Below are 72,089 nucleotides of genomic sequence, written 5' to 3' on the forward strand. Positions count from 1 at the left end.
ATGAATAGTTTTAAGGACCGGTGGCTAAATTTCTTAGTTTCCCTTTGGTTTGTGGTGAGCAGCCTATTATCTGCAGGTGCTCATTGGGCGACACGCATCCTGGCGATCCTGGATACAACTGGGGCCTAATGCAGCACCTCCTTTGCACCTCCTCCTCCTCAGCCTGTTCTGCGGCCAGCTCTCCATCCTCAGCGGCTGACTCCTGTTCCTCTGGGGCATGCTCCGCTGCTGCAGCTTCCTCCTCCTAAAGCAGCACCAGCTCGTTCAGCCACAGTGCGTCCCCCAGGGCTGCAGAGACTAGGAGGAAGGCCACCATTGCTGGCTGAATTCCAATATCCATTGTTGAAAGGTCGACATGTTAGCATGGTGTGGAACCAGGGTCCAAAGGCTACATGGTGGCACGGCGGACCCTGCCCCTGCATGTCCCCTATCCCACCCCTATTCCCGCATTCCTGGCCTCGTCGCTGCCCGGCCCCTGGAGGCATCTGTCCCTGGCACCCGGCCCTGTGGCCAGGAGTACCATTGGTTAGTGTCGTCCTGTCCGGCACCCCTGAAGGGGCTACTGTGGGCATTGCCCATGGGCGGCCGCGTGATGCCCTGCCAGGTTGCACTGGGGGTTGGTATGGCAGAGGCTGGGGTGCGGGGTTGGTGGCACTCTGCCGAGCCAGATGAGTGGTCTGTGGGGTGTGCAGCAAATGGCTGACTTAGCAGGCCACGGGAATGGCGGTCCTGCCTGGACACTGCCCCAATCCCATGGGGGGGCCTACCCCGACCCGTCCCCCATCACTACCCCCCCTCCAGCCTGGCCAGTGTCACGACAGGCAGACCATGGTCGCACCTCCCGTGTCTTACCTCTTCTCTCTCCCTCATCAACCATGGCGCCTCTTTCCTGACTTTTAAAAGCCCATCGGAAATCCCTCCAGTGGGGACGGAGAATCACAGAGGCCCCAGAGAATTCTGTGTTAGGCCCGTGAATGATATGCAAACGGTGTTTACTGTACTTGGGGAGTAAAACTGCTGAGCACCTTTCATTGCACCCATGTGGCTACCCTGGCACGCAATGATTGGCCAGTGAAATCTGCCAACAAGTAGAGCTTCTGTTCACTCAACATCCAACTGGTCTTCACCCACAGCGAGGGCTTCCAATGCAATTTTCTGGGCTGACAAGTGGTAAGTTACATTCGCACTACACAAGTGCCAGGCAATGACCATCTCCTACAAGAGAGGATCTAACCACCACCCATTGACATTTAATGGCATTAAAATCACTGGGGGTTACCATTGATCAGAAACTGAACTGGACTAGTCACATTAATACTGTGGCTATCAGGGCTGGTCAAAAGCTAAAAATCCTATGGCGGGTAACTCACATCCTGACCCCTCCCAAAGCCTGTCCATCATCTACAAGGCACAAGTCAGGAGTGTAATTAAATACTGTCCACTTGCCAGGGTGAGTGCAGCTCCAACAACACGTAAGAAGCTTGACACCATCCAGGACAACGCAGTCAGCTTGATTGCTCCCCCTTCCACAAACATTCATACCTTCCACCACCAATGAATAGTGGCAGCCATGTGTACCATCTGCAAGATGCACTGCAGTAACTCACCAAGGTTCGCTAGACAGCACCTTCCAAACTCACGACCACTACTATCTAGAAGGCCAAGAACAGCAGACACCTGGGAACGCCAGGACCACTCACAGCATGACTTGGAAATATGTCAACGTTCCTTCACTGTCGCTGGGGGAACATCCTGGAACACTCCCCCTAATAGCACAGTGGGTATACCTACACCTCAAGGACTGCAGCGGTTCAAGAAGGCAACTCACTACCATCTTTTGAAGGGCAACTAGGGATGGTCAATAAATGCTGGCCTAACCAGCGACGCCCACATCCCGTAAATTAATTTTTTTAAAAAGTTGCCCTGACTCCTTCAGCATCCACCAGTCCAGGCTGCCTCAGGTGTGCACTCCATCTAAATAGAACTTGTGGGGTGGCGCGGAGTGGGGTGGGGGGCGGGGGCGATGCGATTCCAGTGCCTGAACAAGTCAGGTGATTGATGTGTTGGGTGTTCTGGATCACAAACAGGTCACCAACACTGGAAGTGGCGCAACTCTATTTTATTATAAGGTTAACTATATTAACATACTTGAACTGTGGGTAAATGCAATACCAGCTTTAACTGTTGACCCTTGCCTAGTCCTAACCAGGTGATGCACTCAGCACATGGTGAATGTCTGTGTTGCAGGCTGTGAGCTCTGTGCTCTGAGCTGGCTGCTACTAGAATGAGCGGGTACTCTCCTGTCCCCTGTCTTTATAGTGCTGATTGGTCCCACTGCATGTCCATCAGTGTGTGCGTGTGTGTCTGCACCATAATATACTGGTGTATATTATGACAATGATGTCCTCCAATACACTCTTCAAGGATCGTAGAGACCTCCTGCACATTCCATAACATTGCCCTCCAGAGATGAGGCCGTGGAAGGAGACAGCAAACCATGGGAGGAGTGAGAACATTAAAAAGAAGGAGGATTTCAAGTTTGAGGGAGATTACATCGAACAGAGAGACGGTTTAGGGTTTTGAGGTAGAAGCCCCTCTAGTTACAAAAATGTTCAGGTCCAAATTGTTAACGTATATTACTAGAGTCTTCAATCGCGCTTGACCTACAAACTACAGATGACTAATATGAATCAAGTAGAATTTATTGAGCAAGATTTTACATGTACTTAACAAGAAGCAGCGAAGAAAGATTGAGAGGTTTCTCATTATTAAGATCCGAGGAACACTTGATGTTGTCAGCACAGACGATGCCTCTCTCCTTTGTGTTTGAAGTGATGTTGACTGTGTCCAGAAGAGTAATACCCTAAGGGCCATGGGATCACTGCACCAACCAGGATTACGATTTATCAACTTTTATCCAACAGTTTCCCATTCCTTCCTTTTTTGGAGATGGTTCAAATTTACTCCTCATAGTGGCTTTAGGATGCAAATAATCTCATGCAACCTCGCCTTTGCAACAACCCGTACTTTATGGTTCATTAAACTCCAGAATTTTACATTCCATCACAAACAAATACACGTTTCCAACCAGATAAGAGAAGCCATAAATAGTCATTTTCTCGTATCGACATATCTTAACCCAAGCTCACACCAAAACCATTAAAATAAACAATTAAGAGCACTTGCCATCAAAATGGTTTCTTTAAACATAGTGGGTGGAATTTTCTCATTCCTTGGCAGAATGATACAGTGGGTGGGGAAAAACAGCATGGAAACGGTTGACCCAATGGCAGGATTTTGCAGTCCTGCTGAAATCAATCCCTGCTGTCAGGAACCCGCTGGTGGGAAAGGCTGGGCAATTCTATGTTTTGGGAATGCCTCTTTAATTGAAGGAATGAAGGAGGTCATGTGATTTGGTCTAAATTCTGCCCGACAACAAGTCTGGGTGGCTTGTTGCTTTGGTGCAAGAAGGACCCAATGCAAAAGACCTGCTGAGGAGGTACAAGATGTTCACACCTGTGGACAATGCCAAGAGAATCTATGCTGCCTGCAGGTAAATCGTTTGTCTCCAAGTCTCACAGGGAGGCATTAGAAATGTCAGATTTTGTAAACAGTTATAATTTAAACAGTTTATTAGATTCGAAGGTAGAATGGAGTCAGGGTCAAAAGGATAATTAATTAGCATTACTCCTCGATGCAATCTCCATGTGATTCAGATTGCCATGGAGATTGGCTTTGGGAAGGGATGAGCCCATAGCATCCATTGTGGTATTGGATTACACTGTTTCCCAAGGTATCGCTGAAAGTCACAGACCCGAGGAGATGGAGATGGATCCTGCACTTGCCATCCTTTATAGCTTGGATGGAAAATATCGCGAGAATAGGACAGGCGATTCTCGGCGGAGAGATCACGTTTCCCGATTTTCCCCGCCCCTCGCTGGCGGCATCATTAGATTTGCACCCACAAAGAGCGCCAACCTCATATCAATAGATGTGAATGCATTTAAATACTATTAGCAGGCCACCCCGGCCAAATTATCCCCCTCATTAAATATTCATTCCTTGCCGATGTCACGGGATGGGGCGGTGTTTGCTGGCTATGAATGTCAGGGTGTGGTTGCGGGTGAGAATTGTTGAGGGGGAGCCCCTGATGCATCCATGGTGGGGGCTAAGGTCCATTAGGCTACAGCTGATTGGGGAGCCCTTTAAAGATGGCATCCCAATCTCTTTGGAGATAATTCCCAACTCTATGTGGCCCCTCCCCAGCAGAGTGACAATGTGAACCACACCCACACATTTTTTTCTGGCTCAAGATTCTGTGAGAGGTCTGTGCAATTGGAGAGTTTTATGACAGTTTTCTGTCTGAGCCTGACACTTTGCCAATTTTTGGTAAGGTTCTGCCTGGCGAGAGCCAGAGAGCAAGAGAGAGAGAGCAGAAGGAGGAAACAGACACTCCATAGAATTTACAGTGCAGAAGGAGGCCATTCGGCCCATCGAGTCTGCACCAGCTCTTGGAAAGAGCACCCTACCCAAGGTTAACACCTCCACCCTATCCCCATAACCCAGTAACCCCACCCAACACTAAGGGCAATTTTGGACACTAAGGGCAATTTATCATGGCCAATCCACCTAACCTGCACATCTTTGGACTGTGGGAGGAAACCGGAGCACCCGGAGGAAACCCACGCACACACGGGGAGGATGTGCAGACTCCGCACAGACAGTGACCCAAGCCGGAATCGAACCTTGGACCCTGGAGCTGTGAAGCAATTGTGCTATCCACAATGCTACCGTGCTGCCCGTAAGCTCCTATGCCTGAAGCAGAGATATTGTTGACCCTATGCAAAGCATGGTTAGGAGCTAATTCTCAAATTGAAGAAACTGGGATTGTGAGTATCTAAAGGAGGCTGGAAGATTCACCTAGCTTGATGAGAGGGGTAGAGTCTCCAGTGTGACATTCTGGGATTAGAGGTTACCCAGCTGGGAAAGGAAAACGGAAGCAAGCCATTAGGAGAGGAGAGTGACTTTGACTGGTCTGGCAGAATAACTTGTTTATTTGAGGGACAGTGTAAAGTATAATTGTGGCAGGGGGGTTTCTGGTCATTCTAAATGCTGAAGTTACCTACAGAAATAATGTTTCGAAATAGTGTTTAGTCATTGAGGCTTTTAGATTATTTATTACAGTAAAAGTCTTAAATGAACTTAGATGATCACTGAAATTAAAATATCTTTTTAAAAGCTATCTATCTCTATGGAGATTGCAGCACTAGCTAGAGTGCTTGTTAGAAATTCCAAATGCAAGTCATCTGATTAGAATGGGTACTTCTGCGAAGTCATTCATAAAATTGTTTTATTTTTATTGCTGTAATTGTTTTGCCTCCTCCTTCCTTTATTTGCCATAGTCTACGAGGGACCATAGGCCTCTTTCACTATTCATAGAGAGATAGAGACAAGTGAACATAGCGACAGGTGTACTACTCTGCATTAAGCATGGCTGACCAGAAATCTTTCTTGTTCATACAGCCATATGCATATGTGTTGGAAAGATTAGTATGTTCCTTCTGTGGCTAACAAGCCCTGGAGTGGGACCCAGAGCTTCTGGGTCAGCAGTAGTGGTGTTACTCACTGAGTCACAAGGCCTCTCCTCTTTCAAAGTAAGGCATACATTACTCCTGGTCCCAGTTTCTTCAACCTCCAAAAATCCATGCATCAAATCAAGAAAAAATGTTACAATGTTATATGGTCAGTTAATAGCCATTCCATTGAGACTGCCATCAAACTTTCTGCACTGCCTCTTGTGGTATTTTCCACTTGGATAATAAGGTCTGGGAGCATCACTACAACAATGAAGTAATCTGAGCATGTGCCAAGTCAGCTCACAAGATTGCAGATGCATGCAGCACCTCAGGGGCCCTGACGGCAGTGGAACTGTGCTGGAAATGTATCATTCACCATTATGTTTGTTTAAAATTGATCACAAAATCACTCTCAGTTATGAAAAGTTTCATCACAGTGGCTAAATCAAGAATCTGAATCAATTATTTAAAAGCTCCAACCTGCTTCTAAGTGCTCGAGGTATCAGTGAGCTGCTGAGGGACAAGCTGCTCTGCTGGCTGATCAGTTGCAGCACTCCCTGACAAATATCTTCCTCCATCTGAGTGGAAGCATAGCAGAAGGTAAAGAGAGAAGTCCCCCCCCCCCCCGTCCCCCCATCACAGGCCAGTATCCAACCAATCGAATAAAAACTGGTGGAACCTGCAGTGAATGACAAGCTGCCATGACATCTCTATATCTTTGGGCAGCGCGGTAGCACAGTGGTTAGCACAGTTGCTGCACAGCTCCAGCGTCCCAGGTTCGATTCCCGGCTTGTGTCTCTGTCTGTGTGGAGTCTGCACGTTCTCCCCGTGCCTGCGTGGGTTTCCTCCCGGTGCTCCAGTTTCCTCCCACAGTCCAAAGATGTGCAGGTTAGGTGGATTGACCATGCTAAATTGCCCTTAGTGTCCAAAAAGGTTTGATGGGGTTACTGGGTTACGGGGATAGGGTGGTGATGCGGGCTTAGATAGGGTGATCTTGCCATGGGCCGGTGAAGACTTGATGGGCCGAATGGCCTCCTTCTGCACTGTAAATTCTATGATCTATATCACAACAGCCCTCATTACCTGTTCAACGGTTTGAGTTTTAGGGCACGGTTAACCTTTGATCTTCTTGGTCTTTACAGTAAAAAAGGACTGGCGTTTAGCACACAATAACAGGTGAGTTCAATTTTTTAAAATCTCAAACCCCTCCCGCACCCGTCTCAAAGCCACCCACATCTGTGCTTTACAATACGGGACAAGGGATTGGCAGGCAAACAATTCCCAGGAGGTGGTAGTCAATTTAAGTGTTTTTTTGAGGCTTTATCAGCCTCTGATGGAACTTGCAATTCAAATTGGGATGTGCAGTGCACCAGAATTGGAAGAGTACAGAGATCTGGGGAGGATTGTAGGATTGTCCCTTTGGAGGAGTTTTGAGGAGCAGACGTCAAGAAGACAGCAATGATGGAGAAACATATTACTAAACCGCAGTCAGCAGCTCAGAAAATGACACTGCACAGATCTTAGAAGATAGAATAGTGGTGGGATTTGCATGTGGTGAGGCATTGGGCACAAGTGTATTGCACCTGGGGCAAGGGGGCAAGGATAATACATGTGCTAGCTCACTGGGGGTGAAGGGGAGTGGGCTGGTTGGATTGCACTCAAGGTCCATTGCAGACAAACTCAAATGAGAGCTTTGTTTTGGCACCGTACAGAGAAAGGCTGAAAGATATGCACAATGGAATTCCTGCTGGATTGGGAAGTCTGTCAAAAGTCTGTGTGCTATGTCAAGGAGCATGGAGACGCCCAACATTAATTTGGCACAGAGCTCTGCGCAGAGCTTGGAGCCATAATTTTCAATGTGGAACTGATGTCCAGCTCCATTTGCACGCTTGTGGAACCAGCCGTGATGCAGCATCTGTTGACTGATGTCACAGCTTCCAATACAGCTCAAAGAGCATCCGCCCAAAGTCAGGCTGCTGTCATTGTGGCTTTGGATAACACAATTCAAATGTTTCCCAGTTCTCACAGGGGTCTGGCAATCTCTTCTTCAACAGATTATCAGGAGTTTGGATACACTGCCCAGGGGAGGGATAGTGGCAGTGCCTCCATGGAGCATACGTTGCTGTGCCCTCTCAGGCCTTCCTGTCCTATCCTTGCCCAGGCTCAAGTGGATTTGTGCTGACTGTCCCACCAAATGCAAATCCTACCTCTACTCTATCCTCTAGGATATGCGCAGCATCAGTTTCTGAGCGAATGATTGCAAGTAAGAAAATAAGTGTTTCCCCATCATCACTGCCATAAGACCATAAGACATAGGAACAGAATTAGACCATTCGGCCCATCGAGTGTGCTCCGACATTCAATAACGGCTGATATATTTCTAATCCCCATTCTCCTGCCTTCTTCCCATAACCCCTGATTCCCTTATTGAAAAAGAACCAATCTAGCTCTGTCTTAAAGACACAGGGCGGGATTCTCCACTCACGGGACTAAGTTTCACGACGGCGCGAACCATGCCCCGTTACAACAGATTCTGGCCCTCACAGGGGGCCAGCACGGCGCTGGAGCGGTTCACGTCGCTCCAGCCACCTTACGCGGTGCCAAATGGGCACCGCGCCGACCCGCGCATGCGCAGTTGGGCCGGCTCATTCCTGCGCATGCGCAGTTGGGCCACGCCATCCTGCGCAAGCGCGGGGAACTTCTTACGCGCGCCGGCCCCTCACCAACATGGCGCCGAGGTTCTGGGGCCAGCCGCGGAAGGAGGTAGGCCTGGGGGGGGGGGGGGGGAGGGGCCGGCCCGCCGATCGGTGGGCCCCGATCGCAGGCCAGACCCCATCGGAGGCCCCCCCCCGGTGAAGGAAACCCCCCCCCAACAGGCCACCCCCCCAGAGTTCCCACACAGTTCCCGCCGGCAGCGACCAGGGGTGGACGGCGCAGGCGGCACTGTCATTTTTTTCGCCGGCTGCTTGGCCCATCCGGGCCGGAGAATCGTCGCTCGCCATTTGTGGCGATTCTCCGAGCGGCCCGGCGCGATTCTCGCGGCGCTGGTTTCGGGGGGGGGGGGGTAGGGGAATCGCTTGCCGGTGTCGGGGCGGCGTGGCGCGATTCTCCCACCCGGCGTGGGGGTAATGGAGAATACCCCCCACGGTGATTTGGCCTCCACAGCGTTCTGCGACAAAGAGTCACACAAATTCAGCATCCTCTCATTGAAGACATTCCTCCACTTCTCAGTTCTAAAGGATCATCCCTTCAGTCTGAGGCTCTGCCCTCGGGTTCTAGTTTTCCCGACTAGTGGAAACATCCTCCTCACATCCACAATATCTAGGCCTCTCTGTAGACTGTAAGTTTTAATCAGATACCCCTCATCCTTCTAAACTCCGAGTACAGACGCAGAGCCCTCAACTGCTCCTCACATGACACGCTTTTAATTCCAGGGATCATTCTTGTGAATCTCCTCTGCACTCGCTCCAAGACCAGCACTTCCTTCCTTAGATATGGGCCCCAAAACTTCTCACAATCCTTCAAATGCAGTCTGACATGAGCCTTATACAACCTCAGAAGTACATCCCTGCTCTTGTATTCTAGCCATCTTGACATGAAGGCTAACACTGCATTTGCCTTCCTAACTGCCAACTGAACCTGCACATTATCTTTAAGAGAATCGTGAACAAGGACTCCCAAGTCTCTTTGTGCTTCTGATTTCCTAAGCCTTTTCCCATTTAGGAAATAATCTATGCCTCCATTCTTCCCACCAAAATGCACAACCTCACACTTTTCCACATTATATTCCAGCTGCAACTTCTTTGCCATTTTCCTAGCCTGTTCAAGTCCTTCTGCAGCCCCCTTGCTTCCTCAATGCTACTTGTCCCTCTGCATATCCTTGATTTCTTGGTTGCAGCTCTCAGATAAATGAAGGATACAAGTGACAGGGGTTAGGTTGATGAGGGGAAAGGAGAAAGCAAGAGGGACATGATTGTCGTAGTGGTGCAATTTGAAACTGGGTCTTCTTGTCCCAGAGCCATCCAAGGCTACCTGCAGTCCCCACCACTAAAGTCAGGAGCCTTCCACCAGCCATTCTGGGGGAGCATGACATAGATATACTTAGACAAGTAAAGGCACAAAGAAAATAGTCAATAAGGGAATTTGTTGATTAATTTAATTTTGTCTGCTTCCCAATGTGTATTTAGTGTTGGCTTTTTTTGTTGCTTTCTGGCTAGAAGGATAATGTGATGGTCAGTGAATGTAAGGAATGTGCGAAAATTGGTGAATTGGGAATTGGGGTTTGGGGACACTGCACTTGAATTAGTTCTTCATGGGCCTGCTATGAAGGCCCTGAAAAAGGATGACTAGGCTGAAGCCTCCCTTTCTCTTCATTATCCTTCTCTTCCTCAACCTCCACTTCCTCTGCCTCGTGCTCCTCAGCTTTTCACCTGATAGGTGGTGGCCCGGGCTCCTACTTCATGAAGGTCAGGTTTTGCCACATGCCGTCACAATACCACCACTCAACTGTGTGCTGCAGGCTCCCTCAGAGAAGAAAAGGCAACATGAGCATCACCTCAGCACAACAATAGTTTGCCCTGCCAGGTTCCTTGTGGTGGAATGGCTCTCATTGTGTCCCTGCTGCACATGTGTTCGGGTCATGAATCGGTGCCAAAGGCCAGGTTACCCGTGGTTAGCCCTCATAGCCAGTTTCAAGATGGTTCTGGAGGCTGAAATACAGAGGCACAGCAGACTGCTGCAGAACGAAAGCATCAGAAATGCTGCCAGGATACAGCGAATGAACCTGAGCGATGCCCACAGTCACACACCAGCTGCATGCTGAGGGAGTGGAATCCCTTTATGTTTTGAGACATGGCAGGGTGGATGTGCAGCAACCAAAAGCAATAATTGGCACCCTGCATCATGTGGATGCCTGAAATCTTTGCAAACCCTTTGTGCTCCCTCTGCTTTCTTCCCTCTGGCAAAATGGAATTAAATAACATTTTTTCTTTTATCTCCCTTTTGGCAAAGTGCACTGCAAACTAACATGTTGATGATAGTTCCAATACAGACCAGACAAGAGCCTGATGCAGAAAAGGTCATTTCCATGGTCACCTTCATAAGCAGTGGAAATATGGTCCTTTCTCTGCTTTGAAGTAACAGTTGTTGCTCCGAGCAGTGACAAATGTCAGTGATGATGTCCCTCGTCAAGAGTATGGGTGGGATTTTCCAACACCACTTACTGCCGGGATCATCTGGTCCTGCCGAACGTCAATGGACCTTTGGCTGGGCTGCTGAATCTCCTGCATGGATGCCACCATGATGGGGCCAGAATGTCCCAGCCCAAATCTCTCACATTTTGGTTGCCACTGAGATTCAGGGAAGGGAATTACTCACTGATACTCTGGCTGCTCTGGCCTTCTGCTGGGAGTCCTTTTCCCCACTACAGCCTCTTTTCTCTTCGAGCAGCTTGACCTGCTCTGCATAACCGCTGCTTATTCTCCCAGTCATGCTGGATTCTGGGAGGAATGCCTGCTGGTACATGCATGTCTGGGGGGGGGGGGGGGGGGGATCTGATTTGTGCAGAAGCCTTGAAGTCAGTACACGCTCCTTCAGCATTTGCCACATCACTCCCTGTGAATTTTTGAAACTTGAAGCAGCTACAGAAAGCAACAAAAACGTTAGGATCCTAGCTGCAGCCAAAAGAATAAACCCACAACTTGTAAGTGTTTCACGATCTCTTTGAGTAACATTGGTAGGGAGTCCTTTGTGCTGCTTAATGTTGTGTCCAGCTCAGTGGGGTTACATGATTGCATTAGCTAGAGCTCCAAAATGGCACTGCTTACATCAAGTAAATGATGCATGTTTTTTCACGGCATGATCTGCGTGCTCTGCATAATTTCAGCAGATTATAAATGCCTGTGTGCACTCTTACATAATTATGGGATCCGTTTTATTTAACACCAATCGTGTGGGTGTGCATCACAGACACCATTTTGGAACCCAAAAGGATGTTGCAGTGCAGGCACAACAGATGGGACTGAGTCCAATTTCCACTGTGGAAGAATCAGAGAGCCATAGAACACAGAAAAGAGCTTTGTGTTGGTCTTCAACAGGGATGAAGAACTTCTATTATGTGGAGAGAATAGGAAAAGCTGGAATTATCATTCTTAGAGCCAAGACGTTTAAGAGACGTTCAAAATAATCTCTTTAAAAAAGGGTCTTGTGGTGTTGGGTTCTCTGGTGCACAGATGAGCCAACACAGTTGTATGTGGTACAACTCTATTTTATTTTAACTCTTATAATACAGTTTGTTCTGGATACTCTGCACGTGCTGTCTCCCTGAGTGTGTCGTGTAGCAGGTCTGTCCTGGTCCTCCTCTCCAGCTAATACTGACCACCAGGTGTCGTGTTTGTGCTTTTATATCTTTCTGTGATTGGTTGTGGTGGTGTGTGTTCTGATTTGTCTGTTGGTGTGTCTATCATGATGTGTGTGTTTGAATATCATGACATCCCCCCTTTTTACAAAGATATGTGCCGACGTGGTTATAAATATAATCGTGTCGTGAGTGCATCTAAGAGTGTGTGCGTGTGTTGTGTACAGCGTGTGTATATGACGTAACTATTTACATGGGGCAATGTCGGGTGCGTCACACTAACAAGGTTGTACCATAACAAAACATGAATGCGAGAAAAAAAACCAACTTGAACAGTGGTCCGGTCAGACGATATCTGGAACGATAAACAACAACAGGTTATAATACAGAAGTGTTTGACTTTTTGAACGTATGAACAGCGTTATAAGTCCAGTCTAATGGGTGACCGCCTCAAGAATAGGCTGGTCCTCAAGCCGGTTCAGCTGTGGAGATTTGGGTTCACACTGGTTCACCTTGGACTGTTGGAGGTGATGCTGTTGCCGAAGTCTCTACTTTTCCATTTGTTGTACTTCGTGCAGTGCTTGGTTTTTCATTCGTGCAAATATAACATTCAACATCTTTGTTAGTGTTGCCTTGGCTGTGGTTTGGTTCTGGTGGCGATGGAAGGGGCATGATCCATGGCATCTCCACGAAGTCATCCTTGGGAACCAGTGGAGGATCCGGCGTGTGCGTACGGTTCAGTTGCGAGCGTGGAAGGCGGCGCAAAGCTCGCTGATTGCGGCTACGTACCAATCCATCCGCCCTGCATGCCAGGAACAAGGTGGAGTCTTTTTTCTTTTTATATTTGTGGTGGACGGCATCTTGTAGCCGATGGGTCGTTGCCATCGAAGTAGCACCATCACTAATATCATGCAAGGCGATGACTGTGCCAGATGTGGAAGTTGGCCGAGACCGTGCACACTGGTTCCGGCCACCTGCTGTGCCGGAAGGGCGACTCCGCAGAGAAACGTCGAAGCATGACGCCTTGGAGAGAGAATTGTTGCTCGCATCAACGTCTGGCGATGGCGCGAATTGGTGTGTCCGTCTTGGACCACCGGCGCTGGTCGCCACTGCCGACCCAGTGGGACTGCCACCCGATCCATTCCCTGTCGCCGTGGCATCCGCCATCACCCTGAGCATGCCATCACCGAGGCCGCGACACCGCCCGTCCGGAGCAAGGTCTGGCGTGCGCGAATCAGAGTCGGCGCTTGGCTGCTCCCCATCTGGAGTCCGGTCTGCCTTCCGTCGATGCTCCCCGACCGGAGTCCCAACAGGTTCACTGGAGGCAGCCGAGATTCCCTGAAGCTGCACTTCTGGAGTCGGAACATGCAGGAATGCACCAACCAGTGGAGAGGCTCGAGCCATCGAGGGTGGAAGGGGTGCGCCGCCACCGCAGTCGTCAGTGGTCCCACCGTGATCGTCGAGTGCCTCGGTACGCACTAGGCGAGGTCTGTCACCTTGCACCTTTTGCATGGGAAGTGGGATGCTGTCGTCACTCGTCTCACATCCCGTGGATAGATCCTCATTGGCAGCTTGCTGTTCACTAGGGTTGGGTAAATTGTCAGAGTTTTCATCTGGTGGTGCACACCATGTTGGTGGACTGTCATTGTCTTGCCGTTGTCCTTCATTTGGGCTTTTCTTCTTTGGAATTTTAAATCTTCCCCCAGACATTGCAGAACCTTGTTTATTACCCCCAAATTCTCCCATATGTATGGTCTCGAATATAGGATCCAATGTTTCTATCGACATTGTACTATTTTCCAAAGAACATTCCGTTTCACTTTTCTTCTCAGGTACCTCATATGTATCTTTGTCTAATGTACATGCCTTCATGGTCTCTGGGTCTGATTTTGCTGGGACTGGCATGGTCACAGTCTCTCTTTTACTGTTCTCAATTGCCCACATTATACTCCCCATACATAACTGCTTAATCACTGGGGTTAGTGTGGTACAATGGATAATCGGGTCGACCTTATCTGCATCTTCACCATTAGTGGAAAGCACACTTGGTTCACTTGAAACTGCTGCGGGTTTTAAATTCGTTATCTGGCTACTCGATGTCGGTGTCCTCAGGATTCTTGCTCCAATGTTCTGCTCATTTATCAGTGGCGTGTGTATAGGTTCAATGCAATTAATGTTCCCCTCAAGGTTTGAAGAGTCATTACTGACTAACTGCTGGTCTCCGAAGTTGGGACTTTGCGGCGTTGTGTTGAAGGGAGACATTTGTCCCTGCTGTAGATATGATTCAGGTTGTGTTATTTCCATTACCTGAGGATCAATGTCTTGTCCATTTTTTCGATCCGTACTAAAACACTGGCAATTCTCAGTCTGCTCCTTGCAAGTTAAACATTCAATTAATTTCTTTAGCAAATCCTCAGCATCCTTCTGTGACCGTGCAGCATTATTAATCTCTGTTCGGCTATAATGATCCTGAAGGTCAGCGCATAAACCTTTTTTCTTCGGGCTTGGAAGAGGCGATTCCTTTGGCAGCATCTCGCGCATGCGCAAACGAAACTTCCGGTTCTGCGCACTGCTCGCGCAACTGTGCTAGCGTGATACCTTTAGCAAGATGGCCGCCGACCTCGACCCAGCCCTCTCTCAGGCCCGGGATTTCGGCCTCTGGGAATTCGGGCTCCGGGATCCCAGCCACGAGGTGAGTACTGCCGCTTTTCTTACCTTTACTTGCCGATTGGATTCATGCGAGGACTGCGCTCTGGAGTCTTGCATGTCTTCTTTCATAGAGTCGGGAATGTTGAGCGGGACGTGGACCACGCTCTGTGTGGCAGCAGGGCGCTCTCCGTGTGCTTGCAGCGTTCCCTGTCTGTTAATGTCAGGCTGCAGCATCATCCGGTACTGATAAGTTGGGACGTCATATCTGCTGGATTGAAGATCCTCAAATCCGAAAAATGAATCCGCATCTGCGTCGGATTCAATGTGGGGGCCGCCAATGTGCAACACGAAAGGTTCGTCCGAGTCATAGTCGTATAGGACCACGGAGCTATCATTGGGCTCGCGAGGTCCGGAAACACTGTAAAGATCGTCATCGAAGTATTCGAGGTCGGAATCATCGGCTTGTGCGTAGGTAACTGCTTGTCGGAGGGTTCTTCGGAGGTCAAATTCATCTCCTGGGTCAATTTGCGGCAATGTGCTGTCATTCCAGGTGAGGGAAGGTTGTTTTACAGCTTTAACAGATTTTTGTTTTTTTGATTTGGGACGTTTCCCTTTGAAATTGGATTTGGGACGTTTCCCCTTTAAATTGGTGCGGTCTGGGGCCTCTGACATCCTGACGCTCGGTATGTAGCACGTAGGAAGCGACTGCGCATGCTCAGATCGCTGTTCCTTTACCGATGGCCGTTTTCTTGACTGCGCATGCGCAGCATCTCGCGCATGCGCAAACGAAACTTCCGGTTCTGCGCACTGCTCGCGCAACTGTGCTAGCGTGATACCTTTAGCAAGATGGCCGCCGACCTCGACCCAGCCCTCTCTCAGGCCCGGGATTTCGGCCTCTGGGAATTCGGGCTCCGGGATCCCAGCCACGAGGTGAGTACTGCCGCTTTTCTTACCTTTACTTGCCGATTGGATTGCGTTTTCTTCACAGGACTTGGAGAATTTGTCCAGGACTGCCTGGTAATCGTACCTTTGCTGCCTCCTGAAGAACCTGAACCTTGTGAATATTTCTCTTGCCCTTGCACCGGCGATGGTGAGGAGAAATTCAATTTTTTCGCTATCATCCAGGAAGTTCAGCTGCCACCAGGAACAATTCGAACACTTGCCGGAATCGCCGCCAGTTTTCGCGGAGATCGCCGTAGCACTGGAGCGGCTGCGGAACCGGGAGCTCTATCATTTTGCCTGGGCACTGCTGGTTGTCTGTGTACACTGAGGTATGCCGGCAGGTATCGATCCACTTCTGTACCATGTGGTGTTGGGTTCTCTGGTGCACAGATGAGCCAACACAGTTGTATGTGGTACAACTCTATTTTATTTTAACTCTTATAATACAGTTTGTTCTGGATACTCTGCACGTGCTGTCTCCCTGAGTGTGTCGTGTAGCAGGTCTGTCCTGGTCCTCGTCTCCAGCTAATACTCACCACCAGGTGTTGTGTTTGTGCTTTTATATCTTTCTGTGATTGGTTGTGGTGGTGTGTGTTCTGATTTGTCTGTTGGTGTGTCTATCATGATGTGTGTGTTTGAATATCATGACAGGTCTTACGACATTAAATAGGGAGAAACTGGTGCTTTTGGAAGGAGGATCATGAAATAAAGGAAAGAAATTCAAGGTAATTGGCAAAGAAACCAGAGAGGAGGAGAAGAAGAGAATTTTCTACACAGCCTGGAAGGGTTCTTGTTACAGAGTGTTATTATTAGGCATCTTCTCATTTAAATCCATTGCTGATGTCATTGGTAAGTGCTGTGAAGTCATTAGTAGGTGTCGTTGTTGTTACCTGGGTATATTCGAATTGAACTGCTGTTAATTCTGATTATTTTCCGTTACTGTTATTTAGATGGTTAACGACCTGCTCCTGTTTTTGAGTCCACACTGTATTTTATATTTTGCTATTTCTATATATTGAAGAAAATTTACTTTCACAACGCGTTCCGATATCTTTTTGTGGTCAATTTGCCACAGTTGTGAAGAAAGATTCGAAAGTAACATTAAAATGGCCAAAGCAAATGTAGCAATCTGGACGAAGATTGGGGTGGGAAATGGGACTAATTGGATTGTTACCAATGGAGTGATGAATTCCATGGAAGCTGCCAAATACAAAAAAGAAAGCAATGCGGATGGTGTAATTCTGAAACAAAGCTAGAAATGGCTGGAAATATTTAGCAGGCTGGTCATTGTGCTAATTTTAACTTCATTGAGGGGTGAAAAGCAAGTCAAAACGCACTGGCAAAAAGAAAAGTGATCAAGGTGTAAAACAGACTTCTGATTCACTGTCATCCACTTTTCATGTTCATGTCTTCAAAAGAAGTTCAAAATTGGCAAGTTAACTTGCAAGCAGTGACACAAGAAAGTGTTGTTTCTCCTTGTTTAGTCGATTGAAACCCTGCTTTGAACACCCTAGTTAATTCCCTCAGACTTTTTGGCTCCAAGAAGAATGATTCCAGCTTTTCCTATTCTTTCCACAGAACAGAGATCCTGCTCTCCTGGCTGCTCTTCCAGGAGCGAAGGAGAGCAGGCACCCCCCCGCTCCACGTTTGTAAGACGGATCCTCGGACTTCACAGGGGAGCGGTGTTACGACTCTCACGAGATCTAAGGAAATGGACCGATTCACCTCCCCAACTCCTGCCCCCGTAGCCTCGTGGAATACGAGCTCCCCCACTGCAGGACGGGGGCCCAGTCAGGTAATTGAACAGGGACATAAAAGCCGGTCCAGAAGGTAGCCTGAGGAGAGAAGTCCCGGCTGGGTTGTGGATTGCGACCTGTAACAGTTTGCTTTAACAATAAATCGTTTTTGTTATACTCTCGTACCTGACTCCTCTTTGACCACTCAAGCTATCATATATTCATGACCCCTAGGCTTTGAACCACATTGAGTACCAGAGGGACAAGTGGATTCTCTCTGCGGTAACAAGAGTTGCATCAGTAAATTCATCTGAACTTGGAAAATTTCAAAATGTGTCCACCAAGATTTGAATATTTTTCAGTACCTCCAGCCACCTGCGCCACTTGTTTGCTTCAGTTTAAATAGGATGCTTCTTTGATGCGGAATTTAGACGAATAACACAAGAAATAAAAGATTGAATGTGATGTTGCCACTGCTGAAGGTATTGCTGAGGAAGTGGATAAGAGAAATTAATGACAAGGCAGTCCAGCCCAGGGGAATAGGAGAGCAAGCAGCGATACACGAAAGGTGCAAAAAGGTTATTGGAAGCAGGAGATTTGCTGGTTAATGTTGTTAAAAGATTTGCTGGGGTAATATGTGGGGAAAGAAACCTGACAGCAGTGATTTTGCTGCCAAGGATTAAGATTGGAATATTGAGAACGGTCACACAAAAATGCAGGAGATGGGTCAATGATGATTGTATTTGACACACAAATAACAAAAATTAGATACAGTCACTGGACTAGATGTTGGCAAAATGTTTCTAAAGTAAGATCAAAAGGCAGCTCGGTAGCATAGTGGTTAGCACAGTTGCTTCACAGATCCAGGGTCCCAGGTTGGATTCCCGGCTTGGGTCACTGTCTGTGCGGAATCTGCACGTTCTCCCCGTGTGTGCGTGGGTTTCCTCCGGGTGCTCTGGTTTTGTCCCACAGTCCAAAGATGTGCAGGTTAGGTGTATTGGACTGGCCATGATAAATTGCCCTTAGTGTCCAAAACGAGTTACGGGAATAGGGTGGAGGCATGGGCTTAAGTGGGGTGCTCTTTCCAGGGGCCGGTGCAGACTCGATGGGCTGAATGGCCTCCTTCTGCACTGTAAATTCTATGATGTGATGTTGTGCTTTTCAAGCTAGTACCAGCCCTTGTTAAAAGTATTGCCCCTTAGTAGTTTTAAATGGTGAATGAGCGGCTGCCAAAATGGTGGCTTTCCATCGGTGCTGACTCAGATAAATGGGGCGGGATTCTCCGACACACCGCCGGGTCGGAGAATCGCTGGGAGGCGGTGTAAATCCCGCCGAATTCTCCGAAGGGTGAAAGGTTGGCGGGGCATCAATCGCGCCGCCCGCCTTGGAGAATGGCAGGGGCAGGCGCGAGACAATGGACTCCGGGGCTGCCCATATTCTCCCGGCCGGATGGGCCGAAGTCCCATCGAAGTGACCACGGGTCACTTCGGCGTAAATCAAAACACATTTTTAACGGCGTCAACCAGTCAACGTCCAGCGTTGAGGTAGGTCATGGTCTGGGGGGTGGCCACAGGTGAGGTGATGGCGTGGCCGCAGTCTGTGTGTGTGGGGGAGAGGTGTGTGTGGGTGTGTGTGCGCGGGAGGGGGGGGAGTGGGGGGGGGCTTTGGGGGAGTGCCTGGGTAGGGGGGGTGAGTGCCGGCGAGGGGGACGGGGGGGATGAGTACCGGCGATGGGGAGGGATGAGTGCCGGGTATGGGGGTTGAGTGCCGGGTACGGGGGGGGTGAGTGCCAGGCACGGGGGAGTGAGTGCCGGGTACGGGGGGGATGAGTGCCGGGGATGGGGGGGGGGGTGAGTGCCGGGGACGAGGGGGTGAGTGCCGGGTATGGGGGGGTGAGTGCCGGGTACGGGGGGATGAGTGCCGTGTATGGGGGGATGAGTGCCCGGTACGGGGGGGTGAGTGCCGGGTACGGGGGGGGGGGTGAGTGCCGGGTACGGGGGGATGAGTGCCGGGTACGGGGGAGTGAGTGCCGGGTATGGGGGGATGAGTGCCGGGTATGGGGGGGTGAGTGCCGGGTACAGGGGGGTGAGTGCCGGGTACGGGGGTATGAGTGCCGGGTATGGGGGTGAGTGCCGGGTACGGGGGGGGGGTGAGTGCCGTGTATGGGGGGATGAGTGCCGTGTACAGGGGGATGAGTGCCGGGTACGGGAGGTGAGTGCCGGGTACGGGGGGGTGAGTGCCAGGTACAGGGGGGTGAGTGCCGGGGATGGGGGGATGAGTGCAGGGGACGGGGGATGCGAGGGCAAGGGAATTTGTCCACCTGGCCAGGTGCCATCCTTCAACAGTCGCGCCCTGCAGCCCATGGCACCTAGCTGAGGGGAGGGGGGTATGGGCAATGATGATATGTCGTCGTTCCCCCCCCCCCTCCCCCACAGGCCGTCATGTTTTCTGATCAGCCAGCGATGATGGCTGCCGTGGCGGCCGCCGCTATTCTCCATGTTGCCCTAGAGGAGGAGGAGGAGCGTGCCAGAGAGGCGGCACAGGCTGCCGCAGAGGAGCAGGCGGCAGCCGCCCAGGCTAGAGGGACATCCGCCCGACAGGACGAGGAGGAAGAGGAGCAGGAGGAGTATGTAGTAGAGGAGGAACACGAGGGGGGGGAGAAGGACGTCGCGGCGCCACGGCAACGGAGACACCCGAGGACGCCCCGTGTGTATCGGCCCTGGCTGTCGTACCAGGACCTCACGGACCGGGAATGCAGGAGGAGACTCCGGATGAGCCGGGAAACGGTGGCACACATCTGCCACCTGCTGGCATACCTGGCACCGCGTGGCACTGGGGGGGGGGAACGACACCCTCTCCCCGTGTCCGTCAAGGTTACGGTGGCCCTGATCTTTTATGCCACGGGGTTATTACAGACGCCAGGTGGGGACCTGTCCGGCATCTCGCAGACACCGGTGCACCGGTGCATCCGGGCAGTGACAGACGCCCTATATGCCATTGTGGACCGCTACATCTGCTTCCCTGTGGACCGGGCCAGCCAAGATGCCCGGGCCGTGGGCTTCTCTGCCGTGGCCGGGTTTCCCATGGTCCAGGGCGCGATCGATGGGATGCACGTCGCCGTGCGGCCAGCTGCAGATAAGAGGGCCGTGTTCACCAATAGGAAGGGGACCTATTCCATGAACATCCAGGTGGTCTGCGATCACCGCATGATTATCATGCACATCTGTGCCCGGTACCCGGGGAGTGTACATGACTCATACGTGTTGTCGCGGTCTTACATCCCCGGCACGTACGAGGGACACAACCCCCGGCTGAGGGGCTGTTTGCTGGGTGACAGGGGTTACCCGTTGTGGTCGTGGCTGATGATGCCTATACGGAGGCCACAGACTGACGCGGAGAACAGCTACAATGATGCCCATGCAGCGACAAGGGGTGTGATAGAGAGGTGCTTTGACGTGCTCAAAATGCGTTTCAGGTGCCTGGACCTCTCATGGGGCGCCCTCCAGTATCCGTCAGATAGGGTCGGCCGCATCATAGCCCAGCAGACGGGCGATGTGCCGCAGGCAGATGAGGGCGGAGTGGAGGAGCAGCAGGGAGAGGCACAGTCCTCCCCAGATGAGGGGGATGGGGGCAATGGTCAGGGCAGACGGGCTAGACATGGGCGGGTGGCTGTCCACCATTACCCGCTGGGCCAGCGGGCACGGGACAGGCTGATAGCCGCCCGCTTCACTGACTAGGGGGCATGGGAATCGGCGAGTATCGCCACATATCGCACACCATGGCAACACCCGAACACCCTCACCCCCCCCACCCATCCACCCACCCAGCACCCTCACCCCTCCCCCAAACACACCCACCCCATCCGCATGCACACCACCCCCCCATTGCCAATCCACCTGCAGCACGACGGCCGGGCTCTCTTGGGCGCCGGTGGAAGCATGTCTATTGCAGGCCATGGAGGATGATGACAACCCGCTCTGCAATGAGCTCCTGGCTCCACATCGTTGGACGATGTCTGACCCATGGCCACAGTTCCACCATCCACCCGGACCATCCCTGCATGCGGCTGTGATACTGCAGCGCACAGTCCCATCCTCTGCTGGGGGGGATGGTGAGGGCGGCCCAGGGGGAAGGGGGCAGACTCACCTGAGGACGATGTAAGACCACCCCTCACACACACACTGGCGCTCAACGTACATGACACACCCGCACGCTTCGGACAGAGTACAAAGACAGCTTCTGAAGGTGTTAAAGTGATTTTAATAACAAACAGTGCATACAGGTGCCCGAGCCCCTAAAACTCGTCTGTGTCCTGCACCCGTGCCAACTTACTCAGTGTCTAATTGTTTGGCCTTATGTGCCCTTTGACTACGCCTAGGTGGTTCCCCAGACAGTACAGCAGAACTGGAGGTCGACTCCTGCAATTCCTGCCCTCTGACTCGGGATCCCTTTGGCGGCCGTTTCCTGGGGCGTCCTGACCTAGATGGGCCAGGCTGTGGCCCGGGCGACTGGGATGGCGAGCTGCCAGCCTGTCCTGCCCGTTGCCCACCCGTGCACCTGGGACGGAAGGGGGCGAGTCAGAGGTGCTGCAGTGTTCCTGGACCTCCCCCACAGGGGGACCAGGGATGGGCGTCAGCAACTCCTCCTCCCTCGGGGTGCCCAATGGCCCCCAGGCCTCTACATGGGTCGGGGGTGCAAACGGACCGGCCATCCGATGCCCCTCCGACACCTGGCGCTGCCAGTCCTGGAGGCCCGTGCTGGTATCGACAAGGGTCTGCAGGTTTGCAGCCATGGAGCTCAGGAAGTTGGCCATCCCTGTCTGTGACTGTGCGACGCCGGCTAGCACATGGGCAATGGTGCCGATGCCCTCAGCGGTGGCCTGCTGAGACTGGGCCATGACCTGCAGGGATTGGGCCATTGCCTGCTGAGACTGGGCCATGGCCTACTGAGACAGGGCTACGGCATTGAGCGCCTCTGCCATCTGCCGCTGGCACTGGCTCATGGCCTCCTGTGAGAGGGCAGCCATGTCCTGGGCCACAGACGCCGCCTGCACGGAAAGCCCCAGGCCTCGCATACTGCTCCCCATGTCTGACACCATCGCACCCATTGCCTCCACCGCGGACGCCACCCGTGCGGTGTCGGCCTGGGTGGCACGCATGACCGGCACCACTCCCAGCTCCTGGACACGGGTGGACTCCTCCACCTGCGACTGCAGCCGCTGCAAGCCGGCCGTCACCCTCTTCACTCATCCCAGGCTCGGTGGTTGCATCGGGGCTATGGGTGGATGTGGTAACTCCAGGAACCCGGGATCCATCTGGGCGGCAGATGTTCGCTTGCGCCAGGATGCCCTCCGACCGCCCGGCCCCTCTGCTGCTCCTACCTCCACCTGCTGTACCGGGACGACTGTGTTGTGCGCACCAGTGAGTGTACCAGATGCCTCATCACTAAAGTGCCCAACCGAGGTGAGTGTCTCTGCGATGGCGGAGGGTGTTGGAGACAGCAGTGGCGTTGTGTTGTGCGCATCATCCAACTCTGAGTCCATGGTACTTTGCGGTGGCGGTTCGTCTCCACCCATCCACTCTGTGTCACTGTCTGGTATTTTGGTTTCCTGGGTAGGGGTCTCCTGGGTAGGGGTGTCCTGGGTAGGGGTCTCCTGGGTAGGGGTGTCCTGGGTAGGGGTGTCCTGGGTAGGGGTGTCCTGGGTAGTGGTGTCGTGGGTAGGGCTGTCCTGGGTAGTGGTTTCATGGCTCGGCTGCGACGGGGGCCTGTGGCTGCCCCCCTCGTTGTTGGGTGGCACACGTCTGCGTCGCCGCACCCGCACGAGATGGGAGCGTCGTCTCCCTGTTGCTCCAGGTCCCTCCGTCTCCCATGGTCGCGCTGGGGCATCCTGCGAGTATGATGCCTCGACGTTTGCTCCTGCGATACACAATGAAGCATGCATGGTTAGACACGCAGGCGGTGATCAGGTGATATGGGGAGGGGGAATATGAGGGATGGGGGAGGGGGATATGGGGGAAGGGGGATATGGGGGATATGGGGGAGGGGGATATGGGGGATATGGGGAGGGGTGATATGGGGGATATGAGGGAGGGGGATATGGGGGAGGGGGCTATGGGGGAGGGGGATATGGGGGGATACGGGGAGGGGGGATATGGGGGTTACAGGGAGGGGGATATGGGGGAGGGGGGATATGGGGGAGAGGGGACATGGGGAGGGGGGATATGGGGGAGGGGCTGTCAGTGGCTCACTTGCTGGTGGGCCCCCGATCTCTGCATCGGCAACCTCCCGGTCCTCAGGTCTGCCAGCCAGTTCCAGGGCCCTTTCCTCATGTACGGTGAGTGGCCTCTGATCAGCTGGGCCCCCTCCAGTCCTCTCATGCTCCCTATTGTTGTGTGCATGCTTCTCTTGGGGGGGGGGGGGGGGGGGGGGGGGGGGGGGGGTGGCAGGAGTAAAGGGCAAAGTGTTAGACAGGTATATGAATGCACGCCATCGGTTGCACGTATAGTGCAGAGGTTAGTGTTCGGGTTGGTTTCACCTGGGGGTGTGCGGGCAGGGAGGGGGGGGACCCACCCTGGCTATCCTGACAAGGTCGTTCACCTTCTTGTGGCACTGGGTGCCTCTCCGCGGTGTCAGGGCCACAACGCTGACATCCTCTGCCACCTCCCTCCACAGACGCCAGCTGAGGCGTGGGGCGACCCTGTGGCCGTGTCCGGGGTACAGGGATGCCCTCTTCTCCTCCACTGCGTCCAGGAGCGCCTCGATGTCGCGGTCCTGGAACCTCGGGGCTGCGCGGCGGAACCTCAGGGCTGTGAGGCGGGCGGCCACTTTGTCGGGTCTTCCGTGGTGGGGGGATGCGTCTTTTGAGCCATCACGCCATGCGGTGTCAATGACGCCGCTGGCGTCACCGTCCACGTCGGGTGATGCCATCGCGAATGGCGTCACACCGCTGCAAACCCATTCGGGGCCGGATAATTTACGTTGTTTGAGGAGGCCCGACACCGGAGTGATCCGCGCTGTTTTTGGCGCCGGGTCCCGGACATCGCGCCAGTTTTCAGAGAATCCCGCCCCTGTTTTGAGGTTAAACCAGGGTGGTGAAGGACTATGAAGACTCGATATCCATCCTGTCCCCAACACAGGTGGTACAGAGCCCAGTTTCCCCTCTGGTGAAATCAGATAACCATTCATCACAGAAAGAAGCTATATGAAGGCCTTCAACAGGGTCGCCCTATCCGAGCCTGAATCAATGACCTCTCGGCGGCAACACCCCAAAACTTGCTTGGTGGGGGTTGTGATTGGAAGCTGGTTCTTCCAGTGACGTGGTGCAATGCTGGTCTCCTGGCCCTGAGGTGGTCGAAATGTTTCTTTATTGTCCGTTCTCGCACATCTGGTAGGAGACTAGCGCTGTTTGCTGCACCACCGCCCCAGGAACCCACTTGGCACTGTCACCGAAATTCCGAACGTGAACTACGTCACCTGATCTGAACACACTGACCTCTGCTCACTGTCTGGGATATGCCACTGCCATTCCTGATTCCACCGCACTTGCCCACCAATATTGGGGAACATGAGGCTGAGGCAGGTCCTGAGCCTTCGGCTCATCAAAAATTCTGCCGGCGCTATGCCAGTCACGGCATGCGATGCAGTTCAATAGCAAAATAACTTAGCCAGCTATGTACCCAAGGACTCCAAGGTTTGTTTCAGCCGGCCACTTTTAAAGGTTTGGACTGCCCTTTCGGCCAGCCCATTTGAGGACAGGTGGAGCAGGGCCATGCAGATGTGTCGCACCCCATTGGCCCTCATAAAACCCCAAACTCTTCGCTGGTAAATGGGTTGCTGTTATCTGTAACCAACAACTCCAGAATGCAATGTGTGCTAAAAGAGAGCCAGATATTCTCGCTCATCGCTCTCGATGTGGTGGAGGACATCTTGTAGACCTTCAGCCATTGGAATGTGTATCTGCTACAAGGAGGAATATGGATCCCTGGAAAGGACTAGTGAAATTGGTGTGAAGGTGCACTCAAGGCCCAGAATTCTCGAGGTTGAAGCGGCACAGCGGGTGGAAGATTCTGCTGCCCTTGGCAGATGTTGCACTGTTGAGCCAGCTGTTCTATTTCTCCATCCAGGACTGGCCGCCACAGTTAGCTGCAGGTCAGCATTTTCAACTTTGAAACACCTGCATATCCATTACACAGATCCGATAGTATGGGATCTACATAGTTCGGGGTCTCGGCACTGGTGCCGGACCACAACATGGGGCCCCCAGAGAAGAATGACATGCCCAGCACTGAGCTCCAACATCTTGGTCACAAAGGCCAGCAAGTTGTCAGGCAGCTGTTCTCTGTACAATCCCACGTGGTGGATTTTTGACAATATGGGGTCTTTTTGCATCCAATCGCAGATCTGAGCAGCGATGACTGGCAAAGTATCCATGAAATTCAGCGTGGTGACAACTTTGTCCATTCTGGGAGGAGATAGAGGGTGTGTTGACAGCAAGAATCTCTTCAACTCATCTGCATTTGCAATCTGCATCCCTGGGCGATGCTCAAAAATATATTTGTATGCCGCGAGTAATAGGACCCACCTTTGTATCCTGGCGGATACTATTGGTGGAACTGCCTTGTCTTCTTTAATGAGTCCCAGTAATGGCTTCTTGTCCATCACGATAGTGAAATGATGCCCGTATGTGTACTGGTGGAACGTTTACACCGTGACCACTATTACCAAACTCTCCTTTTCCATCTGAGTGTAATTACGCTCTGCCATGGCAGTGTCCTGAATGCTAATGCAATCGGTCGCTCTCTACCATCGTCCACGGCATGTGACAACCCAACACCAATTGGATTGGATTTTGTTTATTGTCACGTGTACTGAGGTACAGTGAAAAGTATTTTTCTGTGAGCAACTCAACAGATCATTCAGGACATGAAAATAAAAGAAAATACAGAATAGGGCAACGCAAGGTACACAATGTAACTACATAACACCGGCATCGGGTGAAGCATAGAGGGTGTAGTGTTAATGAGGTCAGTCCATTAGAGGGTTGTTTAGGAGTCTGGGAAGAAGCTGTTTTTGAGTCTGTTTGTGCGTGTTCTCAGACTTTTGTACCTCCTGCCCGATGGAAGAAGTTGGAAGAGTGAGTAAGCCGGGTGGGAGGTGTCATTGATTATGCTGCCCGTTTTCCCCAGCCAGCGGGAGGTGTAGATGGAGTCAATGGATAGGAGGCAGGTTCGTGTGATGGAATGGGCTGTGTTCATGACTCTCTGAAGTTTCTTGCGGCCCTGGACCGAGCAGTTGCCATACCAGGCTGTGATGCAACCAGATAGGATGCTTTCTATGGTGCATCTGTAAAAGTTGGTAAGAGTTAATGTGGACATGCCGAATTCCCTTAGTTTCCTGAGGAAGTAGAGGCGCTGTTGTGCTTTCTTGGTGGTAGCGTCGACGTGGGTGGACCAGAACAGGTTTTTAGAGCTGTGAACCCCCAGGAATTTGAAACTGCTAACCATCTCCACTTTGGCCCCGTTAATGCTGCTGCCATATGGCAAGACATCGCACATGACCAACATTAGTTTGGCAGGTCGTAATATGTCAATAGGCCGGAAGATGTCAGCTGTGTTTTTATCTGGGTGGAAGCTTCCTCCTAACATACTCTCCATGCCCACTCCTGGTGTTTTTGCAGCAAAGAATGGAGGGGATCACCAGGTCAGGAGTAGACATCGTGCAATGGTTTACGGTTCCTAAAAAGGAGCGCAGTTGAGTTGCATTATTCGGGGTGGGCGCTCGGCGAATTGTTTGCACTTTCTCCTCTACCTGATGCAGTCCATCCCAGTCCATGCAGTATCCCAAGTACTTGGCATGGAAAACGTACTTCTCCCTCTTGAGGCAGACGCCCATTTCAGAAAATCGGCTGAGGACCTCAGTTGCTCAGATGCTCTCGTCTCCAGTGACCAAGACATCATCCAAATAAACCACCACAGATGTCAACTCTTGCAGGATGTTCTCCATGAGGTGTAGAAAAATAGCACAAGCTGACGATACTCCAAATAGCAGCCTTGTATACTCATAAAGGTCCATGTGTGTATTAATAGTCACATAATGTCTGGACTCTGGGTCCACCTCCAGCTGGAGATATGGTTGGCTCATGTCGAGCTGAGCAAATGAATGTCCCCAGCCAATTTTGTTTACAAATATTCAAAATGTGGCATCAGGTACAGGTCGAAATGAGAGGCCTTATTCACAGTTAACATAGTCGGCGCTCAGTCGGACTGTTTTATCTGGCATAAGTATGGGTGGAGTCCTGGAGGGTGCCTTATGCTGGGAGGGTGCATTGGCGAACTGTACTGGTCGGACGATCCCGTGGCCCTCGAGTCGTTTGGGTTCCATCTCAACTTTCGCCAGTAGTGCATAAAGGACCGGGCGGGCCCTGAAGTGCTTGGGCTGAGCTTCAGGGTCCACTTGTATTTTGGCCATGGCATCCTTGATTTAACCGAAACCTGCTTGGAAAACATTCCCAACACCGTATAGTCCTCCGGTGCTCATGCAAAAGATCCGTTACCAATCCAGGCAGAGTCATAGCATGCCAATCGCGACCAAGTAGGCTCAGTGCGGGGCCCTTCATCATACTCAATTACAGCTGAATGGATTGCTGCCCATAAGTCACCAGGGTTACCATTGTCTCTGGCATGGCAAGGGGTTCTCCTGTATAGATGGGACGTTTCGCTCCTGTGTCCTGCATGGTCAGTCGTTGCACCCCGGTCCTAATCTTCTCTTTTTTGTTTCCCGATGACCAAACTGCAGCTCCTGTGTCCAACTCCATCTCTAAAGGATGTCCATACACCTGAACGGTGATCCGAATGGCCGCAACTCTTGGCGCCGTGATGCAGTTCAGTTGCATGCAGAATTCAGCTAATTTTTGTAAGCGTGTCTAGAACCCAGTAATAGACTCCCCTGGATCCTCTTAGCCTCATTGAAACTGTACCGTTATAGTATGACCTATGGCTTGGGGTCATAGTGGTTCACTACCAATTCCACCAGCTCGTTGAATGTCTTTAAGTCCAGGGCTGCGGGGTACATCAGGCTTTTTATGACGCTCAAAGTGAGGGTCCCCCAGGCAGTTAGAAGAATCACTGTCTGTCGCCCATCTACGACTATAGAGTTAGTCTTAAATAAGCAGCGCATATGCTCTGCATATTGAGGCCAGTTATTCATGCTCGTGTCGAATATATTGAGTCATCCAAAGAGCGGCATATCTGAAATGGAGCAAACTGTCTTCCTGTACGATGAGAGGAGGTGGCCGTGCTCCAAACGTTTAGGAGCGCCAACTGTAGTTCCACTTTACCCTCGTCACCAATGTAGCGGTCACAAAGCCGCGATAATGAAAATGATTTATTGTTGAAACAAATTGTTTACAGGTCGCACTCCAGGTCCCAGCCTCGGCTTCTCTGCCTGGGCACCTTTCTAGCTGGCTTTTATGCCCGTTGTCAATTACCGGGGAGCTCGTATTCCATAAGGCTCATGGGAAGATTAATTGGTCCCTCTCTGTAGGCCTGGTGAGGGTTATAACAATCGTCATTAATAAATCCAACAGAGAAATCAAGAGAAAGACCTTTACCCTGAGAACGATTAAAATGTAGAATTTGCTACTACATGGAGTTTTGATAAATTTAAGAGGAAGCTTAGTAATTACATGAGGGAGAAAGGAATATTAAGGAAATGTGGATGGGGTTTGTTGAAGTAAAGTGGTGACAGGCTCAAGTGGGACTTAAACACTGGCGTAGACTCAACCCAGCCTAGCCCCCTGGAGAGTAACAGGTTCCTGAACCTGAAGGAAGCAACACGGGATTGACGTTTCCACTCTTATTTCAAGCTTTGTTATTTTTGACCTGAATGGTCTTTTCTCTGCTGTAAATGCTATGTAATTCATTTCATTCAGACACATGAAAGTGATAATGTGACATGTTCTCAGCCTTCAGAGTTTACCCTCTAATGCATTATAGGCAGAGGTCCCAATCCTGACAAATTAGAAACAGAACAGCACCTTGAGAATTACTGCCCTTAAGCCTTTATTACAAGAATCTCTCGTTGCTCTTCAATATTCTTTTTAAATGCAAAAATCTACACAAATATTATAATGTTTCCAACTTCACATAGGGAGTGGGAAGCCTACTTGCTGGCAGCGAGCATTGTCGTTCATCTTCAGGGTACCAGATTTTCCATCCTTTAATTCTCATGATGAACAGTATATCACCAAACTTCAATCTGTTCGCTGGTAATCAAGGCTTCCCAAAGTCTCAACGTTGCTCACACAATGCTTGCAGTGAAGCATCATAGGCCACTTTCATCTGCAACTGTATTCCTAACAACCTTATTGCCTCGATCTCTTTGCCCTGTGCAAAGACGTTCAAGTGTATATTTTAATGATTCCTTCTGACAAAGAAACGATTGAGAAATTTATACTTTAATTATTATGTGAAAGTGTTCATCTGCCCAGTCTAGTCTGGTACGTTTAACGCATTTTGTTTCAGTCACCTACTTACATGACACAGGGCCATGTTAACAGAACTGTTGAAGTGAACAGCTGGGGTTCTTTTCACCAGTAAAAAGGACACAGAGCGGTTCCCTCATTGAAGTCTTTAAATTATGAAGAGAATCAACAGGGTAGAAGTACAGAAGATCTTTCCACTTGTGGGAATGAATAAAACTCAGGGCCATAAATATAAGATAGTTATTGATAAATCCAATAGGGAGTTCAAGGGAAATTTCTTCAGCCAGAGAGTAATAAGAATGTGCAACTCGCTACCACAAAGACAAGTAGCATAGATGGATTTAAGGGGAAGCTAAATGGGCATCGAAGGAGAAAGGAGTAGAATGATGTGCAGATAGGGTTAGGTAAGTTTTTAAAATTCAACTAGGGATGTGAGCATTGCTGGTTAGGCCAGCATTTATTGCCCATCCCTAGTTGCCCTTCAGACGCTGGTGGTGAGTTGCCGCCTTGAACCGCGGCAGTCCCTGAGGTGTAGGTACACCCACTGTGCTATTAGGGAGGGAGTTCCAGGATGTTGCCCCAGTGACGGTGAAGAAGCGGCGATACATTTCCAAGTCAGGGTGATGAGTGACTTGGAAGAGAACCTCCAGGTGGTGGGGTTCCTAGCTATCTGCTGCTCTGTTCCTTCTAGACGGTAGGGGGTCATGGGTTTGGAAGGTGCTGTCTAAGGAACTTGGTGAGTTACTGAAGTGCATCTTGTAAATGGTACACACGGCTGCCACTGATTGTCGGTGGTGGAGGGTTTGAATATTTGTGGAAGTGGGAGCAATCAAGAGGCCTACTTTGTCCTGGATGGTGTCGAGCTTCTTGAGTGTTGTTGGAGCTGCACTCATCCAGGATCCAGGCAAGTTTAACAATAATCTTTATTGTCACAAGTAGGCTTACATTAACACTGCAATGAAGTGACTGTGAAAGGCCCCCAGTCACCACATTGCGACATTTGTTCGGGTACACAGAGGGAGAATTCAGAATATCCAATTCACCTAACAACATGTCTTGTGGGAGGAAACCGGAGCACCTGGAGGAAACCCATGCAGACACAGGGAGAACGTGCAGACTTCGCACAGACAGTGACTCAAGCCGGGAATCGAACCTGGGACCCTGGTGCTGTGAAGCAACAGTGCTACCCACTGTGCTACCATGCTGCCCAAGTGGAGAGTATTCCATTACACTCCTGACTTATGCCTTGTAGATGGTGCCTTGGCGGATCAGGAGGTGAGTTACTCGCCTTAGGATTCCTACACTTTGACCTGCACTGGTATTAATATGGCTTGTGCAGTTCAGTTTCTGGTCCCCAGGATGTTGATTGTGGGGGATTTAGCGATGAATGTCAAGGCGCAGTGGTTAGTGTGATGATAAGTAGATTGTCATCTGTATTATCATCTGTAAATAAATAATAATATATGTATAACTATTGCAGTTCTAGCAACCGGCCACCAGGTGGTGTGAGTATGCAAACACATGATCCAGACACACCATGGGCTGGATTCTCCACTGGCGGGATCCTCCATTTTGCCGGCAGCCCGGGGGTTTCCTGACGGTGTGGGGCTATCCCACAATGGAAAACCCCATTGATCAGCCGGCGTAACGGAGCATCCCGCCAGTAGGGTGAAACAGAAATGTGGTGCGGTGAGGCGGTGAATTCAGCCCCAAGTGTTCCAGGAGAAGGTGTTAGTAAGGAGTGACAGCTGCATATTAGAGTAGCTCTATAGTATTTTAGTGTTAGTCAGTGTTAGACCATTATTTCCAACTGTATTAATCTTAGATATTTTAGTAATTTGTTAGTGTAGTGTTAGTAATAAATAACTTTGTTTATAAAGCAAAGTGTTCTTTGTTCACACGACAATATGAAGGTTCAACATCAGCCCAATCAAAGAACATTACAGTTAGATCTTCCCTTGTACGAGATGGTCATTGCCTGGCACTTGTGTGGCGCAAATGTAACATGCCACTTGTCAGCCCAAACCTGAATATTGTCCTGGTCTTGCTGCATTTGGACATGGGCTGCTTCATTATCTGAGAAGTCGCGAATGGTGCTGGACATGGTGCAGTCATCCGCAAACATCCCCACATCTGACCTTATGATGGAAGGGATGTCATTGATGAAGCAGCTGAAGATGGTTGGGCCTAGGACACTACCCTGAGGAACTCCTGCAATGATTTCCTGGAGTTGAGATGACTGACCTCCAACAGCCACAACCATTTTCCTTTGTGCCAGATATGACTCAAACCAGTGGAGATTTTTCACCCTGATTCCCATTGACTCCAGTTTACCTCGGGCTCCTGATGCCATACTCGATCAAATGCTGCCTTGATGTCAAGGACAGTCACTCTCACGTCACCTTTGGCATTTAGCTCGATTGTCCTTGTTTGAACCAAAGTTGTAATGAGGTGAGGAGCTGAGTGATCCTGGCGGAACCCAAACTAAGAATCTGTGAGCAGCTTATTGCTGAGAAGTAAGTAAAGTTGCCATCATCCCAGATGACCATAGGCTACTTTCCCCTTTGAGAGGGAGAGCTGACTGGTGGTGATTTAACCTGAGGGTGACTTCAGCTCCAGCACCTGGTTTTCTTCATGCAGCTCTCTGGAAACCCACAGACACACCCACGCCTCAGGCAAGGGGCAAGGTTCAGAAGATGGAGCCTTCACGAATAACCTTAGCTGGTACAGGAATTAAACCCATGTTGTTGGTGGCATTTGCATCACAGTCCAGCCAACTGAGCGAACCGACCCCCACAAAATACGTATCAAAACCATAACAAAGTGAGAGGAGGCTGCTGAGCAGTAGTAGCATTGATCAGGTAGATCAAATGGCAGGATTCTGCTGAAAATGCCATTTTATTTGGTCTAGTGGTTACTACCTGGTCTGATGCACTTTCAGAGACTTCATTAATGAACACAAAAGGTATTTATCAATTAATAATTGCTCAGTAGCGACATGGCTGTGGCTATCTCCCTACATGTCTCCTGCTTAAGAGTACTCCACTCCCTGGGGTGATTACTGACTCTGAGTCCCAGTTGGTTCTCCCAAGCCAGGTGACAATCATCACAATCACCACACCCCTTTATGAAGAAAGGAGTCTGGCCGATGTGTTAGTCAGAGAAAAAAACCTCATGACATCCTGATTCAATCCTGGAATCAAACAACATATTTTAAACAAAATGGTAAAATGTCCAACTAAAGCACAGCAAGCCTTGAAACCTTTCAAAATTAGGCAGCACCAGGAAAAAGTCAGGGTAGATTTAACTGCTTATAGAATGAGAGCTTTATTCAAGTAAAATTTAAGGAAGTATTGACAATGAAACCTCTTAGACTCACTGACAACTGTCCCAGTGCTACTGCTGGTTATATGCTGCATTTAATGTACAATGCTGACCCTATGATGCCTTCATATCAACCATGATAATACATTGCACCTCTTGTTACTTTCAAATAAAAGAGACCATGAAATGAGAATGTCCTTTTTTACCTTATGTAACCAAAGCCAAAGGAGAAAAAGCTCCGCATTTTCAATAGACAGACATGTGCAACAATCAATTCTTTGCATTGTCCAGAGGCTATGATGAGGCACTCTATACATCACGGTCCTTTGCTTCTAATCTTCTGCAGAGAAGGAAAACACTTGACACGTATTTATTCTTCAAACTTGGTGGTGAACAATTGCTGCACTGTGCAGTATCTGTGTTCAGCTGTTAAATTGCACACAGTCCCCAACTACGTCAATATTGGAAGAAGAAAATGTTATTTCCCAATCCTCGCATCAAAGGCATGAAGAGTTTCATTTGCATCGGTCATGTCACATTAAATTAAATATCATAGGCTTGAGGTTTCCTCCTTTGCTGCAACCCGGAGGACACACCACAAAGCTTTGCCCATGTTACGTCACACCCAGGTACCTTTCCAAGCTTAGTAGAATGATTCCCAAACTTCAATCAGAAATAGATCAGGGAAATATTGAGCTCAGACCAGTGCATTTATTCACTGAATCTTTAAATTTAAAGTTTACACAATCATTTTTTTATATGTCTTCCACAGCATGTTTAGAAACTTGCAATGAAGGAGCTGTTTAATATTTAATATTCTGAAATATATTCAACGAAACAGATAAAAACAAGCCGTTTTCAAAGCCTGCGCACAAAAATGTTCAAGGATTGTAACTAACAGACAGGAAACATCTGTTACCTGCTGTACCTGAAATTCTTGTTGCAATGGTGAGAGGTCACAGAGCAAAGCAGTTGGAAGATACTCAAAGCTGGGATTGGGTGTGTGGTTACTTTTGCTGCCGGAGATTTATTCGGACTGAGGATATATCCTTTATTCATTCAACGGATCACTGGCAAGGCCCATCTGTAGTTGCTCTTGAGAAAGAGGTGATGAGCTGTCTTCTTAAATGACTGTAGTCCACGTACTCCCACAAGGTACTCCCACTGTGCTGTTAGGTACATAGAACATAGAACATACAATGCAGAAGGAGGCCATTCGGCCCATTGAGAAGGAGGACATTCGGCCCATCGAGTCTGCACCGACCCATTTAAGCCCTCACTTCCACCCTATCCCCCTAACCCAATAACCCCTCCTAACCTTTTTGGACACTAAGGGCAATTTAGCATGGCCAATCCACCTAAACTGCATGTCTTTGGACTGTGGGAGGAAACCGGAGCACCCTGTAGGAAACCCACGCATACATGGGGAGAACGTGCAGAATCCGCACAGACAGTGTCCCAAGCCGGGAATCGAACCTGGGACCCTGGCGCTAATCACTATGCTACCGTGCTGCCCCAGGTAGAGTTCCAGAATTTTGGAGGGGAGCTTGTTGCTAGCAATGTTCCTTTGTGCATTTTGATTTTGTATTCCTAGGCTGATTGGAGGCTTGTGATGTGCTGCCTTAGTGAGTTGTTGAGTTACATTTGTAGAGTGAGCCAGAAATGGGAGAGTGAATGCTTATGGTGGTGGATGAGTTGTAAATCAAGTGGCCTCTTTGCCCCGGATAGTATTGAGCTTCTTAAATATTATTGGAGATGGATACACCCAGGCAAATAGAAAATATGCCACAACACTCCCAACTTATGGCTTGTCGATGGTGGAAAGGCTTTGGGAAGTCAGGAGGTGATTACTCACGATAGAATTTCTAGCCTCTTGTAGCTACAAGGTAGCATTTTCTCATTTTTTGACAATGTGTAAAGTTAGGCAGGACAAGTGGGATATAGCCTGCTAACTGCACTGCCAGTTTCCCCCTCCCCCCCCCACATCTTTTGACTCATGATCAAAAAAAATCCAGGAGGTGGTCACCCTAATGTCATGCTGGCAGGGCAGGCTCTGAATGAGGTCCCTGGCAGATGGGGGAACTCCAATCTGAAAACAATACAAAACAAATATCCCCCAGGAAATGCTCCCCCAATGGACACAGAACCTCCCCACCAGGAAACCCCACCACCCAGTGAACATTCCCCTTGGACAAGGGGCACCCCAGTAACCCCCCCCCTCCCACCTTCCAATCCTAGGGAACCTTCCATTCACCCAACCCGAACCTTTCCAACAGAAGTTCCCCAGCAGTGTCATGGGGCACTGCTGGGTGCTGCCTGGGATTGCTCCTCGCCCTCCTGGGGGCTGAACTTACCTCTGCGTCCCAGTGGGATCTATATGCCAGGTCCCGATTTGTCAAAAACTGTTGTAAACCCCACTGTGAAACAGTTGAGGAACAGTGGAGAACCTTCCAAGCGATTTCTCACAGTGCTCAGCAAATGTTTATACCAACAAAAAGTAAGGACGGTAGAAAGAGGGAAAATCGACCGTGGATATCTAAGGAAATAAGGGGGAGTATCAAATTGAAGGAAAAAGCAGACAAAATGGCAAAGATGAGTGGGAGACTAGAGGACTGGGAAATCTTTAGGGGGCAACAGAAAGCTACTAAAAAAGCTATGAAGAAGAGGAAGATAGATTATGAGAATAAACTTGCTCAGAATATAAAAACAGATAGTAAAAGTTTCTAGAAATATATAAAACAAAAAAGAGTGGCTCAGGTAAATATTGGTCCTTTAGAGGATGAGAAAGGAGATTTAATAATGGGAGATGAGGAAACGGCTGAGGAACTGAACAGGTTTTTTGGGTCGGTCTTCATAGCGGAAGACACAAATAACATGCCAGTGACTGGTGGAAATGAGGCTATGACAGGTGAGGACCTTGAGACAATTGTCACTAAGGAGGTAGTGATGGGTAAGCTAATGGGGCTAAAGGTAAACAAGTCTCCTGGCCCTGATGGAATGCATCCCAGGGTACTAAAAGAGATGGCTAGGGAAATTGCAAATGCACTCGTGATAATTTACCAAAATTCACTAGACGCTGGGGTGGTCCCGGCGGATTGGAAATTAGCAAACGTGACACCACTGTTTAAAAAAGGGGGTAGGCAGAAAGCGGGTAATTATAGGCCAGTTAGCTTAACTTAGGTAGGAGGGAAGATGCTGGAATCTATCATCAAGGAAGAAACAGCGAGGCATCTGGATGGAAATTGTCCCATTTGACAGGCGCAGCATGGTTTCATAAAGTGCTGGTCGTGGCTAACTAATTTAGTGGAAATTTTTGAGGACATTACCAGTGCGGTAGATAACGGGGAGCCAATGGATGTGGTATATCTGGATTTCCAGAAAGCTTTTGACAAGGTGCCACACAAAAGGCTGCTGCATAAGATAAAGATACATGGCATTAAGGGTAAAGTAGCAGCATGGATAGAGGATTGGTTAATTAATAGAAAGCAAAGAGTGGGGATTAATGGGTGTTTCTCTGGTTGGCAATCAGTAGCAGTTGTTGCGCAAAAGGCAGACATTTGACCCATTATATCTGCACTAACTCGCTAAATAAGGACTGCTTCATTATCTAGGGAGTTGAAAATGGAACTAAACATGATGCAAACAGTGAATTTGTTGTTGGCAATGAGTGGTGTCCCTCAGGGATCAGTGTTGGGCCCACAATTGTTCACAATTTACATAGATGATTTGGAGTTGGGGACCAAGGGCAATGTGTCCAAGTTTGCATACTACACTAAGATGAGTGGTAAAGAAAAAGTGCAGAGGATACTGGAAGTCTGCAGAGGGATTTGGATAGTTCAAGTGAATGGGCTAGGGTTTGGCAGATGGAGTATAATGTTGACAAATGTGAGGTTATCCATTTTGGTAGGAATAACAGCAAAAGGAATTATTATTTAAATGTTAAAATATTAAAACATGCTGCTGTGCAGAGGGACCTGGGTGTCCTAGTGCATGAGTTGCAAAATGTTGCTTTACAGGTACACCTGGTGATTAAGAAGGCGAATGGAATTTTGTCCTTCATGGCGAGGGGGATGGAATTTAAGACTAGGGAGGTTATGTTGCAACTGTACAAGGTGTTAGTGAGGCCGCATCTGGAGTATCGTGTTCAGTTTTGGTCTCCTTACCTGAGAAAGGACGTACTGGCACTGCAGGGTGTGCAGAGGAGATTCATCAGGTTAATCCCAGAGTTGAGGGGGTTGGATTACGAGGAGAGGTTGAGTAGACTGGGACTGTACTCGTTGGAATTTAGAAGGATGCGGGGGGATCTTATAGGAACATATAAAAATTATGAAGGAAATAGATAGGATAGATGCGGGGAGGTTGTTTCCACTGAAGGGTGAAAGCAGAACTAGGGGGCATAGCCTCAAAATAAGGGGAAGTAGATTTAGGACTGAGTTTAGGAGGAACTTCTTCACCCAAAGGGTTGTGAATCTGTGGAATTCCCTGCGCAGTGAAGCAGTTGAGGCTCCTTCATTAAATGTTTTCAAGATAAAGATAGATAGATTTTTGAAGAATAAAGGAATAAAGGGTTATGGTGTTCAGGCGGGAAAGTGGAGCTGAGTCCACAAAAGATCAGCCATGACCTCATTGAATGGCAGAGCAGGTTCGAAGGGCCAGATGGCCTACTCCTGCTCCTCGTTCTTATGTTCTTATGTTCTTATGTCATGTCATGCCGGCCCAGGGGAGGGATTGGTGGTGGCTGGGTGGTGTTGGGGGTGGGGGGGAGGGGTGGAAATCCCTATGTGGGGGTGATGAGACAGTGGGAAGGCCTGCTAATGACATGAACATTTTGCTAATGGGGCTCCCAAACCTTTGATGGCAGAGACCCCACTATGCCATTGGTGGGGGGCAGGGACATCTCAATGGGAAATCCCACTGCCATAAAAACAGTTTGGGGAGTCCGTTGATTCTCCGCCCTTCGAGCCCTCCCACCCACCATAATCAGGGGCATGAAATCCCCCACCCCCACCTCCCCTGCCTCGCCCCCACAGTATTTCTGTGGCTGGTTCTGTTAAATTTCTGGTCATTGGTAACATCTAGAATGTTATTGTTTGGGGATTTGATGACAGTATTGTGACTGAATGCCAAAAGAAGATACTTATACTTTTTGTTGTTGATGGTCATTTCCTGACACCTTCGTGGTGTCAGTGTTCCTTGCCACCTATCAGCCCAAGCCCATATGTTATCAGGTTTTTCGACATGCAGTTATAGAAGTACAGAATTGTTGTGGCGCAGAAGGCAGCCATTTGACCCATTATATCTGCACTGACTCGCTAAACAAGGACTGCTTCATTATCTAGGGAGTTGAAAATGGAACTAAACATGATGCAAACAGTGAACATTGCCACTTCTGACCTTACCATAGAGGGTGGTTAACAAATGAAGTAGCAGTACATTGTTGGTTCTGGGATGCTACCCTGAAGAATTCCTGCAGTGATATCTTGGAGCTGATATGGTTGGCTTCCAACAACCACAGCCGTCTTCCATTCTGCTAAGTATGACTGTTGCCAGTGGTGGTTTTTCCCCCCCTAATTTCCATTGACTTCAGTTTCACTAGGGCTGGTTCATGCCACACAGGTCAAATGCTGCCTTGTTGTCAAGGGCAGTCACTTTCACATTACTTCTGTAATTCAGCCCTCTTGTCCTACTTTGGACCAAGGCTTAATGAGGGTGGAACCGAAAGGCCTTTTTTGAACCTAAACTGAGAAATGGGGAGATGATTATTGATGATTCAGTGCCTCTTTATAGCACTGCTAGCAGCTTTTTCCGTCGCATTGCTGATGCTTGTGAATCGATACTAGGCAGCAATTGGTTGGAGTAAATCCATCCTTTTTGTAGACCGGACATAGTTGGGCATTTTCCACTTTGTGAGATAGAAGTCAGTGTTATATACTGGAACTGTACAGTTTTATAGATAGACATCAAAGATAAGAGGGTACTCAGTGCATTGTAGTTGCAAGTGTACGTCCAGAATTCCTTGATCTTTTAAGCTGTAAAATTTGTTGGCACCCAGGTTACGCATTGTTATATTTCTATGTTGCTGCAAAGGGAAAAGGTATGGAGGTGCCCACACTCTGGATTCTTTCAAAACACAATGAGAGGTTTATTAAACAATCTAAGATGGAGAATGCAGCAAAACCCCGCACAAACACTCTACTCATGTCATACATGACACGTGAGGCTTTACCAGCTGGGATGCATTCTCTGATACGTAACACCCATGTACCTGTGTGCAAGTGCACAGCCCTCATTCTCTCTGCTGTGTTAATAAACCTCTCTCTTTTGTCACTGAGCTTGTTGTGGAGCTAATGGTGGGCTACAACCCAATACACTTGAACAACTGATTGCATGAAGCAAAATAACCACAGACTTTTACAATTGGAAACAGTATTATATAAATTAATTGATAATTTCAGGCTTCAGAATTCGTAATGAAAAACAAATCCTTTCAAGACCATGGAACGCGGAGCTTGTTTTTCCAGAGCATTTATAAATTAAATAAGTGAAGTGATGCAATAATGTAGTGTCTATTTACCATAAAATAATCATTCTAACTGGTGCATGTTCATTTGTCTACCCAACATAGCTCGCCTGGTCCTGATCTTTATCTTTGCGAGCATAATTGCTTTTCAGTTTCTTCAAAATGGTCATCATTTAAGAAAGATGTTTCCCTGAAAGTGTAAGTAATTCTTTAATAAAATTATTGTTATACCATAGTGGGTTGCAGTGCCAATAAATTATTTTTGGTCTCAATCTAATCCATATGCCAGAACGAAAACTACACTGAATACATAACAATTCATCTATATGTGTTATGCTGTGTGATTATTTTTGAGTGTTTACTATTACTGTTATAAAAGCTTTAATGATACAGAGCTGTCTTCTATAAGAGCAGCAGCTATATTGATGAAGAATTATGCACATTTATCAGGAAATGCATTATAGTAATGTGCCTGAAAACGTTTCCAGTTTTGGCATCATTTCATCTGAGATTATTTTATTATGGAAAAAGATACCAACGTAACATTATGCCATTAGACCTTATCACAGAAGTCAATCAGAAATAATTAAACACGCCAAGACGCTAAGGGGAAATGGAGCCAAGGTTAGAACACATATTGGAGGATGGCACGGTGGCTCAGTGGTTAGAATTGCTGCCTCACAATCGCTTCTCGGCCTTTTGGCTCAGATCAAATGTAGTATCGCCTCTCGGCCTTTTGGCCAAGATGAGCGTGAGTTCAGGTGTAATGCCTGGATCTGGTATGTCTCTCTTGTGGAGACCATGAATTGGATTCAATTTGAATTGGTTTTTAGAGCAGGCACGGAGCTGGATTAGGGGTTTGCCCCTGTCCACACTCTGAGCCCTGGCTTTGTAACTCGGATAAAGCAATTAAATAAAAGCATTGCTGCCTCACGCCGCCAAGACCCGGGTTTGATCCCAGTCCTGGGTCACTGTCCATGTGGAGTTTGCACAGTCTCCCAGTGTCTGCTCGGATCTCACAACCCAAAGATATGCACCCCGACCACCACCACCCCCCCCCCCCCCCCCACCCTGACCAGCCCTGACAGCCCCAACTACCCCAACCGGCCACCCAAACCAGGCTTGGTGGATTGGCCACGCGAAATGCCCCTGAATTGGAATGTTTTAAAACAATGAACACACATTGGTGAACCCTCACCCCAATTGCATGTGGTAAGGGCCCCAATGGCCAATAGTTCGTCTTGAATGGACACATCCATCCAGCAAGTTATGCTCTGAGTTACATCTGTAACAAAGAGAAGGATTTTGTTGATTATCAAAGCCCATACTTGGCAATCTAACACCATTAAAGAAACGAGGAGTTTTTACAAATTACAATGGAATATTCTTTCATCGATGGGCAGCTGGTATGGAACCTCAAGGTTCATGCATCAGACACCCCTGGGAGCTTCGACGTGCATTCATAATTTCCAACATTTCACATCTCTCCATTCAAGGAAATTGACTTATGGAGTAACTAGAAGGAAACTGAAAGGAAACCTGTTTAAACTTGGCTCATGGTACTTTTTATTTTATTCATTCACGGGTTGTGGATGTCCTGGCTGGGCCAACATTTACTGCTCCTCTCTAATTGCTCTTGAAGTGAGTGGTTTGCTGGGCCATTTCAGAGGGCATTTAAAAGTCAACCTGTGGACCTGGGTCACATGTAGGCCAGACCAGGTAAGGACGGCAGATTTCCTTCCCTAAAGGACATTAGTGAACCAGAGAAGTCATCAAAAGTCATCGAGAAAAATTGATGAAGGGGAGGATTTTCCGCTTATGTTTTTGTCAGGCCGGGTCAGTGATGGGAGCAGAAAATCTCGCGAGATGTCCAAGTGCGTTTCACACCAATATAAAAGCATAATATAATTGTCCCACGTCCCCACCAGTGACATAACAGGATTTCTGCAGTTGAATGTCGGGAACATAATTTCCGTACATTTATAGCTCATTATCAGGCCTCTATCCCCCTCCCACCAGGAGAAAGCCCATTTATATCGACATGAGGGCTGAATGGCATGAATCATGACTGGCCTCCCAACTGTGCATCTGGCAGGCAGACCTCTCAAAGGATGTCAGGTGACTGCATTGCTGAGTGGGAGAAGGTCATGCCCGGGTATTACCCGGACACTGCCTGGGTATTGCCCCCGGTTCTGGGCCAGACTTTAAAAATGGCACCCGGATTTTCAAAATAAAATTTGTCGGCAGCCACTCCCCAGCCCACCAGCGTATCATTGTGTGACCTGCCCCTTTATGTTTTTGCTGGTCTATATGGTGGAGAAAGTGGCAGGCACACCACTTTTCCTGCCTGCTATCGGCCTTTGCCGATATTCGGGAAAAGTCCACCCCGGACTTCAATTCCTTTCAAGGGATCCAGCTAACTACAACCAGCTACACCATTCAACAATCAATGACTCAAGGACTTTTATGCCTCCAAACCTTTATTTGAAAATAGAATTTACAGTGCAGAAGGAGGCCATTCGACCCATCGAGTCTGCACCGGCTCTTGGAAAGAGCACCCAACCCAAGGTCCACACCTCCACCCTATCCCCATAACCCAGTAACCCCACCCAACACTAAGGGCAATTTTGGACACTAAGGGCAATTTAGCATGGCCAATCCACCTAACCTGCACATCTTTGGACTGTGGAAGGAAACCAGAGTGCCCGGAGGAAACCCACGCACACACGGGGAGGATGTGCAGACTCCGCACAGACAGTGACCCAAGCCGGAATCGAACCTGGGACCCTGGAGCTGTGAAGCAATTGCGCTATCCACAATGAAACCGTGCTGCCCGCTAACATTTGAACTGTAACGTTTTTTATTCTGCTGTTTGTGTGTGTGTTGTTTCATCTTTTATTGTTTTTTTCTCAGGTTTCGTAACAAATGAACTTGCTCTTCCTTTGACGCTAGAGTACCTGGTTTGATTGGCTCCTTAAAATAAAGTAAATACATTTGGATTTGGAAAAAGCATCGACGGGAAACTAATTAAAAAAACCTTTGTTGTTATCAGCGAGGAAGGTTGAATAAAAGGGAGCACTTCTCCCATCCTCAACAGGTCATAGCAAAATAGAAAGGATTGAATATGGAGGCGGACACATAAATCATCTTTGAATAAGGAGAACATTGAGGAGAAGGACGAGATGTATAAAAAGGGGATACCCATCGCCAGACCAGCCATTTACATTACTGCCCAGAGTTCCACAGATACCTTGATAGGGGAAAGGTTTAAATTGTGTTGATTCACACAGGAAAACAGCACAAGTGAATTCCTATGGTGCATTCCTACCATCAAGCCACCAACATCCCACTGCACTGAACAGTCCTTAAACCTTATATCCATTCATTGAACATCTACCGAGTGGATTCATTGAAATTCATAATGAAGCAAGTGAAAGGTGGAGCGGATACAGTGGACGTAATAATGGGCAGGGCATGTTGCTGACCTAGAAATTTTATATGGCGTTACAAGGAAAGGAAATTTTACAACAAGCATTGGCCCAGAATAATCTTCAGGGGGTTATACCTGGGACATATCCTAGAGGAGGCTTTGGGAAACCCACCAGATGAATCCATGCGAGGACTGCATGGCAATTGGCTGAGAAGTTTAAACTTCTGATGGGAATTGCCCGATACTTCGATTTAAATCGGAGATGTTGAATGGTTCCAACTCTCTCAGCAGAATAGTGCTGCAGAAAGAGTTAGGAGAAAGAAAATTGCTTCTAACCCCTGGGTAATTGTATTATTGACCCGAGACCTCACACTGGACCCCCGACTAAGCCTCCAGCCCACATCTACCCTCTTGACCCCCCAACTATCCTCTTAACCCCCATCTACCAACACCAACTTCCCCCCAGCCCCTCGACCTACATCCACCCTGTCAGGCTCCCTCAAACCCCCTCAAATACTATTTAATTCTCTTACTACCCTCCAAATCCCCTGATAAAACCTCCCACCCCCCATTCACCCCTCCCCCCCCACTCCCCCACCCCTCCCCTCACCCCCCAACGAGCCCTGGCAGCCCCAACTACCCCCACACCCCGACTGGCCACCCAAACCCTGACCCATTCTGTTACCCTCCCCACCATTCTACCCTTGCTTCCCCCTAATCCTACCACGCTCAACCCATCCTCATTCACTTACCTTACACATTTATCTTCTCCCTGGCTTCTCAAAGTGGCTGGACCATTGAACGAAAGCTAGTGCTGTAAAAATGTGACATGGTTTCATTTGCACTGGCATTGTTGTCCTGCACAAAAGAGTCCCAGGAGCTAGTATGCTGCACTTTCCTCACCAGGCCCGAGTCGGAAGGCCGGGTAAAGAGAGCCAACTCCTGATTCAGGTAGGAAAGACGGAGCAATCCAACTGTGGCTGGCACTCCTTAGAAGTTCTAGCCCAACATTTTGTCAAACACCCATGTGTATTCACTTGATGACTGACAAGAACCTTCCCTAATGATTCTCGCTGCTTTCATGTGGTGCATCCTAAGTGGCTTACAGTACAATGCAGGGCAGACTGTTCACATTTTTGTTTTGACTGCAGAGATGTTTTTCACCTCTAACTTTCTGATAAAGACTGCTCCTCCTAATCCTGCACAGCTAAGGCAGCATCTGGCATACCGGCTGATGTGTGAGTAAGAAATAAGAAGTGGCCGTGATCTAGCAGCCCCCTAAGCTCCTGGGCATAAATACGGCAATGGCCACTAAATCTTGTCGGAGGGTTAAAATGGGATTTGCGCCTGCAAAGTCTCTTTTTGAGATCTTTCTTGCCCCCGCCGGTAACGTGATCCATACATTCAAATACATTAGCATGTACTTCACGGCCTTGGATCCATAATGTCTACCAATGCCTTATCCTCACTCCCAGTCCTTGTGGAAACCCCCATTGGCGAATTCCCTTTAAGTGTGGTGGGTGGGTGGGTGTGGAGAGACGGGAAAGCCCTAATGCCAGCGAGGGGTGGAGGTGGCAGAGGAAAGAGCCTGCATGTCTGCGAGGGGGTGGGGTGGGGTTGGGGAACAGGAGAGAGCCCTGATGCATGCGGGGGATGGGGGGGGGGGGGGAGGGGGGATGGGAAGTGTGTGGAGAGAGTAGAATCCCAAGGCCTGCAAGGGAGGAGGTGGAGCCGATGCTGGTGTTGTGGTGCAGGGGGTGGGGGAAGCCCCAAAGCTTGATGGGGGGGGGGGGACCAATTTCTTCGGTGGCGGGTGGGGGACCTTTTAATTAGGTTGGAGATTAGGGTACCCTTTCTCAGGATTCCTGGCCTTTTCAGATCCCGCACCCCTCCAGTTGATGGTGTGATTCACGCTTCCCCTTTTAAAATGCACAGTGTGTTGTTCAATTCTGCAAGAAGGGCCGACTGTGAAGGCTCACATTGGTTTTCTCACCTGAGCCAACACTCTGTGCATTTTTGGGTATGCTCCACGCAATGAGGGGAGTCCCTATTCCATGTCCACTTTCAACATGATCCCTCTCCTGGGTCACAAGCACCAAGCGGCTGTCAATGAGATTGCTGATGACCAGTGGCATTTTGTAACTTCATTGATAAAATATCTGTCCTCCAGTTTAAGGTGGCAGACATGATGGCACCTAGAATGTTAATGGTCATGGCCTCATCTAAGAAACTTTGCTTAAAGTTCCATGGAGGTGGCTACTCTCACCATAGTAGATATTCCCATAATTCCCTGTGACACCCATCTACGAACAATCCAGTTGGATAATAATAATAGCTTATTCTCACAAATAGGCTTCAATGACGTTACTGTGAAAAGACACCACATTCTGGTGCCTGTTCAGGGACGCCGGTATGGGAATTGAACCCTCGCTGCTGCTTTGTTCTGCATTACAAGCCAGTTTAGCCCACTGTGCTAAACCAGCCCCTGGTATTCTACCATCTTCTCTGTTATTATGGAGGGTGTGTGCGACATCTCCATCGATTTCTGACCAGTTTCTTGATGCAGCTTCAGCATGCTCCTTCTCAATGATAACTCCACGGATTCAGCATCTGTGAGCAACTGAGCAAAGCGTGGAGAGGATTGCATGCTGCAGTGTGATTCTCCACAGGACTCCCTGCCACCAGTGTCTGCTTGTGTTCACATGAGTGGTATGAATGACCAGACGAAAACCCAATGAATTGTTGATGTGAACCCACCATAATGCAAGTGTCTGCACTAGTTCATGGCTGCAATCCCCTGACATGCACCCTCTGGAGGAATGAGAGATTGGCCTTTTGAATATCCTGTGACACCTCTATATGTGAAAGCCCTGAAAAGCAAATGAAAGGGATATGAATTATTTATGGAAGCCACAATCATGATGAACCCCACATGAAAATAAAAACTTACAATAGGTTGGTGGGCAGCACACTGGCTCAGTGGTTAGCACTGCTGCCACACACCGCCAGGGACCCGGGTATAATTCTGGCCTTGGGTGACAGTCCGTGTGGAGTTTGCACTTCCTCCCCGTGTCTCCGTGGGTTTCCTCCGGGTGCTCTGGTTTCCTCCCACAGTCCAAAGATGTGTAGGTTAGGTGGATTGGCCATGCTAAATTGCCCCATTGTGTCCAAAAGATTAGGTGGGGTTACTGGGTTACGGGGATAAGGTGGGGGCTTGGGCATATGTAGAGTGCTCTTTCTAAGGATAAGTGCAGACTCAATGGACTGAATGGCCTCCTGTGCTGTCGGGACCCTGTGATTTTATTCTAGGATAATAAACCGGGCATTGGGAGTTCAGGAGCTAGCAGCTACAGTTCCCAGCAGGGCTCGAGATTTCTACCGGGTGAGGACCACACCTGTGCGGTTCATCCATTTTTACATTCTGCAGCCTGACACGGCCCTGCACACGTGTGCAGACAAGAAAGAAAAGTGAAGCAGCAAAAACACGGAAGTCAGGTGACCTGAAAAGGAGTGCCATTGCAGAGAAGCTGTCCCAGGGAGCCGGACGCAGGGAGCGGGACAGGGATAAAGACATTCATAAGCAGATCCCAGAAGTAATCCCTCAGTAAAGGACAAGAACAGAGATCAGAAATCGGTCCTGTCGAACAAGGTTGAGAGAAAGAAGTGGAGCACTTAGCTCTGAGGTGAAGAAAAATCTGTAGGGAGCAGACTTGATGCAAAGTGGTCTTAAGAAGATCTGAAGGGGCAGCTGAAGGTTGGAGACCCATTTCTGCAAGCCTTTGGATCAGTTGTATTTTGCTTGTCACGGCAAAATATCTGAAAGGGTGCTTGGTAGGTGAACCTTGAGTGTATGCAGAGGTCCAGGGGAAGGGAATATTGGGAGGTAAGATTTAAAACCTGGAGTTGATCATTGTTGAAGGCATTTGAGAGCAAGCGTTGTTTGGGGGAGAATTCCATGGTAATTGTCCTTTGAGCATGGAGATTGGAAACCCTTGTGAGGAAGGTAGAGTTTCAGTGAGACAGGTTGGCTCATGGTGTAACAAGTGTGGATGGGGAGGTGGGGTTGTTGATGGGAAATCCATGGAATCTACTTTGGTGGAATCTGTCACTCATTTTGGTGTGTAGTGTGTCTGACCCCAGTTTGCCTATTAGTTCACATGTACCACATACTTAACCTGAATATTAGAGAATAAGAGAGATATTGTAAATTGTGTATCTTCACAAATTTATATGTACTTTCAAGATTTAGTTGGTGCGAAGAAATAGTGTGATTTAAATCATTTACTCGTGTTTATATTGAAATCTTTCCAATACTTTTGTCTAGTGTAATATAGTTCAGTTTCATGTTTAATAAATGTTTTATTCTTTGTGTTAAACGTTAATGAGCAGAACCTTTTCATTTGTTCAGTAACCTAACTCCCCTGTTTCTAACAAAAACAAATAAAAGTTAGGATCTATCAAACCAGGTTTCACTCTGGGATCTCACATGTCCAGTAGTAACATCAGCTGGGATTGCAACAAGAGCTGGTTTAGCTCAGTGTGCTAGACAGCTGGTTTGTGATGCAGAACAAAGCCAGCAGTGCGGGTTCAATTCCTATACCAGCTTACCCGAACAGATGCTGGAATGTGGCTACTAGGGGCTTTTCACTGTAACTTGTGACACTGAAAGATTTTTATTATTATAATCTTGTCATCACTACGTTCAGTCTTCTCGAAGTTCATTGATTGATAAAATACAACCAGTATATCCTGTGATCGGTTGCCTGCAAGCTCCCTGGCTCTTCAGCTTTAATTGAGAGAGATGGAGATATGCAGACATCTCCCTCTAGATCCATGGGATGTACTATTTGGGGCAGCCACCTACAATCCCCTCACTCTGTCTTTTCCCGCTCTTCTGAAATTTTAATGGCTGTGAGGAGTGAAGCAATGGATTATGTTCAGCAAGACAGACTGAAAGAGGGCAGAGATTACAGCACAGCAGACATGTGGATCATCTGTAGGCAATTTTTCTAACCTTATTAGGTCACTAAACTGTTTCCTGAACTGCATGCAAAACGGGCATAGTTCCTCTGCTGTTCATGCCCTCAGCTTCGTCCGAACACGCTGGTGAGAGCAGCATATTTCTTCCTCCCATTGCTGCGGACTGTACCCAGCGGTAATTCATTGCTGCCTCATTATCACTGGGCAATTCCCTTAGTCTGAGGGAATCAGCCTAAATACCCCCTGGCTGCTCCAGTTACCATTTCTACAGTGCCTCTTTAAATAGAGTTGGCATTATATTGTGTGCGCTGGCATCAAAGCCACTGTGCAGCTTGAAAACATGAAACTTCAAAGTCAAAACCTATTGCTTCAATTAGATGCGATGTCAGATTTGTGGTGATATGCATCACTGTAAATACACAAGGGGTTAATGTAAATGCACTACAACTAAGTAAACACTAGAGGGAGCATCAGAGACATCATGACATGCAGACATACAGCTAATGAAAACATAGAATAGGACACGACCAATGGGGAGCATCAAGACACCTCGGATGATTCAAGTGACACCTCAGATGATTCACCTGAAATTACTCCGGACGGGGAGTGTCAAGAAACCAAAGGTGATTCAGGTAAACCAGAAAGGGCTCCAGATGGGGAGCATCGACAAGCCAAAGATGATTCCTGTGAACCGGACATGACTCCAGTCAGGGAGGGCTGAGGAATCAGAGATGAAACAAGAACAAAGAACAAAGAAATGTACAGCACAGGAACAGGCCCTTCGGCCCTCCAAGCCCGTGCCGACCAGGCTGCCCGACTAAACTACAATCTTCTACACTTCCTGGGTCCGTATTCTTCTATTCCCACCCTATTCATGTATTTGTCAAGATGCCCCTTAAATGTCCCTATCGTCCCTGCTTCCACCACCTCCTCCGGTAGCGAGTTCCAGGCACCCACTACCCTCTGCGTAAAAAACTTGCCTCGTACATCTACTCTAAACCTTGCCCCTCTCACCTTAAACCTATGCCCCCTAGTAATTGACCCCTCTACCCTGGGGAAAAGCCTCTGACTATCCACTCTGTCTATGCCCCTCATAATTTTGTATACCTCTATCAGGTCTCCCCTCAACCTCCTTCGTTCCAGTGAGAACAAACCGAGTTTATTCAACCGTTCCTCATAGCTAATGCCCTCCATACCAGGCAACATTCTGGTAAATCTCTTCTGCACCCTCTTTAAAGCCTCCACATCCTTCTGGTAGTGTGGCGACCAGAATTGAACACTATACTCCAAGTGTGGCCTAACTAAGGTTCTATACAGCTGCAACATGACTTGCCAATTCTTATACTCAATGCCCCGGACAATGAAGGCAAGCATGCCGTATGCCTTCTTGACTACCTTCTCCACCTGTGTCGCCCCTTTCAATGACCTGTGGACCTGTACTCCTAGATCTCTTTGACTTTCAATACACTTGAGGGTTCTACCATTCACTGTAGATTCCCTACCTGCATTAGACCTTCCAAAATGCATTACCTCACATTTGTCCGGATTAAACTCCATCTGCCATCTCTCCGCCCAAGTCTCCAGACAATCTAAATCCTGCTGTATCCTCCGACAGTCCTCATCACTATCAGCAATTCCACCAACCTTTGTGTCGTCTGCAAACTTACTAATCAGACCAGTTACATTTTCCTCCAAATCATTTATATATACTACAAAGAGCAAAGGTCCCAGCACTGATCCCTGTGGAACAGCACTGGTCACAGCCCTCCAATTAGAAAAGCATCCCTCCATTGCTACTCTCTGCCTTCTATGGCCTAGCCAGTTCTGTATCCACCTTGCCAGCTCACCCCTGATCCCGTGTGACTTCACCTTTTGTACTAGTCTACCATGAGGGACCTTGTCAAAGGCCTTACTGAAGTCCATATAGACAACATCCACTGCCCTACCTGCATCAATCATCTTAGTGACCTCCTCGAAAAACTCTATCAAGTTAGTGAGACACGACCTCCCCTTCATAAAACCGTGCTGCCTCTCACTAATACGTCCATTTGTTTCCAAATGGGAGTAGATCCTGTCTCGAAGAATTCTCTCCAGTAATTTCCCTACCACTGAAGTAAGGCTCACCGGCCTGTAGTTCCCGGGATTATCCTTGCTACCCTTCTTAAACAGAGGAACAACATTGGTTATTCTCCAGTCCTCCGGGACATCCCCTGAAGACAGCGAGGATCCAAAGATTTCTGTCAAGGTCTCAGCAATTTCCTCTCCAGCCTCCTTCAGTATTCTGGGGTAGATCCCATCAGGCCCTGGGGACTTATCTACCTTAATATTTTTTAAGACACCCAACACCTCGTCTTTTTGGATCACAATGTGACCCAGGCTATCTACACCCCCTTCTCCAGACTCAACATCTACCAATTCCTTCTCTTTGGTGAATACTGATGCAAAGTATTCATTTAGTACCTCACCCATTTCCTCTGGCTCCACACATAGATTCCCTTGCCTATCCTTCAGTGGGCCAACCCTTTCCCTGGCTACCCTCTTGCTTTTTATGTACGTGTAAAAAGCCTTGGGATTTTCCTTAACCCGATTTGCCAATGACTTTTCGTGACCCCTTCTAGCCCTCCTGACTCCTTGCTTAAGTTCCTTCCTACTTTCCTTATATTCCACGCAGGCTTCGTCTGTTCCCAGCCTTTTAGCCCTGACAAATGCCTCCTTTTTCTTTTTGACGAGGCCTACAATATCACTCGTCATCCAAGGTTCCCGAAAATTGCTGTATTTATCCTTCTTCCTCACAGGAACATGCCGGTCCTGTATTCCTTTCAACTGCCACTTGAAAGCCTCCCACATGTCAGATGTTTATTTGCCCTCAAACATCCGCCCCCAATCTATGTTCTTCAGTTCCCGCCTAATATTGTTATAATTAGCCTTCCCCCAATTTAGCACATTCATCCTCGGGCCACTCTTATCCTTGTCCACCAGTACTTTCAAACTTACTGAATTGTGGTCACTGTTACCGAAATGCTCCCCTACTGAAACATCTACCACCTGGCCGGGCTCATTCTCCAATACCAGGTCCAGTACCGCCCCTTCCCTAGTTGGACTGTCTACATATTGTTTTAAGAAGCCCTCCTGGATGCTCCTTACAAACTCCGCCCCGTCTAAGCCCCTGGCACTAAGTGAGTCCCAGTCAATATTGGGGAAGTTGAAGTCTCCCATCACCACAACCCTGTTGTTTTTACTCTTTTCCAAAATCTGTCTACCTATCTGCTCCTCTATCTCCCGCTGGCTGTTGGGAGTCCTGTAGTATACCCCCAACATTGTGACTACACCCTTCTTATTCCTGATCTCTACCCATATAGCCTCACTGCCCTCTGAGGTGTCCTCTCGCAGTACAGCTGTGATATTCTCCCGAACAAGTAGCACAACTCCGCCTCCCCTTTTACATCCCCCTCTATCCCGCCTGAAACATCTAAATCCTGGAACGTTTAGCTGCCAATCCTGCCCTTCCCTCAACCAGGTCTCTGTAATGGCAACAACATCATAGTTCCAAGTACTAATCCAAGCTCTAAGTTCATCTGCCTTACACGTAATACTCCTTGCATTAAAACATATGCACTTCAGGCCACCAGACCCGCTGTGTTCAGCAACTTCTCCCTGTCTGCTCTGCCTCAGAGCCACACTGTCCCTATTCCCTAGTTCTCCCTCAATGCTCTCACCTTCTGACCTATTGCTCCCGTGCCCACCCCCCTGCCATACTAGTTTAAACCCTCCCGTGTGACACTAGCAAACCTCGTGGCCAGGATATTTATGCCTCTCCGGTTTAGATGCAACCCGTCCTTCTTATACAGGTCACACCTGCCCCGGAAGAGCTCCCAGTGGTCAAGATAATGGAAACCCTCCCTCCTACACCAGCTGTTTAGCCACGTGTTTATCTGCTCTATCTTCCTATTTCTAGCCTCACTGGCACGTGGCACAGGGAGTAATCCCGAGATTACAACCCTCGAGGTCCTGTCTTTTAACTTTCTGCCTAGCTCCCTGAACTCCTGCTGCAGGACCTCATGCCCCTTCCTGCCTATGTCGTTAGTACCAATATGTACAACGACCTCTGCCTATTTGCCCTCCCCCTTCAGGATGCCCTCTACCCGTTCGGAGACATCCTGGACCCTGGCACCAGGGAGGCAACATACCATCCTGGAGTCTCTTTCACGTCCACAGAAGCGCCTATCTGTGCCCCTGACTATAGAGTCCCCTATTACTATTACTCTTCTGCGCTTTGACCCTCCCTTCTGAACATCAGAGCCAGCCGTGGTGCCACTGCTCTGGCTGCTGCTGTTTTCCCCTGATAGGCTATCCCCCGACAGTATCCAAAGGGGTATATCTGTTCGAGAGGGGGACAACCACAGGGGATTCCTGCACTGACTGCCTGCCCTTTCTGGTGGTCACCCATTTCTCTGCCTGCACCTTGGGTGTGACCACATTTACATAACTGCGATCTATGACGCTTTCCGCCACCTGAAATGCTCAATGAAACAACAGATGCCACGAAGGACACTGCCACAAGTACCTTTGTGAAGGACTCGCATTATCCACTCGGTGTGGTCATTGAGCGTAACAAACATGACAACAAAACCTACAAAAACAACAACAAAGACAATAACAGGAAGCGTACCAAAGGCACCAGCGTCAACAACAAGCACGACAAAAAAAACAACACTGGAACAACGTTTGGTATGACATGGTACAACTCTGCAAATGCAGGACAATGTAACAGCACAGCCCTTAACACTTGCAAGAGTACAGCCATACCATGGCATGACAGCAAATCTCACCGATTCAAGTTTGCTCCACTACAAACAAGCAAACCAGCTTTCAAGGCAGATGAGTTTGCTCCACTATGAACATGCAGACCAGCTTTCAAGGCAGCTGACATACGGCATCAACACCACAAACACAGACATCAGTTCAGGTCAGACAGGACAGATGACATCCTGCATCGCGACCACAAGCATAGAAAAAAAGAATCCAAATCAGACAACAAAGTGATGTGTCCACTTCTTGGTTCCTGAAGCACAGGGACACTGACAGCGTTCACAAGGAAATGACAACGTCAACATCGACACTTCAATAACAAAACGAGAAAGCTATTCGACCATATAAATTCATAAACTTTGGACTCATGCATATTATTTGGTATTGTATAATCATCACTGCCATCATAATTTGTACATGTCATCACTTATCTACCTATTTTGTTCAATTTTCTTTAATCCTGTACAGAAAATATGTAACACGAAAAAAGGGGGGATGTGGTGATATGCATCACTGTAAATACACAAGGGGTTAATGTAAATACACTACAACTAAGTAAACACTAGAGAGAGCATGAGAGACATCATGACATACAGACATACAGCTAATGAACACATAGAATAAGACATGACCAATGGGCAGTCAAGACACCCAGAGGTGACACTACCACAAGGGGCAACCCATATAAAAGGACAGGGCACACATGCTCTTTCTCTTTCCAGAGGCAACACTCAGAGAGAAGGACAGGGGCAGATCAGAAGCATCACGCCCACCACATGGCTTAGAGCAGACTGGTTAGTTGGACTGAGTTACTATAGCAAGATTAGCAAGAGAGTCGAACTCAAGTGGGAGAATTGTTAACTGTTCGATTAATGTGTTAAACCTATCTCCAAGTCTGAACCTTCCTTTATCAGAGCATACATCAAGGAAGCAGCTTATGCTACATGAAGAAGCATAACACAACAAGATTCAGACCTGCTGACTTGACTTGTGAGTTTATTGTCCATGCCGCCAATTGCACGTCCCCACCCTGGTTCGAAAGATGCTGCCAGAGTAATATCGCAGGAAAAATCCTTATTTGATGTGAGCAATTATCAGCCTGGCTCACAACTCTGTACAAGAGAACCAGCCAGACATAATGGAGTACCCTGCTGCATGTCACAGGCCGGAACACTCAAGTCCACGTGCAGAGCAGGGCTTTAATGCGTAATCTTCTGACTCAGACAGGAATGCTGCTAGTAAGCCGCACTCACCCCTTTTACACAATGTAGCGAAAATTAATTTGGAACTCCAGGTCATTCATTGATTTAGAAATAATGACTTAGTTGTTCTATAAATGTGGCAGGATAAGGCTTTACAAATTTTTTCAGGTTTCTTAGGATACCAGCGCACTGGGGGCATCGGTCAAAACTGAAGAAAGGGAAATCTAGGATAAATATCAGGGAGAACCTTTTCATGCAAAAAGCAATCATCAGTTGGTAATGGAGGTGAAACCCTTTGAATCGTTTAAGTGGCAGACGATCTGATGAACGGAGACTAAGCTTTTCTTTATTCGGAATGGATCAGCTAAGATGGGGAAAGCTTCCCTTCACCTTTAACTATTTTGTTCAACTTGTGGCTTTCCTCCACCTACTGTGCCTTTTGTATCTGATTGTTATTCCTGCAGTTTGACAAAGGTGTGTACATAAGTTATTTAGGAAATGATAAATCAAATCATGCTTAATTTTGATGTTGGTGCTCATCAAAGCAATGTTTCACTATTCATATTTTAGATCTTATATTTTACCAACAATTATATTATCTGTAATCAGAATACATAAATATTGGGTATTAATTCAGGATTCTGCATCGAGTCAATATTAAACCTAGCAACAAATTTACACCTACGATGAGGACAGGTGAATAAGTATTTCACAATACCAGAGCTGATGCAAGGACATATATCTCAATGACAAAAGTGCCTTAATTAACAAATATTTTTTTTTCTAGTTTCTTGATGGTATTCCAAAAAGATACACTGGTTAAATGCAAAATAAGCATAAAAAATACATAAGTATGAGAACCAAACATGTGGCATGACCAGCTGATTAATGATATGCCTCTTTGATATCAGAGCCCCTGTAATGTGCTTAAAGGTACACTGAAGTACTATTTTTGCATTATGTTGCACAACTTATTTCCAGAGTCAGAATACAATCAAAATGTTTTAGCATGATATTGGGGCCTATTTTTAGGATGTTTACTTTAGGAAATATACATATTTTGAATTATTGACCCACCACGGATCTGCCACTACTTTTGTCTCAATTTCTCTAATTTGTCTGATGTCCTACTGTGGTCAGATTTGTGAAAATGGAAGAATGGGAAACTATCACTTACTTATAGAATGCCAATGGCAGCTTTAATTCATTTGGGCAACATTAGTCACTAATGGCTCCAGGGATTAAAATTGCTGGCAGTACCCCTCCCAGGTTTTAGTACGTAGCTATAAAACAAATAGGTAGAGGTGTAGTGGTATTGACACTGGACTATACCAATGGCTTCGGGTAATGCTCTCGGGATCCACGTTCGAACACCACCAATTATCTCATTCAAAAAACAGAATAAATCTGGAATGAAAAATCTCGTGATTGTCGATTGTCATAAAAACCCATAAGGTTCATTCAGGCCCTTTCGGGAAGGAAATCTGCCATCCTTACCTGGTCTGGCCTACATGTGACTCCACATCCACAGCAATGTGACTCTTAAAAGGCCTTGAAGACCACAGGTCTATCAAACCACTAAAAAATGTCAAAAGAATGAAACTGGACCACTAGGCTGTTCCACTGACTCATTAAAATGTTCCATCCGGCATTGACCTTGCCAGCAGAATTAACAATGGAAATGGACAATGGGCAGCGCAGTGGCACAGTGGTTAGCACTGCTGCCTCACAGCGCCAGGTTTTATTCCGGCCTTGGGTGACCGTCTGTGTGGGCACATCCTCCCAGTGTCTCTGTGGGTTTCCTCCCGGTCCGCCAATCTCCTTCCATGGTCCAAAGATGTACAGGTTAGGTGGATTGGCCATGCTGAATTGCCCCTTAGCATCCAGTGATATGCAGGTTAGATGGGGTTATGAGGATAGGGCAGGGGAATGGGCAGGGTAGGGTGCTCTTTCAGAGGATCAGTGCAGACTCGAAGGGCCAAATGTCCTCCTTCTGCACTGTAGGAATTCTATTTCCATTCTAAAATTAAGCCATGTTGATACTGCAAGGTCCTCCTTACTAAGATCTAGGGGCTTGTGGCCAAAATTCGGAGAGCTACCTCGCCACCTATTCGAACAATCATAGAGCTGTTGTGAGGACAAACTCTTCAATGAGATGGCTAATGAGGTAGTAGATGTGTTAATTATTCAAAATTAGATAGAACCTACTGAAAGGGTTCCATCAGACAGAAAAGTAGCAAATATAATCCCTCTGTTCTTGGGAGAGAAGCAGAAAACGGTAAACTATAAACTTGACATTTGTTGTGGGGAAGGTGCTTGAATCAATCATTAAAGAGGTTATAGTTGAACACTTAGAGAAATTCAAGATAATTGGGAAATGTCATGGTTGTGTGGAAGGGAATCATGTCTAACCAATTTATTGGAGTTTTTTGAAGGGTTAACACACACTGTGGATAAAAGGGAGCTCGTAGACATGCTGTATTTGCATTTCCAGAAGGCATTTGATAAGAAGCGGCAGTAAAGGTTATTGTGGAAGACTGAAGCTCATGATTTAGGGGGTAACCTATTAGCATGGGTAGAAGATTGACAGGCTGGCATAAAACAGGGGGTTGTACATAATTGAGTCTTTTACCGATTTGCAAGATATGACAAGTGGAGTCCTGAGGAGAAAGAGAAAATGCTGGAAGATCTCAGCAGGTCTGGCAGCATCTGTAGAGGGAGAAAAGAGCTAACGTTTCGAGTCCAATGACTCTTTGTCAAAGCTAACAGTTAGAAAATGTGGGGAATATTTATACTGTGGAGTGAGAATGAAAGATGAGTCATAGCCATAGAAACCCAGGGAAACAGGATGCTAATAGCCATAGAAACCAAGGGGAAACAGTCCCCAGAGAGAACAAAAGGTGTGAGAGACCAAACGGCAAAGAAACTAACATCAGAGGGTGAACTGTGACAGATGAAGATGTGGGGGCAAGAGAAGGGGGTAGCAAGAGGGAGAAGGGGTAAGGAAAGGTGGATAAGATTGGGGGCAGGGGTGAGTTTAAATATATATTAAGAAAGACAAGAAAGAAAGAAATGGTAAGAGACAGTTGAAATGAAATGGGATGAAAACAAATGGGTCTAGGTGGGGTAGAGCTAATCATCTGAAGTTGTTGAATTCGATGTTGAGACCGGAAGGCTGTAGCGTGCCTAACCGGAAGATGAGATGTTGTTCCTCCAGTTTGCATTGAGCTCCACTGGAACATTGCAGCAGGCCAAAGACAGACATGTGGGCATGGGAGCAGGGTCTTTTGTTAAAATGGCAAGCAACAGGGAGGTCAGGGTCCTGAATGCGCACAGACCGAAGATGCTCAGCAAAGCGATCACCCAGTCTGCGTTTGGTCTCTCCGATATAGAAGAGAGCACATTGGGAGCAGCAAATGCAATAGACCAGATTGGAAGAGGTGCAAGTGAAACGCTGCTTAGCCTGGAATGAGTGTTTTGGGCCTGGGATGTTAAGCATGGAAGAGGTAAAGGGGCAGGTGTTACAGCTTCTGCGATTGCGTAGGAAGCTGCCATGGGTGCTGGGAGAGGTACTGGGTACTTCGTTGTCTGATTTGGACTCTTTTATTTTCTATGCTTGTGGTAGCGATGCAGTATGACATCTGTGTCGTCCGACCTGGACAGTTTCTTGTGATTGCGATATTGATGCAGTATGTCATCTGCCTTGAAAGCTGGTTTGCTTGTTTGTAGTGGAGCAAACTTGAATCGGTGAGATTTGCTGTCATGCCATGATATGTCTGTACCTTGCCAGTGTTAGGAGCTGTGCTCTTACATTGTCCTGCATTTGCAGAGTTGTACCATATCGTACCAGTCATTGTTCCAGTGTTGTTGTTTTTGTCATGCTTGTTGTTGACGTTGGTGCCTTTGGTACCCTTCTTGTTGTTTTCTTTGTTGTTGTATTTGTAGGTTTTGTTGTTGTGCTTGTTGCGCTCAATGACCACACCGAGTGGAGAATTCGAGCCCTTCACAAAGTTACTTGTGTCAGTGTCCTTTGTGACATCTGCTGTTTCATTGAGCGTGCCGTCTCTGATTCCTCGGCTCTCCCCGTCTGGAGTCGTGTCTGGTTCACTTGAATCATCCTTGGCTTGTCGATGCTCCCCCTCTGGAGCCTTTTCTGGTTCACTTTAATCAACTGAGCTGTCTTGATCCTCCCCGTCTGGAGTCAAAACGTTCAGGAATGCATTTTCTTGTGGAGAGGCTCGAGTGGATGAGGTTTGAATTAACGTGGTGTCACTGGAGTCACTAGTAACCTCACTTTGATTGTTGAGTGCCTCTGTACATACTAGCTGAAGTCTGTCAGTCTCGCTGAGATGTCGCACATCTTCGATGGGAATTGTGAAGCCTTTGTCACTTGTCGCACATACAGTGGGTAGACCTTCAGTGTCTTCTTGTCGGTTAGATGAGCTGGGTAGACTGTCAGAGTCTTCTTCTGGTGGCTCAAATAATCTGGGTAGACTGTCATAGTCTTTTCGTTGTTCACGCGAGCGTGGTAGACTGTCATAGTCGTCTTGCTGTGCACTTGAGCGTGGCAGACTTGCATCATCTGCTGCTGGTTGCTCAGATAAGGTTGCTAGACCCTCATGGTCTTGTTCATGCAAGGACTGCGCCCTGGAGTCTTGCGTTGCTTCCATCGTGGAGTCTGTCAATAAGCTCACTGTGGAGGCTTGTACCGCTCTCTCTGTGGAGTCTGCCATCGTTCCCTGTGTGGAGTCATGCAGTGAACTCGCTGTGGAGTCGATCTGAGCGCTCTCAACGGAGTCGTGCAGTGGTCTTGCAGTGGAGTCTTTCTGTGTTCTCTGTGTGGAGACATGCAGTGCTCTCGCTGTGGAGTCCGTCATCGCTTTCTGTGCGGAGGCGGGGACTCTTTGTGGTGCATGGACCACTCTCTGTATGGAGTCAGGGACTCTTCGTGGTGTGTGGACCACTCGCTGTGTGGCGTTGGGGTCTCTTTGTGGTGCGTGGAGCACTGTTCGTGGTGCGTGGACCACTGGTTTGGCGTCAGGCCGCTCTCTGTGGGCTTGTACCTCTCTCTGTCTCTTGGTGTCAGGCCGCTCTCTGTGGGTTTGTACCGCTCTCTGTCTCTTGGCATCAGGCCGCTCTCTGTGGGCTTGCACCTCTCTCTGTCTCTTGGCATCAGGCCATTCTCTGTGGGCTTGTACCTCTCTCTGTCTCTTGGCATCAGGCCGCAGCAGAATCCTGTACATCTGGGTTAGGATGTCGTCTGTGCTGGGCTGAGGATCCTCAATTCTGAAGAACCCGTCCATGTCTGTGTCGGATTCTTCACTGTACAACACATCTCGTTCGGATTTGGTACTGGGGTCGCCACGTCAAATGATGAAATCATCGTCTGAGTCGTAGTCTTCAAGGACCATATCATCACTTTCTGTGTCGGAGCTGTCATTGTGCTCGCGATGTCCAAAGAAGAAATCAACGTCTGAGTCGTAGTCTTCAAGGACCAAATCATTTCTTTGGGCAGTGCTAACTGCTTGTTGCAGGGTTCTGTGGAGGTTACTTTCAGCTACTGGTCGAAGTTCAGGCATTGTGCTGTCGTTCCTCGTGAGAAAATTGTGTTTTACCGCTTTAAAATTTTTTCCCCTTATTTTTGGGTATTTCCCCTTTAAGTGGGTGTGGTTCGGGGGCCTTTGACGTCATGACGCTTGTGATGTAGAGCGTAGGAATGGATTGCGCATGCGCACATCGCTTTTCCTTTACGTTACGCCTTTTTCGCAACTGCGCATGCGCGGCTTCTCGCGCATGCGTCAGGACATCGTTCTGCCGATTTGTGTCTTTTGGGGAACTGCGCATGTGCGGCTCCTTTCACAAGATGGACACCAATCAAAATCGGGGTTTGCTGCTGTTGCAGGCCTACCTTCGCCTCGTGGTGAGTATTGGCGCCTCTTTTGCCGATCTCTTTTGTGTTTTCCTCGCAGTATTTTTCAAACTTGTCCAGGACTGTCTGGACGTCTCTCTTGTCTTGCCCTTTGGAGTACTTGAAGGTATTGAAGATTTCTGCTGCACTTTCACCCGCAATGGTGAGTAGAAGCTTTATTTTCTCTGCATCCGCCACGCCATCTCTCTGATGCTACCATGTAGATCTCAAATCTCTGTTTGAATGCATGCCAGTTGGCACTGAGATTGCCGTGGTACCTGAGCTGCTGAGGAAGTGGCATCTCGAACATCTTGCCTGGGTGCTGTTGCTGGTAGTCACAGATCTTGAGTTGAACTATATAGATTCAACAGGGCACTCCTGGTACCATGTTGCGTTATGCTTCTTCATGTAGCATAAGCTGCTTCCTTGACATATGCTCTGACAAAGGAAGGTTCAGACTTGGAGATAGGTTGAACGCATTTATTGAACAGTTAACAATTCTCCTACTAGAGTTTGACTCTCCTGCTAATCTTGCTATAGTAACTCAGTCTAACTAACCAGTCTGCTCTAAGCCATGTGGTGGGTGTGATGCTTCTGATCTGCCCCTGTCCTTCTCTCTAAGTGTCGCCTGTGGAAAGAGAAAGAACAAGTGTGCCCTGTCCTTTTATATGTGTTGCCCCCTTGTGGTGGTGTCACCTCTGGGTGTCTTGACTGCCCATTGGTCGTGTCCTATTCGATGTGTTCATTCGCTGCATGTCATGATGTCTCTGGTGCTCCCTCTAGTGTTCACTTAGTTGTAGTGTATTTACATTAACTACTTGTGTATTTACAGTGATGCATATCACCACAGTTCCCGTTTGTGGAGACCGGCACTGAACGGCGCTCGCCCGAGGTCTGCAAGGGGAGGAAGAATTTAAAAAAGCAAAGTATTACTTCAATGGAGAATGGCTGCAAAATGTTGAGGTGCAGAGGATTCTAGGTGTTCGAGTGCATGAGTCACGAAAGGATAGTATGCAGATACAGCAAGTAATTAAGAAGATAATGGAATGCTATCCTATAAAAACATAAGTAAGAATGTTATGCTTCAGTTAAACAGAATATTAGTGAAACCACGGGTGGGATTTTCCGTGCAACCCGCCATGTGTTTTGCTTGGTAATGGTGGCCCGCAATTAGCTGGTGGTGGGAACGTCTGGCCGCACTGTTATCAATGGGGATTCCTGTTGAATACACCCCTCACAGTCGTAAAATCCACATCACGGTTGCGTTGTCGACGGGACCAGAAAATCGCGCCAACGTAAACAGCTGGAAAGTTTCAGCTATGAAGAGAGATTGATAAATTGGGATTGTTCTCCCTCGAGAGACGAAGGCTGAGGGGCGACCTGATAGAAGTTTATAAAATTATTAGGGTTATAGATAGGGTGAACAATTGGAGGCTTTTTCCAAGAGCGGAAATGACAGTTACAAGGGGGCACAAGTTCAAGGTGAGCGGGATAGCTTCAGTGGAGATGTGCGGGGGACGTTTTTTACACAGAGGGTGGTGGTGGCCTGAAATGCACTGCCAAGTGAGGTGGTTGAGGCAGAGAAGTTAGCGATCTTTAAGATTTATCTGGATAGGCACATGAACAGATGGGGTATAGAAGGATATAGGCGGTTCGCCTGAATAGGACACGTGATCAGTGCAGGCTTGGTGGGCCTAAGGGCCTGTTCATGTGCTGTATTGTTCTTTATTCTTTTGTTCACATCTCGAATATGGTGTGCAGCTTTGGTCTCCTTAATTAAGGAAGGATGTAAATGTGGTGAAGGCGGTTCAGAGGAAGTTTACGCGATTGATACCTGGAATGAGTAGGTTGTCTTACGAGGAAAGGTCAGGCAGCCTGGATTTGTTTCCACTGGAATCTAGAAGAGTGAGGGGTGACTTGAATGACGTATATACGAAATTGAATGGTCTTGACAAGTTTGAAAGGATGTTCCCTCTTGGCATCAGGGGCACTGTTTCAAAATTAGGGATCACCCTTTTCGGGCAGAGATGAGGAGGATCTTTTTCCCTGCGGGTTGTGTGACTTCGGAAGTCTCTGCCTCAGACGGTGGTGGAGTCATTGAATGTTTTTAAGGCAGAGGTAGATAGGTTCTTGTTAGTCAATGGAGTCAAAGGTTATTGTGGGTGGGGGGGGGGGGGGGGGGTGGGATTTGGTGGGAATGTAGAACTCGAAACACAAACAGATGAGCCATGGTTTTATCAAACGGCGGAGCAGACGCGAGGGGCCAGATGGCATACTTCTGCTCCAGACACCACCGTCACCATCCCTTGGTGTGTCCTGTCCCTTCACAGGATAGACCGAGCAGAGGTGGTGGCACAGTGGCATACAGACAGGAGGGAGTGGCCCTGGGATTCCTCAGCATCATCTCCAACGTCATGAAGTCTCATGGCACCAGGTCAAACATAAATAAGGAAACCTGCTGATTACCATGCACTCTGTCCCCTCAGCTGAATGCACAGAAACGTGCTTGGTAGGGGGTGGGATGCAAAGTCTAACCCCGTGTTTCCGCAGACAGCTCGGAAAATATAAAACATTCTTTAATTTTCGATGAGCCTGTTCCTTTTTTCAATTACATCATTCTAGTCTCTGCCTCAATTGCTACTTAATGTAAAGCGTGCTCCATCCTAAATCATCCTCTTCTAACTTGCACTTTTGGTCTTCCGATAATCCTGAGTCTATACTCTTTTGTTACTGATTCATCAACAAGTGGATTAATTCAGTAAAATGCCACTCTTTGCTGATTTAATTCCGTACTACAGATATTAAATGTAATATTACAGCCTGGGTCTGTTAACCTGATTGCAACAATCGGAGAGAGAAATGTAGTTGCATTTGGTACACGTACTTTTCCATCTTTTATTAAGATTGGGTTAACATCAGTTGATCTCAATTCATCACCATGACAAAAATGCAATAATAAAATTGATTCAAGTAAAAGAATTGTCCTGCTCACAATAGTCTTGCTTTATTTGTTTGGTTGGTTGAACTCAACGTCAGCAAAGAATTACGAAGCAGATGAAACATGTTCAAAGCACTGACGAAGATTCTGATTGCACTGTTTTACGGACTGAAACCATTGTACAATTTGCAAGAACCATTAAGGGGTAATTTCTGCTGGTGTGCAGCTTCACAATTGTCATATGTGGATCAGAAAATCAGGGTTACAGTGCTACTTCCTATCCATATGGGCTGTTCCATATCCATAGGGGCTGTTTAGTACAGGGCTAAATTGCTGGCTTTGAAAGCAGACCAAGGCAGGCCAGCAGCACGGTTCAATTCCCGTAACAGCCTCCCCGAACATGTGGCGACTAGGGACTTTTCACAGTAACTTCATTTGAAGCCTACTTGTGACAATCAGTGATTTTCATTTCAGATTCATATCTAGCTCCATGCTGAACCTCTGCAAAATAACCCCTTAGATTCATTACTACAGCCAAGTTTCAAAATCTGTCAACATTTCTAATGGATCATCTGTAACTGTCTAAGCAAGGACCAGCTTAGAATGGCTATGCAAACAGCCTAATGGAATCAGTGTTCTTCTGAACTCTAGCAACATCAGTAATCATTACATGAACCTAATCGTTTGAAGTATGCACAGATGAAGTGTTCATCATGTGCCAATATGAAAGAATACCAAGAGCTGAAATAAGATAAGTGGCCCATTTTTCCATTCTTCACCCTGCTCTTTTAATTCAACAGCAGACTGAATTTCCTCTCAGAAGCATTTATTTCTTGGCAATTTTGCGTGCATGACAAATCAGGGCAGTCTTATCCATCAGAAAGGGTCATCACCAAGGACAGAAGGAATATATATAGAGATATATATATATATAAGATGAGACATGACAAGAATCCATGGGATATCACTTGTATTTAAAGATTGGACTGACCTTGCCATTTAGTCAGACGTGTTATATTCATTTATGGGTCAGTATTCCTGATTCAGTGTCACACACGGGCACAGGATATGTTCACCAATTAAGTGTTCCAAGTTGCGAGCTGCACCCAAAGGGCAGCACAGGCTGGGGATGTGGATCTCATTCAACATAGCACTCTGCTGACAGCATGGCCTCAGTAGATTTACTCCTCTTATCTATTGGCAACTCGTTGATATTCTGTAGACACTAGTTACCACTCAATTGCACATTTTCTTTGGTGCAAATTTCCCCTCCCTTAGCCCGGCGATATCAGTGTATATGGCTAAATATATTTCTGAATTTCAAATATAAATGGCGTTCAGAGCAACCCAGGTTCCTGCAAACATCTGAACTTATTTTTGAAACATTGTGCAAGGTGCAGTGGCCAAAACATTCCATGCCCGAGGTTGAGTTAATTACCATTGGCAATATCTCCTAGTAGCTCTGACTTGCAAGTCTTCAAGGAGGCTCCAAAAATTAAACTGGAACTTTGGGATGTATGTTTTGAAAGGTTCTAAATATATAAACAATTACTAAGAACTTGCCTACTGTTTCCAAAGCTAACGAGAAAACAGTTTTGCATATTTTGTAAGAGTTATTTCCAGCAATTGCAGAATTGAGTCAATGGGCACTGTGATTAAAAGTGCATATTTATTTTCTGATAAACCTAGTTTCAACTGTATTAATCAAACTTTACCAAGTTACGGCTCTCAAATGTACCAAGAGGTTTTTTTTTAACATCGACATTTCTTTTGCGACAATTAAATTTAAAACTCATTGCATTGGTTCAGGGCAGACCAGCAGGTGAAAAATATTCATGCCAATGATTATTTTTCTGTAAATTTAAAGTACCCAATTCGTTTTTTTTCCCCAATTAAGGGGCAATTTAGCATGGCCAATTCACCTACCCATTGTGGGGGTGAGACCCACACAGACACGGGGAGAATGTGCAAACTCCACACGGACAGTGAACCGGGATCAGGATCAAACCATAGCCACTGTGCCACTGCTATGCCAGTGATTTTTAAGTCATATAGACATCTGGAGTAGAACACTAAAACACTTCCTTGATCCAACTAACATGCAGATTAGCAATAGACTCTGTTGGTTTATCCCAGAGTGGGTTTAAAGAGAATAAAAGGCTGAAATATATTTGCATTCCGTTTTGGTTTTGGATGTCAACATTACTTTGTATCCTTATTAAATTACCTTAATATTCTTGAATAAATTCTCCATGGACCAAGTACTTCATAACTACATTCAAAGCTCCTAGACTCCTAATAAATGTAAACCTATTGCATTAATATTGTTATTCACATCACATAATAATATGCAAAGTATTGAATCATCTATAATGTTCATGTACAGTGCGCATTAATTATGGATTTCACTGAAGTGGAAAAATTATACAAAATGCCTGCTCTATCACATACTGTTTGGATGACTCCCTCTGACATGCTTGTGAAAAGGGCCTGGCGTACTATGTTACTGTCAAGTGTTCCTTTAGTTGGCAGCACTCCGTGTTTTGATTTACAGGTTGTATTCTGGAAAGCTAATGAGGTTGTAGTGAATGGTAGAATTTAGCAAATGGATTAGTGAAAAGAGCTTCTTGTCTCACCTCAAAGATTGGTGGCACCCCAGGGAAACATGATACGTGGCATGTGTGCAGGCGGTTGGTTATCAGCCTGCCTATGCATTCTTAAATGCTGAATCCATTTAAAATGACTGAAGTTGGTCCTTAACACACTGGAATTTTTTCAACGTACTGAAATGTTACCTCAAGTTTGGCAGAACAACATCAAGTAAAAATCGAGACCTTACATCCCCAAACATGATCCCGCTTAAAAGTTCCTGGAACAAATCAGTTGATGAGATAATTAGTTCATGCTATTGAATAATTCTCTAGCTATGTTATCAACACACTTCTGCTTATTAATTTTTATTTGCACATCGGTAATTTGCGGGTTTTCATCAATGCTGTCAAGACAGACACTCGCAGTTGCAAACATAACACTGACGAGACAGGTGAATGTTTGTGATGCAGCTGATAAAAATAAGGAAATCAGTTAAAAGCACTTAATTAACCATCCATTTTAAGTCAATTTGCATAACTTCAATTTTGTCTTCGCATTCCCATTCAATCTTCAGATACTCTGCGGGATCCTCTGGACTGTGGGTTTGGTAAAGCTGCTAAAGGAACTGTGATGTTAACAAATGTAAGTCATTGTTTTGTTACCTGTGTGGTAGGTAACATATGCGACTCAAACCTTGGTTAGTGATGAGGTCTTCTGAATCTTGATGAAGAAGACTCTGTGGTGATATGCATCACTGTAAATACACAAGGGGTTAATGTAAATACACTGGGACTGAGTAAACACTAGAGGGAGCACCAGAGACATCATGACATGCAGACATACAGCTAATGAACACATAGAATAGGACATGACCAATGGGCAGTCAAGACACCCAGAGATGACACTACCACACGGGGACAACCCATATAAAAGGACAGGGCACACATGCTCTTTCTCTTTTCCACAGGCGACACTCAGAGAGAAGCACAGGGGGAGATCGGAAGCATCACACCCACCGCAATGCTTAGAGCAGACTGGTTAGTTAGACTGAGTTACTATAGCAAGATTAGCAGGAGAGTCAAACTCAAGTAGGAGAATTGTTAACTGTTCAATAAATGTGTTAAACCTATCTCCAAGTCTGAACCTTCCTTTGTCAGAGCATACATCAAGGAAGCAGCTTATGCTACATGAAGAAGCATAACACAACAGACTCGAACTCGAACTCGTCCAGTAGTAACACAGTTTATTGAGTAACTATAACAATAATTGCATAAGTTCTTTACTTTAACTTTGATACTAGTGATAAGGTTAACAAGACCTAACTATGGTAACTGTACGTAACTCCACTAGCCATCTGAACTAGTCTGCTATTGCCCTGGTCACAGTACACCCAAGAGAGAACCAGAGACCCAATGTGGCTGCCTTTTATACCCCTGTTGGTTCAGCCCTCTAGTGATCATTACACATCAACCCCTTGTGTACATGCACATAGAGAGATCACTATAGTCATTATGGCTGTGATGTTCTGACATGAGCTCTGCGATACTTCACATAGTTACTTGACAGTCAGTGTAATTACTTACAGCTCGGGCAAAAGCACCACAGATTCTGATACATGCCTTCTGAACTTATATATGTTGCTGCTGAATTAAAAGCCTACTGGAATTGTAATCAGGAAGAATGAGGTAATTTACCAATAGTTGAACTGCAATGAAGGATACAAAATGGAGATCAAGACGAGAATGCAAAGTTGACTGGAATTTGTAAAAAGAAACGCTGGTTTATTTATTTGGCGAAATATCTTATCACTACCACATTGTTGTTTTCAAAATAGTTATAGATTACGATATCTCAATAACGCATCAAAAGTTGAACAACATTTGCAGGATTATGAGAGATTATGGCCGGGATTCTCCGATCCCGTGGCCAAATTCTGATACCGGCGTCAAAAGCGGCGCGAGCCACTCCGGCGTCAATGGGCCGCCAGGCCCGGGTATTCACCCCTTTCACGGGGGCTAGTACGGTGCCGGAGTGGTGTCCGCTGCTTCGGCGCTTGAAAGCCGGCGTGCCACGGCCGCCGCGGGTCCACACATGCATGCCACAGCCGGCGCGTGTCCATGCATACGCGCCATGGCCGGCACGTGTCCGCACATGCGCGTGGGTTCCCATCTCCGCGCTGGCCCCCGGGCAATATGGTGGAGCCCTACAGGAGCCCGGCCAGAGGAACATGGGCCCCCCAAGGAAATAGCCCGCCTGACGATTGGTAGGCCCCGATCGCAGGCCAGGCCACAGTGGAGGCCCCCCCGGAGTCGCATCCCCCCACCACCCCCCCACCAGGACGGCCCCCGCAGCCAGAACTCCGAGGTCCCGCCGGGTGGGACCATACGTAACCCACACCGGCGGGACTCGACCAAACTCAGCGGGCACTAGGCCCGTCAAGGCACGTAGAATCGCGGGGGGGTGGGGGCACGCTTTCAACGGCCCCTGACCGGCGCTGCGGCGATCCCATCCACCCCCCCCCCCCCCCCCGCCTCCCCGCCGATTCTCCGACCCGGCGCGAGATCGGAGAATCCCGGCCTATGTGTTTTTTTATAAAGCTCATCATGGACAATTAAAACACTTAACTATTGTATAAATTTCCAGGCACCTCGATATAAAAAGGGTATTGGATGATTCACTTGGAAAACATACAAGAAAGCTATAAAGCTATAAAGTTATAAAGGAAGGAAAAACTTGGTGGAATTTGGCATTCTGGAGGTCAAGTCGGGTGACGGGCAGGAATGTTGGCATGATTACCTTTGAGCAGCAGAACAGATGGACATGTGCGATCCACATTTTAGATCACTAATTAGGCAGCAGCAAGGAGCTAGGCCAATTTCATACTGGGCAGGCAGGAAGTCGCCTGCCCACTCACTGTTAGCTCATGGGGTCAAAGGTCCGGCACCATATTTAAATGGCACTCATTTAAAGATGCCATTCTTTTATTGCATGCCACGTGTTGTTGTGGAAAGGAAAGGATTGACCTCCAGGAAAGGCAGGGGGCCTTCTTTCTAAGGGATGGTACTCTGCACTTGTGAGAAACCTGAGATCACAGCGAATCCCACAGCCCTAGCAGACCGGTTTGCATCATCCATGTGAAACTGGTGATATTGTTGAGCTTCATTGAAAAGGGCTTCTCTCACCTCTCTTATGCGCTTGTGTGTTGCTGATTGTGCTCCAAGCACCTGCTGCAGCCACAATACACCTTGTTTTGTAAGAAGCGCGGACTAGCTTTAAATGGTGCAAGCTGTGAAATGTGGGGTCGAGGCTTGCAGCAGTGCTGAGGGTGTGAGGCTGAGGTCAAGAATAAGAACATTAGGGATGAGTTCTCATTGAAAGAGATTGGTGGTAGGTGAATGATGGGTGGGGGGGGTAGCAAGCGGGAGTGGAGTTGTGGCGATTTAAACATTGTCTGATGCTAGTGGTGCAGTTGGTGGAATGTGGTACGTGAAAACGCATACATCGAACTTGACCACTCATGTGAGATTATTGAATTTCGTCCTACACTGCACCAAGAGGGCAGAGCCTGCCTCCTGGCATCGATCTCCACAGTTGCCTGAGCCAACCGCTTTTTGAGCACGGGTTTGGAAGTTCTGGGTTCCTGTGATTAAAGGGCATCTCTCCGACATTCCACTTACTTCAGAATGGCCTCAAGTGTAGTGTCCAAATACTTTGGAGCCACCTTTCTCCCATCGTTTGCCACTCATCACTGCTTCCCATCTCAGATTCACATTTTACGCAGCTCTGAGCACCTGCTCCAGCCACAATAAACTACCCTTATTAAGAAATGCAGACTAGGACTTCCGGTGGCGGCTATGAGGGATTAAGTCGCACATTTGGTGGCTCCTGCTCTGTGGCCGGACTTTTGGACCTTTTCCCCCGACTTTTTTGCAGTTTTGAGCACTGGATTTGAAAGCGAAGTCAACTCCATACACATTGGTGTATGGAACGAAGAACCCCAAGGGATCGAAGTGGGAGAAATAAGAAGACAAGAAAGGGCTGGGTGGAGGTTGCGGCTGAAGACAATATGGCTGATATTCGGACCCCTGCTGTGACAGCTCAACCATCAACGGAGGAGTTGATGCAGGTCATCCAAGAGGGCTTTGCTAGGCAGAAACGGGACTTGATCGATCGGCTGGAGCGCAGGCTGGATGCCCATGATTGGACGATTCAGAAGCTGGAGAAAGTGCCGGCGGACCAGGAGGGAAGTCGTGGCTGGGGGACCCCCCAAGGGCGATGGTGGTCCGGTTCCACAGGTTTTTGGACAAGGAGTGTGTTCTCCAGAGGGCCAAGCGTACGCGGGGCTGCAAATGGGACAACAGCATTTTGCGTGTTTACCAGGATCTGAGCGTGGAGGTGGCCAGAAGGAGGGCAGGCTTTAATCAAGTTAAGGAAATCCTGTTCAAGAAGAAGGTGAAATTTGGGCAGTTATATCTGACGCGTCTTTGGGTTACGCACGAGGACCAGAACCATTATTTTGAGTCGTCCGAAGACGTGATGGACTTTGCCAAAAAGAAAGGGCTGGTGCTGAACTGAGAACTTTTTGTTTTAAGTTGTAACTTTTTTGAGTGATGTTTATACGTTTCGATTGTCGTTTCTCTTCTGTATTTCAGTTTGGTTGAAGTTGAGGGAAGTAAAAGTTACTCGGTTTCTGCGGGTTTTCGGTGTTTTGGTAGGGGTGGCTGGTGGGGCTTTTTACTTTGTATTACTTTGATTTGCACTATTGGGGGGGGGGTTCTGTGTCTTTTTCTTTTCGGGTTGTCTCTTATGTTATTTGGGCGATTGTTTGGGGTCGGTTTGATGGGGGAAGTGGTTTCGATGGGTGGGGGGGGGGAGAGGAGTGAGGGAACAATAGGTGGGAGACTTCTTGGTGCCGGAGGCGAGGGCCACCAGGTTAGTTGGGTGAGCTAGTCTACAGAAGAGAGGAGAGGGGGGGAGTTACTCTGCTGACGAGGGAGCGACTTTGGTTTCGGGACAGAGAGGATGTCGGGGGTGGGGGCTGCCAGGAGGTGGGCCGATGGAGGCGCAGCGCATAGGCTGGAGGCGGGCCCAGGAAAGGGGATGGCTGATCGGCTGGGGGGGGGGGGTGCCCCCCAACTAGGCTGATCACCTGGAATGTCAAAGGGTTGAATGGGCCGGTCAAGAGGGCATGTGTGTTCATGCATCTGGGGGCTCTGAAGGTGGTAATGTTACAGGAGACACACCTGAAAGTGGCGGACCAAGTCAGGCTAAGGAAGGGTTGGGTCAGCCAGGTCTTTCATTTGGGGCTGGACACCAAGACTAGAGGGGTTGCGATTTTGATCAACAAGTGGGTGCAATTTCAGGTGGGCAGTATAGTCTCGGATGGGGGTGGCGTTACGTCATGGTTAGTGGTAAGCTGGAGGGGAGGAAGGTAGTCTTGGTTAATGTGTACCCGCCAAATTGGGACGATGTGGAATTTATAAAGAGGTTGCTGGGGAAGATACCTAACCTGGACTTGCACAAGCTGGTTATGGGAGGAGATTTTAATACAGTCATCGACCCCGGCCTGGACCGGTCGTGTTCAAAAACGGGGAGGGTGCCAGCGATGGCAAAGGAACTGGGAGGGTACATGGAGGAGATGGGGGGGTGGGGGGGTCGACCCATGTGGGTTTAGGCAGCCGACGGGGAAGGAGTTTTCTTTTTATTCACATGTTCACAAGGTTTATTCCCGGATTGACTTTTTCATTTTGAGCAGGGTTTTACTGGCGGGGGTGGTGGACACGGGGTACTTGGCCATCACTATTTTGGATCATGCCCCACACTGGGTGGAACTGCAGGTTAGTGAGGAGAGCTTCCAGCGCCCGCAATGGAGGTTGGATGTGGGCTTGTTGGCAGACGAGGCTGTGTGCGAGAGGCTGAGAAAGTGCATGCAGAATTACCTGCGGTTTCATGACATGGGGGAAGTCTCAGCAGCGGTGGTCTGGGAGGCGCTGAAGGCAGTGGTGAGAGGGGAGCTGATTTCGATCCGGGCTCATAGGGACAGGACGGATAGGGCAGAAACGGACCGATTGCTTAAGGAGTTCTTACAGATAGACAGGAGGTATGCGGTGACCCCAGGGGTGGCACTCTTAAGGGAACGTCGGAGGCTGCAGGCTGAGTTCGGGGTGCTGACCACAGGTAAGGCAGTGGAGCAGCTTAGAAAGGCGAGGGGTGCGCTTTACGAACATGGGGTGAAGACCAGCAGAATGCTTGCACAGCAGCTTCGGAAGAGGGAGGCGGCCAGGGAAATAGAGAGGGTGGTTGATGGGGATGGCAACTTGGTAGGGGAGTTGGCAGGGCTAAACAGGGCTTTCAGGGGCTTTTACAGTAGGCTCTACCACTCGGAACCCCCACCCTCCCCACCATGGGGACGGAAGGGACGAGATGCTTTTTGAGTGGACTGACCTTCCCAAGGGTGGATAGGGAGCTGGTTGATGGGCTGGGGGCCCCGATTAGGGCCGAATAAATAGTTGAGGGCTTGAAGGCAATGCAGTCGGGTAAAGCCCCGGGGCCGGACGGGGACCCGGTGGAGTTCTATAAAATGTTCTCGGGGATTTTAGGGCCGTTGCTGGTCAAGGTTTTCAATGAGGCAAAGGACAGAGGGGTGC

The 72,089-nt window shown here is 48.1% G+C and overlaps 1 pseudogene; it reads left to right on the plus strand.

Annotated features, from left to right (window-relative positions):
• Positions 1-40,266: 40,266 nt before the first annotated feature.
• LOC140422848 (U2 spliceosomal RNA) lies at positions 40,267-40,497 on the plus strand (annotated as a pseudogene).
• Positions 40,498-72,089: the final 31,592 nt, after the last annotated feature.

This window comes from Scyliorhinus torazame, chromosome 5 (genome assembly GCF_047496885.1).
Source record: "Scyliorhinus torazame isolate Kashiwa2021f chromosome 5, sScyTor2.1, whole genome shotgun sequence".
NCBI classification, from domain to species: domain Eukaryota; kingdom Metazoa; phylum Chordata; class Chondrichthyes; order Carcharhiniformes; family Scyliorhinidae; genus Scyliorhinus; species Scyliorhinus torazame.